General features: G+C 42.2%; 3 protein-coding genes across 4 annotated transcripts; 2 read left to right on the top strand and 1 right to left on the bottom strand.

Moving 5' to 3' along the window:
* The first annotated feature begins 14,659 nt into the window (after positions 1–14,659).
* nptx2a (neuronal pentraxin 2a) lies at positions 14,660–23,604 on the top strand. Its single transcript, XM_070923396.1, has 5 exons — positions 14,660–15,109; positions 16,867–17,113; positions 19,467–19,711; positions 22,589–22,768; positions 23,377–23,604. The coding sequence occupies exons 1-5, from the start codon at positions 14,660–14,662 to the stop codon at positions 23,602–23,604; spliced, it is 1,350 nt and encodes a 449-aa protein (XP_070779497.1).
* Positions 23,605–36,575: 12,971 nt separating this feature from the next.
* Positions 36,576–64,466, top strand: LOC139299895 (BAR/IMD domain-containing adapter protein 2-like 1). The gene is made up of 14 exons (XM_070922843.1): positions 36,576–36,750; positions 38,589–38,664; positions 38,997–39,083; positions 45,433–45,494; positions 46,903–46,974; positions 47,642–47,776; positions 53,032–53,184; positions 53,501–53,656; positions 54,194–54,311; positions 54,918–55,134; positions 57,477–57,539; positions 58,553–58,781; positions 63,316–63,362; positions 63,451–64,466. The coding sequence occupies exons 1-14, from the start codon at positions 36,700–36,702 to the stop codon at positions 63,521–63,523; spliced, it is 1,539 nt and encodes a 512-aa protein (XP_070778944.1). The 5' UTR covers positions 36,576–36,699; the 3' UTR covers positions 63,524–64,466.
* A 147-nt stretch (positions 64,467–64,613) lies between these two features.
* Positions 64,614–70,622, bottom strand: bri3 (brain protein I3). Of its 2 annotated transcripts, XM_070922845.1 has the most exons (4): positions 70,106–70,622; positions 69,995–70,014; positions 68,474–68,585; positions 64,614–65,974 (listed from the first exon to the last, which is right to left on the bottom strand). In XM_070922845.1, the coding sequence occupies exons 1-4, from the start codon at positions 70,234–70,236 to the stop codon at positions 65,842–65,844; spliced, it is 396 nt and encodes a 131-aa protein (XP_070778946.1). In that variant the 5' UTR covers positions 70,237–70,622; the 3' UTR covers positions 64,614–65,841. The 2 variants fall into 2 exon arrangements, with proteins under 2 accessions (XP_070778946.1, XP_070778945.1); XM_070922844.1 differs by lacking the exon at positions 69,995–70,014 and having other exon boundaries at positions 68,474–68,582; positions 70,089–70,622.
* Between the last annotated feature and the right edge of the window lie 1,467 nt (positions 70,623–72,089).

Genomic DNA, 72,089 nt, shown 5'->3' with positions numbered 1-72,089 from the left:
CTACAATGTTCCCTGATATCAGATATTTTCACGTAGCCTTTAACTAATTGGTCACTTTCGCTGCACAGCTTCTGGCACATGTCTGCTCAGACAAATGAACGAGTGGAGGCCCATCTGTGCCGCAGTATTAACGTCTGATTTCTGGGAGACATTCCGCTCCATTTGTCTCACATGGCAATAGCTGTCTTAAATCCAGGTGTTGCCAAATCCTCTCCTAAGGAGAGGGAGAGGAGAAAGTAAGGGGGAGAACGACAGGACGGGACGAGGTTGAGTCAGCGTGGAGGACACACAGAAGTGGCAAGAGGCCTTCAGGGGACAGAAGTGGCCGTGACAACTTTCACACTAATGGCAGTAGTACTCCATCTATCTATCTATGGTTCTTTGTTTGGGACAATATAATTCAAAGTAAATTGAATTGTATTAAATTAGCTGCCCCTGCTAAGATTTTAGCATTTCTCATCTGTTTGTCGAAACAATGTGTGGCATGTTTCACAGCTGAGTTTGTTAGCCGTCAACCACCCAGCGACATCTCCAGGATGTTTTGATCTGCAGTGGCTACTGGGTGACTTTGGTGTTCGGAGGGGTGGATAGACAGAACGTTCTGCAGCAATAACAACCTCTCATTAAGTCACTTGGAGATCTGTGCACATAAATGTAAAATACATTTTAAAAAGTGAGGTTTTTATTATATTTCCAATGCTCCTTGAAGACTGGATGACTTGCAAGCACTCACTGTTTTTAAATCATTAATTAAACTAATCTACAGTCTTTCAGAGAACACAGTAATGTCACGCAGTTCTTTTCAACACATTATCAGTGAATTTGAATATCAGTCAAATTCAAATGAGGCCTCTAGATTTACAACACTAATATTTGATACTAATGTAATCAAGACTCGTTTCTTAAGATATACTGCAAGTCTATTTAATCTCATTACGCTATCTAGGCCTTAGAAGGTAATACAACAGAATAAAATAAATAAATATCGTTAGTCTATCCTTTAAGCATAAGCAAGTGTGTAACCATGTAATGGCAAGGAATATGAATTTTTCAACTTTGCAGCAAGGTTAACGTTTGATATCTTCTCTCAGGATGTCACCACAATATCAACCACAGAACATCCTCACCATCAACAATGTTAGACCAATGAAATTCATGCCTATTTGCTAACAAAAACACAAGTTTCACCCATAAGCATAAAGGTTCTGCTTCAACACAGGATTTAATCAGTGAAATGAAATCATCTGCTGGGGAACATCAAAGCAGATACAGCAACTTGCTCTTTGCACACAAAGTGAATCACCATAACTTTACATCTGTTGATGTGTGTCTCAATCATAACCGCACGCTGCGTTTTCAATCTAAATCCATCAGCCTGCCACCTCTATACCAAGCCCGCATTACCATCTACACAAACTGGCACCTGCAAGTCACACATTGAAACTATACACACACAGCAAAACACTGGTCAGCCGGAGGAACTGTTGCGCTCACTGCTCATTGAGCCAGTAAACGTGAACACATGGAGACAGAAAAAGCCGTCTCTCGTTTCTTCCTTTACAGCATGGCGACATTAAATCCTGTGGCACTGACCACATCATGCCAATGTTCCTCTTGAAGGCCACGAGCCCCACAAACCAGGTTGCACAGGTTGGTGGATTAGCACCACTATCAGCCTTACGGGTCTCGTGCTTTAGCGTTATGTCACTTCTGTTGTCTGTTTCCGGCAACTTGGGTTTGGTTGATAACGTTACGTCCACGGCTTGGTCAGCCCGACATGAGAACTGGGTCTGCAGGTCTCACCTCAACCTGCCCCCGACCATGGCCCTGAGCCCAGCTGCTCTAATACTCCGCCGGACCTTGACCCACATACTCCGCGTGCGCGCAGCGGGGTCACCGTGTGGCGGCGGGAGTAGCACGCGGGGTGTCAGAGCTGAGAATTCCAGAATAGATTGTTGCGGGGATGACGTGTTCTGCAGGCCAGCCCAGAAGTTAGGTTGCTCTGGTTCGACAAAAAAACCAATGGGATTTTTCCATTGCATATTGGATTATTTAATCTCTGTGGCAAACAAAGGTTTATGATTTTACCAAATTTTGTTCAGCTAGATAATCTTCACAAATGAACGCCACTGTCATGATTTTTGAAGCATAAAAGCAACCGCCAGAAGTAAAAAGCTAATGCTAGTTATTCCCCTGAAAATGCTGTCTCCTTGACTTTTTAATGTTGCCAGCATCGTCAGACATCAGGCCATGGTCGACACAGACTGTCACAGACCAGATGGGTCATAATTATATTAGTAAATATGTGAAATGATGAGGAAAAGGGTACATTCAGACTGTTATTTCGACCTTACATAACCCTTAGTTTGTATTTTCAGTGAGTTTCTTCACACTAAACCTTGCCGTCGTCTCTATTTTCTGAGGCGGCTGAGATCCTTCAACATCTGCCGGACTATGCTGAGGATGTTCTATGAGTCTGTGGTGGCCAGTGCTATCCTCTATGCTGTTGCATGCTGGGGCAGCAGGCTGAGGGTGGCGGACTCCAACAGACTCAATAAATTGATCCGCAAGGCCAGTGACGTTGTGGGGGTGGAGCTGGACTCTCTGACGGTGGTGTCAGAGAGGAGGATGCTGTCCAAGCTGCGGGCCATCTTGGACAATGTCTCACATCCTCTCCATAATGCACTGGTCAGGCAAAAGAGCAGCTTCAGTGGGAGACTCATTCCTCCCAAATGTACAACTGAGCGCCACAGGAAATCATTCCTGCCTGTGGCCATCAAACTGTTCAACTCCTGTCACTGACACTCAGAGTAAACAGACTGGAAATCTTCTACTACTACCTCACTATTACTTATTCTTAAATGACAGTGCAATATATATATATATATAGGCTACACATACATATACATTGCTGCTGTATATATTTTTTACTTTTATTTTTCACTTAATATTGTAAATGTGTATATTTTTTATTTTGTATTTCTTATTTTTATATTTTGTACATACTTTTATTTCTAAATTTATGCTGCTTTCTAATCTTGAATGGGAGCACCAGTACTGTAAAATTTCCCCCCAGGGATCAATAAAGTATGTCTGATTGTGATTGTGATTGTGATTGTAGGAGAAAGGAAGGATGAGGACCAACCAATGGGTTTGGCAAATGTAAGGCTGGGGTGGCTCATAGGGGAGGCTATAGCTACCAATAGCCATACTCTGGCACTGCCCGTGCAACCATTTGATCAAGCTGTGTGTAAAGTATTTAGCACAAGACCCCTTGAATGATACACTGAGCCAAATCTGCACTGATCCGAAATCTGTTTGCTCAGAAACATTACAAGGTTACGCAACAACCCATTTTCCTGAATTTCATTTTCCTGCTGACTGTAGTTAAACCTCTGCAGGTGCTGTTTACAGTACAAGAATATCAGAAAATCCATTGGCTGCTGGAACACTGGACTCATCTCAAATCAGTGAAAACACTGGAGGTGGCAAAGCAGGCAAAAACGTATGTACTTGGACAGTTGCAAAGTTGCATAGACTTGTGCTAACGTAAATGTGCATGAGTACCCACAACACAAACAGACACTTTCATAAATGGTCTGTAGAAAAGTTTTAAGCACAATGGGCCAGTTGATGGTTACTCAGCTGTACACAATTTCAAATTGTACTTGTAGTTCTTTATGCTCTTTCATGTGGTTTGACCCTCAGCAGCTTGGCTGAGGTGTGAGGAGAAAACAAATGTATACAATAGTGTTTTTGAAAGTATCTCCATTGAACAAAATCTGCTGTTGTTTGGGCACATTAAAATCTACTCATTGGAAATTGACACTGTAGTTCAGTTTACATCTTTGTCACATCCTGAGCACTCATATTCCTTTATAAGCTTCTTGTAAAAATATATATATATATGTCTCACTTAAAGCTGACTGAACACATAGACATCCTGCTTGTTTTGTGCACTTACATTTTGTAGTTAGTCCTATGCACTGTAAACACAACAAAATAAAATTTGAAAAAAGTTGCATTTCTGTCACAATTCTGCAGTACTCAAAAACAACTTAATATTTTTTGATTAATGTGCTGTTTATGTGCCGACAGCACTTAGTTTTTATTCTAGGGCATCAACACACAGGTCATGCATATTAAGTGCCGCTGTGCTGCTGTGTTTTCCAGACGTTTCTTGGTCAGTGTAATCCAGCTCATAAAAATAACCAGCTCTATCTTATTTAACCAGAGCAACGCAAAATGTATCACAATCCACACATACTTCATAGAGATAAACTGATGAACTGTTTCCCATAAAGGGCCAATACTATGATTATGACTGTGACATTCAGACATTTGGTTGGCTATGAGTCACATTATGGCACCCAAACTGCACACATTAGGTACATCTACACACACAAACAGACACACACCAATGAAAAATAGCAAGACCAAGCTTTCAGATATGCAAGAGAGGAGGAGATGGTAGAGGAGAAGACAGAGTTCAAAAACAATGACAAACACAAAGACACTGAATCCTTCTCACATCAGACAAAGCTACACGTAATTCCTCCATGGATTTAGCTCTCAGTACAATATGGTCTAAACAACAGCTGACTGATGCTTTCGTAGACAAATAAAAACCTTTTTTTTTGTGATGACTACAACTGTAAATCTGTACTCTGCAAACTTTTCAGACAATATTGCGACGGTAACATGATGATATTTTGTGGTAAGATCTTGACCTTTTACTTGGAACGTGAGAACTCTGATCTAAGACCACAGACTGGCAGCCTGTTTAACATGACGTGGCAATTACAGCCTCCTCTGACTCCAGAGCTGTGTGGACAGACTTTTTATCATCAGGCAAAGTCAGAGAAGTCTGGCATAGTATTAGATACTCTCGTTTGTTTGTGTACTTTGAGTATTTTTTGTGTGTTTGGACGGAACAAAACAGGCAGTAGGAGACTGCAATGCATGTCTGGTAACTACTCTGTATGTTTGAGCAGTAAATAGAGAAATAAACATTCCCAAAGTTATTCAGCCCTGTGGTGAGCAAACCCAAACCTCATAAAGTCAGACAGCTGAGAGTGAAGCCCACTGGATGCCATGACAAAGGCACGGCTGTTGCCTTTCTCTCAGCTAGTCCCTGCTGGGCCAGATGGCTTTACACTTGGTCCAGACAACATCTGGCAACCTTACACATCCAGAAGGTTCTGTCTCAATCTCCTGTGTCCCCTGGGTGTGGACGCTGCCAGGCCTGTAGCTACCCACCACAGCACCTCCAAGCCCAGCCCCCAGGAGTCTCTGAATCCCAAGCCCAGCCACGACCTCTTGCAGCTGGACCTTGGTGTTCGGTCTCCTGTGGCCTGCTTCTAATCAAAAACAGCCACAGTTGGCAGACAGCACCCGCAGTTATGATATTATGAGACGGCAGCAGACCTTTTGAGATCCCGTTGAGCGGTCAGTTATTTGGGGTTGGTCCCAGAACTCGGCTGGAGAATTTTAAGTGGGGAATGACAGGTTTCCATATAAATGTCAACAAATGTTCCCTGCACTTATTGCCTTCATATTACCTATATTTCCTCATGGATCACACTGAATCTGAAGCATGTTGATGCCTTCTTACACTATACCTCCCTTATAGCCTTCTCCAAGAATATTAACTTTTCTGAGAAAATGAAAGGCATTCACCGGAGGTAACTTTGATCTTTGACTGATCACTAGATAGACTGACAAATCCTACATGTGTGATATGTATGTATATCAAATTATATGTGTGTAAATATACATTCAGTATCTTTAAACAAGGCACATTGTAGTTTTTCTAAGACTTTACCAATATATATTACACACAATTTTCCTCCAACTTAATTTAATTCCTTTAGCAATGAGAAATGACAGATAATTAAAGAAGTGTTGTTATGGAGCATGCTTCTCATCTCACCAGAAAATCAGAACAGACAATTAATTTGATATGATTTGTCTTACCCAAAGCCCGAATCATTTGATTTGATTGCCAGCTGAGTGATTAACATTCTTCACCCTAAAGAAAGGTCAGCAGGACTTCAGCCACAGAAACATCATTAGGCTACACTCATCAGACCTGTAGACAGTGTCTTACAAGAAGTTGTAGCCTCAAACCAGCTATTAAAAGTTTTGCACTACGTATGAATTTAAAGGAATTCCAGAATAATCGTCCATAATCTTTTCTTACTTTGTATCTATGGATTGTGAGCATGTGCGCATATGTTTAATGAAATATGAGTGAAACAGAAATACACCGTGGACCGAATCAGCTGTCATCTGGGACTGAGAGACAAGTCATACACTTACATTACACTTTAATGGAAGTATTTCATGTTGGGTCGATACTGTAGTTCTTTGCCGTGTGATTATCTGGAATTGCGTATATTACAGTTCATGACTCCTCGATCTGTGAAAAATGTGAGAATCAACATCCCCAATTTCCATCGTTGGCGCCTACAGATTTGAGATCGTAACTCACAAGCTCTTTAAAAACACGGCCTCACTGAAGATGCTGTCAACATCTGAGCACATCAGGGCTAATGTGCCTTCTTGTTTGAATCTGCAATAATAACAGTGCTGGTTCACATCATGGTGTCAGGTTCCATCAATATCTGACCATTGGCATCAGGGTTTTCATGCAGCACATGTACAAACAAGTCTGTTGCTTTGAGCCTCAACGTTTCCTACAGAGTATTTCCAAGCTGTCCTGGAAGCAGCTGGCTTCACCGCTCATCATTTATCTAAGATTTATAAGAATCAGTACGCTGCAATAAATAGTCTTTATACAGCAAGTCAAGTATTATCTGATGATAGCATATTCGTGTGAGGTGATAAAGCACACGACACACCAGAAACACATCTCCAACAGCACCTTTATCACCTTCAAATGAGGCACACTACATCATCTCGTCAAAATCTCGCTTGAACCCTCGTGGGATGGACTGCTCTTACTTTTGAGGTTAATTGATTTTCAGTTGCTTAATTTATAGTAGGAGTTTGTTTTTCTGATCGCAAAGCTGAAAGACGAGGCCAGCAGTCCTCTCGAGGCTGTGCAGTGCTCTCCTCATATTACCCTCCAAACACTGGCCGGTTATTAAAATACAGAAAGAGATAAAACTCTCACAGCAGTTAATAATATCCATCATTGTTGTGCTAAGGGGCCTGTCTGTGAGAGCTGAGTGTATTTTATATTACCCTCAACAATTGAGGTATGGAGAGGCGGGTCACTGGGGGACTAACTGCATCTGAGCTTTTACAATTGCAGCGAGTAAGAGCTATTTAATTGATTTCCTTCCTTTGCAATTATCTTTCACAGCAAAGAATACATATGCACACACAAATACACATGTGCTAACTCACACACACACACACACACACACACACACACACACACACAAACGCTGACTCACTCCCGGTCTTATGGCCAGGCGCTGATGGCGGACCATGTGGTGTTTGTGGGCGGTCATTCCCTATGGCAGCATGTAAATTACATAATGGCAACCTGTGAGCCACCCTGTTTGTTTTCACTCACGGACATCAGTCATTCAGGGCTGAGTTACAGGCCATAGACTGTGAATTGGACCTCAATGCCCTTCCACATGATGCAATGCTCTCAGCCTTCAGAGCAATGTAACAAATTGCTTGGAACGATGAGTGAGCTCTTGAGAATATAAAGAATGGACATGTTGAGAATGACTGCAAACCTTGAGACGTGTTCATAATAGTTTACCTGATAATGGGCAAATCAAGAAAACACAACAGGGGCGTGCAAGCTGTGTTTGAATGCCAAGTAGCTGGGAGAAAACTGAGGGCAAAGTGCATCAATATCCGTCTGAGTGAAAAAGTGCATTTTCTGATGCCATCTGCCACTTCAGGCAACAACACCGCCTTTTGTCAAATGGCCACGTGTCAACGCTCAGGTCATCACAAAGCTCACGCGATGTCTCCAATAACCTCCCCTTCCTGTGTTCCTACCCACTTTTTCAAAGGTGAGCGATTCAAGAGTGTGATAACATTCCCAAGACAGACAGAGATTAAGTTCTTTTCAATTTGAACTGGATGATTCTTTTGACTGCCTCTGTTCAATGCCACTCTCGACATCAAAGGAACTGGCGGGCTTTTGAACAAAGTCAATCAGAACCTTTTTTTTTGGGGGGGGGAGGAGGCAGCTGTCCTACATCCAGCATGATAGCTGCATAAAAGGCCAATAATGATGCTCATGTGGAGAAATAATTCCAATCTAATTTCACTTGGATGTGTCACACAGCACTGCAATTGGAGGGGGGAAAGATTAGTGTGTTTGTTTTCTATGCCGTGTCCTCCTCCGCAAATTCATCTCAAAAGGCTAATCATGAGTTGGGCGCATGTCTGTGTTACAAAACCTTGCTTCAATAAGAGTAAAAACACCACAGAGTTTTTACCTTAAATCAAGTTCTACTGCTTTAAAGGAGATTGGGGAGTAACAGTAAACTCTCCCCAAAACTGCATTTGATACAGAGCCCGACGCAACACACGTGGATCTACAAAGTGTGGACTGGACATCCCCTGATAAGCAACTGAGACTATGAGGTGAATATACAATCCAGTAAGCACTTTCTACACTAGAAAATACTATCTAGTATGTGAAATTGATAAATTGAGACATATGTGATGCTTTCCCAAAACAAATGGAAGAAGTTCTTTCAGCAAATGCCCAATGACGACGTTTCCTACCAACAATCAACGTTAGTTTCTTTAACCATGACCACGATTGTTCCCTAACCTTATTCAAGGGGTTATTATTGTAACTATGAAGATGAATGTCCCTTAACAAAACAGTCATTTTAACCCAAACCATCTTTCCCTAACCAAATCGTTTTTGTGCCTGAACCTAGGGGCACCAGATAACAAAATGCTTATGTGTCGAGATTTAATTTGGAGGTTCTGTTGGATAAATCGAAACCCAGATCCACCTGCAATCAAACTACAACTGAAACCACGACTACCAAAGCAAGCAGCCTCAGATCATTTATTTAAGTAAAAGTAGCAGTACTACACTGTAAACACTACTTTTAGAAATACTACTTGAGTAAAAGTACAGAAGTATTACCCTCAAAATGTACTTATAGTATCAAAAATAAAGTACTCATTATGTAAAATGGCCCCTGTCAGAAAGTTAAATTATGGAGCCCCAAAGGTCCTGAAATTTTTTTTTTTTTATCTTATGCACAGATAAACCTTTGTGCACAAGTTATCTTCAGCAACAAGAAAAAATTCAATTCAACTTCAATTCACAACTCTCTGATTCTTGTCAGTACATGGTGACCTCATCGTGTCATATTTATATCTAAAGTAAAAAGCACACTATTTCACTCGAACATGTTGTGCAGTAGAAATACAAAGTAGCATAAATTGGAAACAATCCACAAGAAAAATAAGCTCAGGCACTATGAGTAATAAATGTACAATTAATACTAATACACATGCATAGGTAGACAGAGGCAGCAGAGATTAGCAGTCAGCAGATGCCAAGACATCGCCTACAAGCAGATCTGCAGCAGATCAACAAAGCAGCCAGCAGCATATTGCCAAGCACACAAACGCAGACTGAACAAAGCCAAGACATCAGCTCACGATATTCTTCTGGCTTGAAGTGGTGATGGAAGTCAACAGCTGATATGAGGAACGGATGGAGTCGCTGAACAGTGGCAGCAGCAGCAGCAGGGAGTGCGTCGCAAACACGATTATTCCCCCATAAAGTCGTCCTGAAGCGACACCACAGTTGGCAGGCGAGTTGGCTCGTGAAATCCTACATGAGCAGTGATATAGGAGAGTTTGCAAAGGAGCCCAAAGCAGTGAGCAGGGGGTTGAGAGTTTAAATATTGCAAAGGGTGCGTTGGATATATATCACAGCAAGTAGAGTAGAAACACTACTCCATGTCAGTTTCTTTACGTCTATCTATTTTAATGTCAGGATTTGTCCTTCGTCTATGACCTTATTCACACTATGTGTTATGCCTCTTGATGTACTGTATGTATGTAATGTATGTATGGTAGCTTCATCTTTTAATGCAGAGTGGTCATACTGAGCCATGAGCTTTCTTTCTATTTGTAATGTTGAGTTTCTGAGCAAGTTTCATCAAAGCATAATGGAAGAACACAATATTTAGACGGTGCATTTGCTGCAGATAACCTACACATACTGAGAGAAACTTCAAGAACCTCAATTTTCATAACCTTTTATTATTCAGAGCTTTTGTATGAGACGTTTCTAATTATTTTGCTTTTGATTCATAATAGCTCATAATAATAATGTCCAAGGCTTAACTCCAGAAAAGCCACATCATTACACACTTTTATGATGGAGCTTTTGGTTCAGTTTTGAGGACTTTGAATGAGAGCATGTCTGACACTTTTATTTTGCTCCGTCTGTAGATGTGTCAGTGCATTTGGGAAAGTGAGTAAGTTTAGAAGAGTTTGTGTGTGTGTGTGTGCGTGTGTGTGTGTGTATTCCTATCATGCTTTTGTTTGATATTTTGTTCTTTTGCTGTGTGTGTGTGTGTGTGTGTGTGTGTGTGTGTGTGTGTGTCCAGAAACGTGACTGAAGTGTGTGAAAGCCTGTATTACAAAATCTGACTAACAGATTTCACATCCATTACGTGCCTCTATCTCTTTTTGTGTCAGTCTTGCTGGCTTTCAAATGCTTGTTAGTTCATGTGTATTGTACGTGGCCGTGTGTAGAATGGGTGTGCGCCGTCCGTGCTTGTGTGGGGGTTGTTCAGGCCACTGGCAGCTGTGACGGACTCTGATTCACAGGCTATTCGAGGCTGCGGAGCAGGTAGCCAGCAGCAGGTGGCTCGCAGGGATGGTGAGAACGCAGGAAGAGATGCTCACCGTCCTGGGTACTGTGACTCGCTGAGTGATCAAACAGCAGTGGGACTGTGTCATGCGGGGTGGAGTGTGGCTCCAGTCAGAGGCTCTGAGTGTTCAGCATCCACTGCGCTCACATCACACTCAAGAGGTGGAGCTCCACAGTGGTGAGTGGGAACGTGTACAGAGGATGATCTCAAGGTAGTGAAACATGCTTGTTAGTAAGATGTGTGAAGTATTGACCCTAACACTTAAAGTTGTTCATTCATCCAAAAGCATTGATTAGTCACAGTTGGGGCTTTGATGGTGCCATTACATCACCAAGAAGCTTGAAATCTATGTATGTGAATTCATTTAAAACTTAATCGTAAATGTGTGCTCTGAGATACATTTACATACTATGTAAAGCAGTTGTATATTTATCTGATCTTATATTCATATTCATTCAATAATTTGCCTGTTTGGTCTGATGAGGAAGGCACTTATCATGTCACCTATTCTATGTACAGTAGGAGTGCAGATTAGAGATGCAAGAAAAATGCAATTTCACACAACAGTCCTGTAATATATCCTCCTGTTATTGTTGACACGGTTTCGATTTGATTGCATCATATTGTATATCATATAAGTGTTTCTAATCATTTTGGCCACGATACAATGCGGTCCAATAATCCTCAGAACATATACAGAGTTGAGTCGGCACATAAGTAGTTTTATTTTACGTCAAATAGTCTCAACAAAACCCAGACATTTTCGGAGAGGTAGTGTTTATTTCATTGTTACTGTATTGCCTTTTAATACAACATACAGTGTTTTTCTTATTCTTCCGGACGCTCAGTGGAAATCAGTGCCTCTGTTTGTAAGGACAAAACAATTCGGACTGTGTAAAGTACCAAGCAAAGCATCCTATCTCTGAAAATGAATTCATTTAGATGGGAAAATCAGCTTAGGATAAGAGTTCAATCCCTGCTGACTTCTTAACCCTCGCTGAAGGCGCTTAAAAAAAGTAAAGTTAGTTCACCCCCAGCGCTCACCAGTTGCAACATGAAAGGGAAATAACTTTATCCCATCAACTTTGAAGTGAAAGTTGTCATCTCTGCTCAGTCTTCAGTACTCCCACTTCACCTCTGCCAGCTCCTCGCTCACCAAGGTGGTGGTGGTGTGGGGGGGCATGGAGGAGATAACGTTGCCATGGTGATTGTCTGCCCCCCCCCCCCTCCCAGGGGACCTGTCAGATTAGAAACTGCCTTCTTTAGCAGTGACTTCACCGGCTGCTTCCTGTCAGTCACTGTGTGCCCATTGTACGCTGAGTGTGCATTAATGCCAGCTGACATTTAGCTCTCAGGCCCTGTGAACAGATAGGAGATGACGGCTGTGGCGGGCAGGTGGGGGGGCATGGTAATACTGCACACCACGTTAAGAGAGCATCCGGCATGAGCTATCACCACCCCACTGCTTCGGATTTAAAGGGAAACATCTTGAGGAAATAAAGATTGATGAGGCAGTTTTGGGGAAGAAAAAAAAGATGTCTCAGTGCTTGATAACAACACCGCTGAGCTCGATTCATAATCTGAACTGAGCCAACGTCTGGCTTTGAAGTTGTTCATATTCTACAATTCTTAGCAGGTATCTGACAAACGCCTGCTCCCTTGTCTTAGTTTGACAAAACATGAAGGGAGCCCCAAACAAAACCTGCTGTGATGCTCTTCACTGTCTGTCATTGGGAAAAAAGGCTAATGGCTTCATCTGCCACCGACAAGCGTTTGCCTGCAGATTTCTAAATATATAGAAACGATAACATCAAATCATGCTGAACATGCAAAAGCACAGCACTGCTGTGTACTTGGCTGCAGAAAGAGTTCTCTCCAAACATTGTTCTCTCTCTCTCTCTCTTTGGGTTATTTTGAGGAGAGATCCCATCCTGAAGAGGCTTTGAGATCATAGTTTTCTTCGAAGGTTTGACATGTTTCCACCTTAAACAGGATATTGGGGTGAGATTTGTGTCAAGAGGGATTGGATTTGAATATTAGAAAATGTTTGTCGTATAATGAAGTTTTTGGATGGATACGTTCGTCTCACTTGGACTGAAATCAACACTTTGAGAAAGTGAGACAGACACAACCGCAAATTGGGAATGCCATTTTTTCACTTGTTGTTCATGTAAAAGTGTTATCTCATAGAATAACCTCCCACCAGCCAGATTAAAGCAGTAACAGTATTCTTAGTGCTATTTGGCGAAGGTCATAAGTATTATACAAACTGAGCCACAATTAAACAAGACTTTACAGTAAACATTTGCTGGCTTTTTAATCAGCAATGAAGAAAGTGTTCATTTGAAATGAAATAATTACAGCAGCACTGTTTCCTCACATCAGCCCTGTCAACCTGACAGAAGGAAAATCTGTCACAACGAAAGGAGGACACTATGCTTAAATGAGAGCAACCTGCGGGCCTCAGATAGACCTGCAAAGAGAACTGACCGTAGAATTAACACTAAAGAGAAAGACGTTCTTTTATACGTTATATTATTTATAAGCAGGAACTTCTAATAGCAAACCAGAGCCAACCTATGACTTTGTTCAGCGTGACCTTGGTGCCTTTCAGCATTAGCCATCATATTTCCACAGCAAGACTGGCGTTTAATGTGTCTCCGGTCCGAATTGTGTCTTTATTTTGAATAATTGATCAATCTGCTCAGCAACATGGCTCAAAGTCATATTTGATCAAAAGACAAGGCACAAATGCTGTCAAGATGCCACAGAGCATGCTGGGTAGGAAATGAAAGTCCTTTTCTCAGGCACAGATCAGTGTGTGTGTGTGTGTGTGTCTGTGTGTGTGTGTGTGCGCGTGTGTGTGAATGGGAGAAGCCAAATGGGGGACTGGTGTTTAATTCAAGTCACACCATCAAACTTCCCATTTGAACTGGTGGCATAGAGAGTGCAACCCTTCCACAATGCTGGGTTGGTACAGATGTGAAGTTATCAGTCATTACTCAGAATCTCATATTGTGAAATCATGGCTTGTTTGGTGTTTACATCCGCAGCAGCTATAGGTCTCATAAGAGGCCACTAACATACAGATAAAAACAAACTCTTCTGGAGTACTAACTCTTGGTGTGTGTGTGTGTGTTTTGTTTGGCATCTTTAAGCTTCGGCGCATTTAAGCAGGTCGTGAAAAGTCAATGAGACAAACCCGTAGCATGACTCGGATCCACCGGGATTCAGCGATGACGTAGGCTGTGGCTGAATAACCGGAGCGCACAGATGATGAGCGGAAGCGCCAGTGCGCACCTCCCCATAATAATCTGGCTGAGCAGCGTCGCTGTCTTTTCAGCACCACTCACTGACAATCCGACCAACCGGAGAGGAGGCGAGACAGGCAAAACTGACTTCTCTGCAACCTTCTGTGGATTTTTTCTCTCAAGATTACAAACCATTACAACTTTTTTTTTTTCCAGTAAAGGAGCTTTTGGTGTGAATCTGCCGAGTTTCCACCTGCTGAAAGTAAGATTTTAGATTCATTGGTGTATTTTTCAAACAGGACCGACCATGTGGTTGGTGGATTTATGATTTTTCACTGCGGATTCTTGTTTGTTTTTTTCCCATGGTTCCACGATAAACTAAGTTTGGTCTTTTTATTACACTTTGGAGGTCTAAAAAATGTGCGCAACCACTTGATTTAATGAGTTGTTGAAATAAGTTTGATTATTTTACGGGAGACTTCACGCGGTCAGTCAGTCATTTAGGAGCCTTTGTTTTCCTTTAATAGCTGCGTGGGATCTGTGTATCTAGTCGGGATGCTGACTTTAGTGGTTGGACTTTTGTACCTGGTCAGTGGACGCGCGGTGCGCAGCCAGGATGCTACAGGTAGCCGCTTCGTTTGTAACGCCATTCCCCCGGGCGCTGAGCCCGGCTGCGGGTACGGTCCTACAGGGAACCGTGTCCAGAGCAGCAGCCCGGTGGAGGACGAGCTGCGGAACACGATCATCCAGCTCCGGGAGACCATCCTGCAGCAGAAGGAGACCATCGTGAGCCAGCAGGGAACCATCAAGGAGCTCAACTCCAAGCTGGCGCGCTGCGAGGCGGCAGCCGACGAGTCGCCGCAGGGCAAGTCCCGGGGTCAGGGCTCCAGACGGAAGGAGTACGGCAAGAACACCATGGGGGACCTGCCCCGGGACCCCAGCGAGACCATAGACCAACTGGGCAAGACCATGCAGAGTCTCAAGGGTCGGCTGGAGAACTTGGAGGTAAGATGGCACAAACATGCAGCTCCTGCGTAAACGTGCCAGAAAATCACTTTGGTTTAATTTCCCCCTCAAACCATCATTAATAATCACTTATATTAATGCCCATCAGCGCAGCCAGCTGCAGTCCATGTTTTGTTATCAGAGCTACATGCGCCTTAGCAATGTCTTTCAGCACATCCCCAGTAATATGCCTTATACTACAGAGCATTGCACACACGCCTGGTAATACTCTGCTCTGCAGGAGACAATCGTGAGATCAAAGGGTCACATAATCGGCATGTCACAACACGTTATTAATCACTAAGAGGTAACTCTGATGGTGAGACCTGCTGCGTGAGGGTCATCAATAAGATATGAGCTACAAAAAATCTTGTCAAAGGTGTAACCATACATGTGGTGCAGGGATTTGAAATGCAACCGTGAATAATTTATGAGAACCGTGTGTGTGTGTGTGTGTGTGTGTGTGTTCCACATGATGTTTTACTTGCAGTCATGTGACTAATTATTCCTAGCAGCTGATGAAATTCATTCCCGCAGATTTCACCTGCATCGGAGCTCTGAGATTTTCATTTGAATGAAAAGCTTCATTAAGTCGCTCATATTCGCGTTGACCTGAGAGCTTCGCGTCTCAACCAGCCTGTTCAGTCCCGGGAGACCTGACTTCTGCTGTGTGCATTCATTCCACAAGGCTCGGAGATCACAGCGGATATTGAGGTCACCTATAGTGGAGAGCTTTACATGCAGTGGGAGCCAGGGCTTTATCTCTTATGTCATATCAACGGTGTAGCACTTTGTTTTTTCAGCATCTGACAGCCCTGATAAACAATCACAAGGCTGTTTATTTAAATTCAAGGTTATTTCTATATACAGTATGCTGCATTGCTGATCCATCCATCTCTCCATTCCCTCCCCCCTCGCTCCCTCTCTCCCTGATTGGAAGCTTTAATACCCCGATCAAATCAAGGATATACTGCGGCTGTGAGGATACATATTATATTGCATTTTAATTACATATCTATTGATCTGCATCTGCTTAGCATAATGATTATTGCAAGACTGGTATTGCTGATGGCACGTGGATCCCTGGAGCAGGACCTTTCCCACTAATCAAAGCCATCATGCATATCTCTACAATTGCATTGAGGACCTTGCAATTGCCTCAGTGCCAGATTGCCAGGGAATCTCTCGTTTGGGCCGTTCACATGGCTCCATTTTGTCAGGAAAGATAAATCAAACTCTGTGAAAGTGAACCAGCAGGGCAACATCAACGCTGCTTTAGAAGTGAACATCTGAGGGCATTTTACTGCTGCACAGTGAGAGCACCACCTATAAGCGTGGGCCTGTCCAGTTGCTGGCCCCTTTTTCAAAAAAAGAAAACACATCTGCGATCACGCCCGGTGTGAACTCTGGGTGACGTCACAGGTGGCGCCTACCTTAATACCCGGCCCAGCCATGGGTGTTTGGCAGGTCACCAATCAAAGTCCGCCACAGGGACACACTGTCTTCATTTTGACATTGCTGTATCAAAAACAATGGTGCTAAAAGGATATCAGACCTAAAGGGTAGATAAAATCAGTCATCTACTGCAAATCTGGGTCTTTATGGGGAATGAATACCTGTTTGAGTGCACAGGATTAACTGGATTAAATGTCTGTGTCTTTGTTCGTTTGTGTCACTTCCCTCTGGCCCCCACACCATCTATCCTATCTATCCTCCTTTCTGCTGTTCCCTGCTGTCTTTCCTACTCTGCCTCCCAGCAGCAGAGTTTGCGCCTCCCCAGCACAAACGTGTCAGCTGGAGGTGTCTCTGCGCTGACTCCCCTGCCACCAGAGCTGCGGGAGCTGCTGCGGCAGCGTCTGGGGGCGCTGGAGACCCAGCTCCTCCGGAAGGTGACCGAGCTGGAGGAGGAGAAGAGCCAGCTCTACAATGAAACAGCGGCCCACCGCCAACGCACCGAGAGCACTCTCAATTCCCTGCTGGAGAGGATCACCGAGCTTGAGAAAAGTAAGGGATACAATGGGCGCTGTGAAATGTTGGCCAGACTTTTTGTTGTGTTTTTTTTGTCTGCCAGATTTAACACTAATTAGTCAATCCCTGTGCAAATTTCTGATGATGCAAGTAAAAACCCCACAACATTTTTTTTTCTCAGAGCCTTTCTCGGAGCAGCTCCTGGTCTTGAAAATAAGGCTTGGAAAGCAACACTGAATGCTTAATTAGTTTAAGAAATATTGGAGGGATGTCCACACTGCGGGGTATCACTTTGATGGTCGACGTCAAAACAACACAAATATATCTCTGCCCAAAGGAAAATTATTTTAGAAGATTATCTCACCGCTCACTGGACACTTCCTGTAGGCCTGCGTCCCCTGAGGCTCAGCCAAGTCAGTCAGTGGCTGTTTGAGGATACAAGGTTTAATAATAGTTAATTGCTCAGATTTAAAATAGGTGGGCTCAACAGCACACCCACCTGTACAATATAATGAGTCCACACAATAGCCCCATAATAAATACTACCTTTGGGAGCATTATTAAGTTCAATTTACATCAAGACAGTGCCAGAGAGGTGTTGATTCAATTCTACAGAGGCTTTTGAGGCTGGAGTTTGTGGAGTTGTTTTGTCAGCTGGAAATGTGAGCCTTTTCCCACCAATGATAGCCCTACAGTGAATGTGTAACATATTGTGGTTATCTCTCTGTGCTTACAATAAGGAATACAGGGATAAAGCCCAGCAGCCCATGATCGTCAGAAGCTTGAGCTTGTAGAGGAGCAGTATGAACGAGGAGCTCAGAGGTGGTGGCAGGAGGCCATTCTTTGTGAAACGCATTTTTTATGTACATGATGTTCTTTCTTTCTCCTTTGTGTTGAGTTGTGGGTCAAAGTGGTTCCACTGGTTGTGCATGGACAAATCCCGCTTCCAACATGAGCCTATAGTGTAAACCTTTCATTCAGTGTCACAGCTGCACCACATAGTCAGAGAAATGGTGGTTTGAACAGTAGCTAAGCCTCAAATACTCTACTGAACACTGTGGAACACAATCCCATTAAAATATGCAACATGTTTCCTTGTTGCAAACCCACTGCAAAGAAGTGTGTGTGTGTGTGTGTGTGGTTTTCACAACTCCTTTTCTCCTGTTTTATTTTCATATTCCTTTAAAGTTTCAGTACGCTTCTCTCTCTCTCTGTCTGTCTTTCTTTCTTGATCATTCATGATCTGCGTAGCAGCCATGTTTACTCCATTTCTTGTTTCTTCATTCAGTGTCTTTTAAATATTAAAACTCTTGTAATCTTTCTTTAACTGACAAAAAGCCTCATCATTTATGAGCTGTGATGCATTTAGCCACAACTGACCCAGCCTGAGACCCCAGTGAGTGAGCTGAGGCACTGACATGGAAGCCTGAAAATGATAAACATAGTAGGTTTTGTATTTTTAGCTTTGCTAGCGGCGTGGCTCCAGGGACGGCAATGTGGGCCCGTCTGTCTGTCAGTCGCTTGGTCTGTCTACCACTTTGGTCCAGACTGAAATATCTCGACAACTATTGAATGGATTGGCGTGACATTTGCCACATATATTAAAGCTCCAGAGAGGATAGATTCTAAAGACTAACTAACCCTGACATTTTAGTTTTTTATTGAAATATCTCAACATGGATGGATTGACGTGAAACTTTGTTCATACATTCATGGTCTTCAGAGGATAATGATGATGCCATAACTTTTATCCCCCAACTTTTCATCTAGCGCCATCATCAGGTCAAAAGTCTAATTCGTCCAGTACTTTGGTTTATGACCACATACCTGCAAAACTAAAGACATTCCCATCAGCCTCAGCTGTACTTTCTTTTTGGTGCTAGCAAATTTTAGCATGCTAACACACTCAATTATGATGGTAAACATTATACCTGCCAAATATCAACATACTAGCACCATTATTGTGAGCATGTTAGCATGCTGATGTGATCATTTGGCTGAAAGCACAACCTCATACAGCCGCTAGCATGGCTGTAGACTCTCAGTCTACATATGGCACATTGTTTTTTTCCTCTTGCAGATGACAGACTCATTGACAAAATGACTTACACGTACAAGCCCACAGCTAAAAATCACCTTTTTTCTCCCTGATGTGTTATTTGAAGCTGCTGGCCAACCTTTACCATCCCTAATCTAATCCTAATCCATTTTTACTTTGCTTTATATTTACTTTGCTAGCAGCTAACATGCTTCTTACAAGTGATCCTCACCTTCAGACTTGTACAATCACCCTTCCATGGATTTATTTTTGTGACACTTCCTGTTACAGTCTTCAGCATCACCAAAACTTTGAACATTTTAACCACGTGTACTCATTATCCATCAACAGGTAATAACGCCTTCAAGTCGCCCGAGGATTTCAAGGTGTCCCTCCCGCTTCGTACAAACTACCTGTATGGACGCATCAAGAAGAGCCTCCCAGAAATGTATGCCTTCACTGTGTGCATGTGGCTCAAGTCCAGCGCCAGTCCCGGCATAGGAACCCCGTTCTCTTACGGCGTGCCCGGCCAGGCCAACGAGATTGTCCTCATCGAATGGGGGAACAACCCCATTGAGCTGCTAGTTAACGATAAGGTAGGTCCTTAATGAGAAACTGGAGCGTTGCTTCACAGTGTTCGTTAATTATTTGTTGATAGAAAAGAGAGCAACTCTGATTCTTTCACTCTGCCCTGATTCTCTGAAGAGGGAAGATGTACTTCAATCATGAAGCCAGAAGCTAAGAACCTTTTATTATTTGCCCAGCAACACTGCGGGCTGTAATGATGGTGGTAAACGTAGATCAGCAGTGATTCTGGCATGCAAAGAGCGTGTGAATATGTTCATGATGGTCTGTTTTGTGGCGTGTAACAAGCAGATAGCTGCTGTTTGTACATGTGAGCGCAATGATGATACAGCTGAGAGGATATTCACTGACCATCAGCGCTGAATATTTAATTTTGCACCTTATAAACATTTAATATCATTGACCCACATTCCACACACACCCAAGAATAACAGTAATTCATTAGAGAACTTATGCTGCCATGTGTGCTCATTTGAAGGCCGAGTCTTTCTTTGCTTTCTGCCGACACTGTATTGTTGCTACACACATACTGTGAGCTTTCAGTCAGATTTTGGGATTTCAATTAACACGACACAAAACAAAGTGGTAGAAACATACGTGAATATTTTATGGCATTTAGTCTTAGAAGGAATAATTGTAATTGTTATGTCGATGTAAGCTTTAATACTAGATTTCTCATTTTCCTGATGGCACAGTTGCTTCTGCAGCAGTGTGATGTTGGATTTTTCTGGGTTTTTTGGCAAAATTTTGCTGCACTGGAGAGGACCCCCCCCACACACACACACTGTCTTGTTTACGTTGGGCGTTATTGGCACAGGCAGGTCTCCTTGCAGCTTTCCCCTTCACCATGCATTATACATGTGTTCAAGTCAGACAGATGAGAGAAAGATGGTGGGAGAAAGGGGTGAGAGCATGAGACAAAAAAGGGGAAAGAGTTAGGAAATAGAAAAAGCTGCAGAGCTTTTGGAGGTGACAGAGTGCGAGAGAGAGGGAAAGAGTGAAAGATCAGAAGATGCCAAGAAAAAGGAAGTTATAATGTGCTAGGAAATGTGGAAGGAAAGCAACAGAGCAGAGAGCGAGCTGGAGGAGAGCGAGACAAGACTTGTGAATATGATTACCGTATGTGCAGCAGCACATCCATGTGTTGAACTTATTCACAGTGATAACAGGGTCCACTGGGACACATTGTTTATGCTGTTCATTTGGCTGCGTACCGAATGCGAAGCAGAAAGCTGCCTCGACAGTATTCAAAAGTGCAATGTTGTGTGCATTTTGTATTTGTGGTTGTCGAGAGGGAATCTTTACCATTAAAAAGTAACAATTTACATCAGGAAAGTCAGTCTCTTTGTTGAGCAAAATTGTCGATATCTCATTTTCTTCCTTCAACGTTCAAAAGAAGTAAAAACCTGCTTATGGCATCTCCATTTTCCAATCAAATGTGGCTGCCAGGAGTTTAATCTGTAATGGATTCAGCTGGTCTTGTACAACATAAAAAATGAGTTGTTTTGGCTAGTGTGCATGTGTAATCTGATGCTTATAAATCTGGTGTTATCTGGAAGACCATTTTCCAAATTTAAGAAAAACCTCAGGCACTTTATATGCAGATTACTCTGGAGCAACCAAAGTATGAAGATTCACATGGGCGACATCATGCATGTGAGCTCATTTGTCTTTTACCACTCTGGATACTTTACTGACTTCTTCTGTTCTTATATGACCTAAAAACATTTTCACGTATCTGCAGAACCCTATCTGCAGTCTTTTGGAGCTGAAGAACAAAATGTCCCTTGAACCATGAGTAAAATACATCATGGGCCTTTTTCACAGCAGACATTTTGACATTTTATAGCAGGAGAAGCATGCCTGCATTACATTTAGGTACCAGTTCCAGGGTGCTGGTATTGCACATTATTGGCTCAATGAAACACAAAACAAAGTGTGCTTTTGCTGCTAAGTCAAATGTCTGATTTAAAAAAGGTCTATAGTAAAATAATAATTTCTACTATGTAATAACTGTAAAACTGTACCTTTTATGTTTTGGGAACGAGATCATTTGTAGTCATTTAAATGAAGATGAGTGAGTCATATATTCATTGTAGTGTGTGCCCCGTGGATATGGTGTTTTAATATGAGGCTCTCTGTGCACAAATCATCATGGCTGTCACATATTAAGAGCCGCAGAGTATTTGACAAGAATTTATTTTTCACTTTAAGATCCTAAATCTTTAAACAGTCAGTGAGGCTCAGACTACCCCAACTCAGACTTTATAATAATCCTGCCAGTGTTTCCTGTGCTCCCAGTGACATTAAGATGCCACCTGGCATCCTTAAACGGGTCAATATCCTCCCTAATTGTAAGTGACTTGTATTTTATTTTCAGAGACTCTTCCCATCTTTTCAGGTTCATACGTATCTGCATCTGCAACAAGACATGAGAGTGAAGTAATTCTGTAGGCTCGTGAGAAAAAGGCTAACGAGTTACACGCTCATAATCTCATGTGTTGCGTTGAATCCTTGGAGGACTATGATGTCATTGGTTGGTAAAATAACCAGTTGTTTTTCTTTGATCCATGAACAAAGCGCAAAGGCATAAGAGGACACTGTTTTGCTGTTAGCTACCCGACTGCTTTGAAGGATGCTCTATCCCTTGATGTCACCTGGGTAATCTAAATTTTATATGTCGCACTGGCTCATCTGGAGAATTCTCTGCAGAGCGTTGTCTCTTTGAAGCCCTAACCCCTCTAATTGCTGTCCTTGTTTCTAACGCGCCACAATTAATCTCAAACCTCTCTCGACTCATCTTCATACCCCCCCCCCCGCTCCTTGTTCTTTATACTGCCTCCTCTGCCTTTGTGTCACTCACCCTTTTGCCCTCTACTCCTGACCAGGTGGCCCAGCTCCCTCTGTCAGTGAGTGACGGGCGCTGGCACCACATCTGCATCACCTGGACGACCAGAGACGGTTTCTGGGAGGCTTACCAGGACGGCGAGCGTCTAGGCACAGGGGACAACCTGGCCCCCTGGCACCCAATTAAACCTGGAGGGGTGATCATCCTGGGCCAGGAGCAGGTGAGAAGCTTAGGTGGTGAAGAACAGGTGTGTGTGTGTGTGTGTGTGTGTGTGTGTGTGTGCGTGTGTGCGTGCGTGCGTGCGTGCGTGCGTGTGTGTGTTTTTCCTTGTGTGTATTCTCCCCTGAGCTCAGTGCCGGAGGCACAGAGCTGGGAGCAGGGGAGAGGAAGCAGAGAGGCTCTTCTCACGCTATCGTGGACCTTTCACAGTTACCTCATTCATCTGTCTCTAAACTGCACCTTCGTGCCCTTGGGAGCTGCGTTAGCGGGTTATTCTAGCGGTTAGCTCCATGGCAGCACCATGTATATACTTAAAAAATGTACAGTGACGTGTGAATAATGTCCGCAGAGGGCCATTATCTCACTCTGCATTAGTTTGGAGCTAAAGGATGTTTCAGTCATTCACACAAGGTGAGATTGCTGCATGTTGCACGATATTAGAGATTGCACAACACTTATTTTAAAGTGGCAGTACACTGAAAAACATTCAGAGTTGTTTGGCAGTTTGATAAAAATCAAACAGAATTGATTCATTTTAATTAAAGTATGTTTACATTTCCATCAGAAGTTAACTTAGAGTAAACTTCCCTCTTCTGTTTCTCTATGAAGGACATAGTCGGAGGCCGTTTTGACGCCACCCAGGCCTTTGTGGGCGAGCTGAGCCAGTTCAACATGTGGGACCGAGTGCTGCGGCCTGTGGATATCATGGGTCTGGCCAACTGCTCAGCTTACATGCCGGGCAACGTGGTCCCCTGGATTGATGCTAATGTGGAAGTGTTTGGTGGTGCAAGCAAAGCTGCTCTGGAGATCTGTGAAGACCGTGCTTTTGATTCCTAAAGGATCTGATGTGAGGAAATCCAGTATCGCCACCGGGATCCAGAAGCTATGTATTCAGACTGTTTGTTGCTTCAGTCAAATCCCAAAGGAAAAGGGGTATCAGTGCAACATGTTTTTTTATTTATATGCTCTGAATGCGTAGTCTCAAAGACTCAATGTTTATTGCACTCAGATTCACATGTCGATGTGTCCATTCAATTTGAACCCTGAGGACATTACAGGAGACTTGGAATTCGTCTGCTCATCTGAAGAAGATATGCTGTTGCATCAGTCTACTGTAATGATGTGACCGACTGTCATTCTGTGTTTTCTCTTCAGTAGATCAGCTTTCATTTGACTGCTCTTTGAAAACAGCTCTTTTTTGGTTGCATTCCTTATACTGTATTGACAATGCTGCACTGTATTCGTAGTGAATGTGAGCTCAAACAGGCTTTGATGTGCTGTGGAACACTATTGCTGAGTTACATGGTAGAGTACTACATGCTGTGAGCCTCCTCGCTGTTTGAAGAGCGATGAGGCTCCGGACCAGAAGCACAGTGAAATGAGGTGGTTGCTCATGAGTTTGAACAGGACACAAGAACGACCTTTGATTATTCTGAGACATCCCAACGTGGCAGAATGTCTTGATATTATGCATGAGCCCGAGCAGTGAATGGAAGTCAGTTCAAAAGTGACAGTGCATGCTTTCTGTCAGAGTGCGTGTGGTGCGTCCAAACAAGCCAATGCAGCGTGCTGACAACATTACGTAAGAGTGTGTGTGTGTGTGTGTGTGTGTGTGTGTGTGTTCATGGCTTGTCTTGCGTGTAAAAAGACCAGAGATTATGAGGGAGGGAGGACATTTTCATTCTTGTAAATCTATGCTTAATACCTCTCTGCCCCTTGAGCAGCTGCCATATCCCAAACAGCTTTATGGATGGGCTGGCTCTGCTCAGGTTAATAGCGATGTCGGACAGCTGCCGAGGACTGGCGTATCGACAGAGCTGTGGACGCCAGCCGAGCGCCCAGCGAGGGCAGGGACTGGGCCTGACCTTCAAGGACAATCCTTAATTCCTCATCTGGGTCGTAATTATCTGTGTTCATGAATGAGCGTGGGGGTGAGCAGCCACCGGCCCGCTGGTGTTTCTCAAAGCTGAGTGTGTCATATTAGATAAAATCTTGAGATGCAGAGGGGATGTCAAACGACAGCAGCACTCTGTGGACACTATGAATGTTGCTATCAGATGGACTTTGGTCTTAATTGCCTCTCACTGAACAAGAACAGTTTTGATCCATGGATATATTTTTAAAAACATGTAGGAAATAAACCGATTTTTTGGCGCCGCTTAGTGAATAAAATTGATGCTTTTTGCAGCTTAATTTATGTTAATGTTGTTGATGTAATGTTTGTTTTTGATAAACAGTAAAAATAATCAAGCCTGGTGCTGGAGCCTCCTAAGGAAACAATGTAAAAGAGGCAACAAAGACATTAACTTTTTTTTATCAACCTCCAGAGTTTCTTTTTTTCCTCCTTGTGGAATTTCCTCACTGAGTAGACACTTGCCTTTAAAAAGCTTCTATCCACGTTAGAGAAACATGCAGTTAAATCTAGAATAGAAAACAATGCAGATATGATGGACAGCGCAGAATGTTATAAAAGTGAGGGTGCACACTTGACATGATAAGGACTTGTTGGATACGTCACCAACATGTTGTGATTGTTCCTGTTTTGAGTGTCTTTGTCAACAATGTTTCAATGTAAAATCAAGAGACGTCTTTCCTGTAGGAAGTGTATTTTTCTTGCTTTTTTTTCTGCTCATGATTTTTGTCCATTAGCAGCACATTATGTTAAAAGAAAAAAAAAAAAAAAAGCAGAAGTACTTAATGCTTTGTTTAAATGGTGAATGGCCTTTTGTGAGAACCATATGTGCTTTTGCTTGTGGACAGTTCAGACTTCTTTTTTTTTCTGTCAGCTTTTAAAGCAGCTCACTAGCAGCACAGACAATGAGGAACACAAGAAAAAGAAAAAATGTGTTTGCTGTCATTGTTTTAAAATCACCTTCGTGTGCAGCACCCATTGAAGATTCTGCCATGTGGTTGAATGTCCTTTTGCACCCAATAAAAGAGTGAACAAGTTCCAGAGGTGTGGCGATTCAAGCGGCGCCTCAGTAATGTGAGAGAATAGCTAAACAGCTGTTTGAACAGTTGAAGCATGTTTGATTAAAATGTCATTGCACTGCATTAGTGATGAAGTCAGAGTGCAGTGTGACCCTGCCAAGGTCACACATGATTCTTCATTGATGCTTCTTAATGAGAAACCATACTTTAGTCTTTGATGGAGGTTAACAAAGTTCACTATTTTGTCCAGCTGGTATAGCCATATCATTTTTCGGGCTAGCCATAATAAACATGGAGGGATACGTCCTCTCATCTGTGCAATGTAATGTTGTCAACAGTGGAGAAATCCTCTGGATTGGCAGACGTCCAGGTGGAAATGAAAAAATCTGCCCATGCGGATTATGGGAGCTGCTACAATGTAGGACACTGTGAGCCTTCTTCATTCTCCATAACGCTTTGAGTTGACGCTGCTGACAGTGTGTTGGTGGTGACGCACCAGGGGGGCTCCTGTTTTCTAATAGAACAACGATGTGAGGCCTCCAGTAGACAAACAACAATGTGAAATATGTGTGTGTGTGTGTGTGTGTGTGTGTGTGTGTGTGATGTTGTTCAGCATATTTTTCACTGCATTGCTACTGTGGCATTCGCTGCACATCCTGATGTTCTCAAATGTTAAGTACAAATTAATTATTAAAGAAAACATTTCAACTTGCGTCTAAATAATTGATAAATACATTAGTTTGTGTAAAGATGCATTGTAGATTATTTCCAGAAGTCTGGGGAACAAAAGGCAACTGCAGATTAATAATAATATTATGTGGTTCCTCATCAAATATTTTCTATGCTCACATGCAAGACGAAAGAGATTATACATCTGAAGAAGTTTTTCATTTCTTTGCCATCTCTTAACGATATTACTTCCATGGCTGCTGCTGCTGCTGCTGCTGCTAAATTGTTGCAAGGTGTAGAAGAGCACAAAAGGCCTGTGTTTGAGTTCTTAACCTGTTCAACCTCCATCATATTACTAATGCAGAGGAACAAGCCTGTGTGTTGGAGGAAGAGGAGGGCCTGCTTGTGACACCCAACAACAAACATTTGTTCAGGGGCTGATGACAAATTGATTGCTGCTGCCACATCGTACCCGCTGCTTTAATTGCAGCCATTCTCCCTCAGGTTTGTTGAATATTGTGCATAAGACAAATCATCTTTCAGAAGGTGTTGCATGGACCTAATGAAACCTAACTGAGAGGGGAATTGAACTGATCTCATCTTTGTGTGTTACAGATATCATCTGTCTCTCTGACAGTGGTATGATTCAGCAGGATAAACAATGTGCATGTGTGTGTGTGTGTGTGTGTCAGCGTATGTGGGTGTGCGACAGAAAGCAACACTTAGAGTAGATTCGTCCCAGTTATTGAGTTTTTCTCCAGCTGCGGTGGAGTTTGAAAGGGAGATTTCCAGCCAGCGAAATCCTGGAGGGTCGGTGAAGAAATGATCTCAGCAGCTGCTGCAGATGTAATGATAACAGTACATCACTAAAAACAAATTACCAATTCAGTGGTGTTGCCAGCTTGTCCATTTATCCATTACACATGACTGGATAGAGTGACAGTGAATAATTATTTGGCACATTCTTCTTATTAAAGCTTTCTTTCACACCCATACGCTCCTGTCTCAGCGCTCGGGATCATCTGGCTTTTCCAACATCGCCCAAGGTTGTGTTAAAGTGTGTGGAAAGCCCATAATTAAAATCAAATCGCAGTGAGTGTATTTGATTGTCACTGTATACATGCACAGATCGGCATGGGGGGGGGGGGGGGGGGGGGGGGGGGGGAAGAGGGTAGAATTAGAGTGCCATTCTTGCTCCTAGCACCCTCTCTCACACATGGAGTCCCCACGGAGCCCTGAAGAACAAGCGCTGTAAAGACTGTGAGAAAAACAAGTTTCAGAATTGAGACCAGAGAAGTCCTTTGGCTTAGTAATTAAAGCTTGATGGAAGAAAAGCCCGTGCAGAAGGCGAGGCTCTCCGAGGCATTCTGAAAACTGCTGTTTTCTTGGATGTCACAGACTATTAGTGAGACCCACAAATCCCCTTCAGCCTGGATCACTGCCTTTATGAAATTATGCATCAGAAATGTTATATTCTGTTCCCGTCTCTGGTTCTGTCTGGCAGCCATTTTTAAATTAGACACAGAAGTACTCTCACGTTTCGTCTCTGTTTAGTTATTCAAGACAATATGTTGCCTTCTCTAAAATTACATTGTTTATTATTATCATTAGATCACCATTAGTAAAGTGTTTTACTTTAGGGGGATAGACGACACACATTTCTTCTTCAGGAAAGGAGGTTAAACATCTGTGCTCTACCTTTTTGCACCGCTTTACTTATTTATGCTCAGTAGGCCACGGAAAGAAACTTAAAAGTTGTTTTGGGGGAAATGAGAATGAAAAGAGTGAAGACAGAGACAACGTGAGAGAGGGATGAACAAATGAATCTGCACAGGAGAGGAAACAGCTGCTGTATGACAGTTTGTAATGCCACCTCTCTGATCAAAGAGCCTGTGGATGCTAGATGAAGATATTCATTCATCTTTATTCTGTTAAGCAACTCACCATATTTCCAAGCAAAGTAGAATCATAAATCTGACACTTCTTCATGCTCAGATTACAAAGCTCCACAGACTCACTGCCACACTTTGTTCTATATTTCTGAGGGTGATATAATGCATTCCTACAGACCATTTACATTTATAACAATATCTAGGATTGCTGCAGAAGAAACTGTAAAAATGAATCTGGAAGATAGGCTGTAATATGCAATTTTCTACCTGCAAAGAGAAGAGAGAGCTCAACTCTCTACCACAATCTTAAATCAGGCTTTCTAGCTCCTGTGTGGACTGCAAATGTAACACAGCCCTCTTCTGTCTGTCTGTCTGTCTGTCTGTCTGCAGCCACAAATCTCTCATTGTGCATGGAGGTGCTCTATTATTTTCTCCAAAACATCCGAGTTCCACTGCAACAAATAAAGACGTTGACTGTAAAATGGCCTGTGTCTGTCTCCCTTCTCTTGCCTGTAACAAAATGTACAGGGAGATGTTGGGTCGCCTCTCAGTCAAGATCTTTGAATATTGTGTCCTGGAAAAGATTGACCTGTACAACAGTATCTTTTAAATTCCTCTGTATGGAGTTGTCTGTCTGTGGAGAAAATGCATTAATTCTCTTAAAGGAATGGTTCTACATTGGGGAAAATATATTTATTTATTCATTACTGTACACTAAACATTTGTTGTAGTGTTTTGTAAAATGGGGGATAATGTGCCGGACTATATCATAGCTTGGCGTAATAACTTCTTCCTCTGCTGGTTGCCTGGCAACCACAACACGTTAGTGAGCTTAGAGGTGCTGGCAGGCTGATTTTGAGACCTTTGGACTGAGCCAGGCTAGCTGTTTCCCTCTGTTTCCAGTCTTTGTGCTAAGCTAAGCTAATTGGCTGCTGGCACTAGCTTCATATTTACAGTACAAATATGAGAGGGGTATCAGTCTCTCATCTAACTCTTGGATAGAAAGTAAATAGGTCTGTTTCACAAAATGTACAATATGTTATAAGACAGCGACTGTCATTGTTCATTTTTAACAGTGAGAATCAGCCGTTTCTTAGTTGTTATGGTGGAAAAATGAAGAACAAGATGAGATGTGAGTTGAGTCTATTTGGAAAATAAAACTCACCTCATTTCCACCTCAGTCAGTCAAGATATGAAATACAAGTGCGATAAACAAATCAGTTCTTCCTGACTGGAGATTAAACACAGAAAAGTCATCGCTTTATTATCTGATGTTGATTCATGGGATAGACTCCCAAAGTCACCGAGTAATAAACTAGACATGTGACTCGTCATGATCCTTTTATCTTTGTGGAATCTAATCAGATGTCGGTGGCTCGCCTTCCCCCAGAGGGGCCGTGGATAAATGTATTATCTAGATCATTCCACCGCTGCTAACGAAATCACCACCAGCCAATGCTTCCTACCCAAGAGATGAACCCACCCTCCCTCCAACTCACGCAGCATGTGTGCACACACACACACACACACACACACTCCTGCTGGTGTGATTAAGCCCTGCTCTCCACTGACATTAGCAGATCATGTGACTTTTGTCAGGAACGGGATCTGGGGACATAAAACCATTTATTTGTGGACATAAATCCACGAAGGCCCTATTTATAGAAGCTGCTTACTATTTATGAGTATGAACTTCCTGTTCCCACTGGCTGAACGAAAGCCCATCCTGCTTTGGATCAAGCAACAAACTCTAGTTTATTCCTTTACTCTAAGCAAAAGACAGACAAGAGGCAACGAAACAGATGGGGGGGTAACATGGCCGAGCATGTTTCAGGGAACTGTCTGAAAACAAACAATAGTTTTAGCTTGATGTCTGAGCTTTTGACACTGAGGGAGCACACGGGATCAACAGAGTAACTGAAAGCATGAAAAATAAGCATCTGTGTGTCTGAGAGTAGTGTGAGAGGAATGGTTATTATAGGATAAGAGCGAGGCAGCTGAGATCAACAGCCTCACCGCCAAGGTCAGTACCATCACGTTACCCATATGTTCCTCCTGCGGACTCCACGTGGCTGAGAGGATGCTGGGTGAAGTCGAAGCAGATGAGCAGCAGCATCTTCGTGTGGACTTTTATCACATAAATGTGTTTGTGTTCATGCTGTTTAAACACCGTGTTAGTGATTGGATGGATGGATCAGATTAGACAGTGATTTGTGCTCTGTAAGATATTTGTCACTCTGGGGTTTTCAGAAATGCCGGGACTTTGTATTTGTTCAAACTAAACTTTGAGCCATGCACAGATGTACGACTAATGAGAGTTTTCTGCACACAAGCATGCATCGCAAAATAAGACACGTACAGCATGAGTCCATGAGGCAATGCACTGAATCAAAGGAGAATAATTATTGCAATATTTGATTATGGTTTAGCCTTGTTCTATTTTACGCAATTCAGTTCTTGATAACAATGCATCATGAATAGCAGATGGCACCATCAGATACTCAAGCAGTCATATATTCTGTAAGGAAGACAGTGATATGCTGTTGATATGCACAGTCGGAGGAGATTTAGAGGCAGGCGGGCACCTGGCGCAGGCCTGGTTTGTGCCAAGGAGCCCATCGTTCACCTGAGTTACAGTGGCCATGATTGATCACCGCAAGAGTTAAGACTGACTCATTGTGCCAAAGTCCCTACAAGAGTTTTCAAGGTTGTTCACATTAACAGCAGTAAATTTTGCATAATTGATAGCAGGCTCGTACGAGACAAGTCATTCCTCACAAGGCTGTAGACGACGGAAGCCATCCTTTTCCTCACTAATAGTGTTTTCAGCTCCAGATGTGATCCAGCAGGATATGAATATGTGGTGAATGAACTTCAGAAGTTTGTACAAAAAAGTTGTTATGGATGTCATTGTATGGCTCTCACACAACTAAGATGCTAATTCTGCTTTTGATCTGCTGCTTGAAAGGCCTTTTTTCAGTCTGTGGTTTTAAAAAGTTAAAGTTAAAGTTACAAACCTTCAAATCTCTGTGACACCTCTCATGTGCTCTTATGGGACTTATGCACAAGAGCGACATGGTATGGTGCTCAAAGGGCTGGGGGAAATTGCATTATTTCCGCTGCCTTCCACAGTGCTAACCAGCACCCTTTGAGGAGAGTTTTAAAGCACAAGCAAATATGTACCCACTCAAGGGTGAGCTACACATCCGTGTTTAATCAGTCACAGAATAATGCACAGACACGCACACACAAACACACCTTTACACATCCTTTACCTCCTGTACACAAAATCTTTATTCTGTTTAAAGGATGACGCTGCTGAATCAGGAATTAGACATGACCAAGACACTAATTTATCTCTACTTGACAGATGACCTCAGGGACCGTGATACAAGCATGAATAATGTAAATTCAAGATATCATGTTCACATGGAAATGATTAAGAGTTGCGGAAACTGTCTCACGCTCCCATATAAATTATAAACACAAGCATAAGTTGTTCATTTAGCCATGCCTATGCGCTGTAGTTGAAAAATGCAACACATGTAATAGTAATATTAGTGCAAGGCTTCTCTTGTCTGTCATGAGGCAGATTCAGATGGCAAGGCATAGATTCAGAGGGATTAAGGAAGTGTAATTAACCCAGATACAAACCTTGAGTATTTAGGGAAGGCATAGTGGTGACGGTGACAGCAATTAGTGCGTGTGTGCTTGTGTGTGTGTGTGTGTGTGTGTGTGTGTGTGTGTTTGTGTGTGAAGAGCAATCAAACGCACTGAATCAAGGTCCCCGAGCGCAGAGCTTTGTAGCTAAAAAAAAAAAAAATGACAGCTCTTGTCTCATTCAGACAAGATTCGTGGGCGAGATGTCTCAGTGCCGCATTACGAGAGTTTGCAGCTTTGAGATGTTTGGTGTGATCAAAAATGTCTGGATTCTGGGGAGAGTTCTGCATAAACACAATGATTATGGGATCAATGTTCATGTTAATGCCTGCTGCCACCAGGCAAAGAGGTGGGTTTTCAAAATAGCAACTGTTTTGCGACTTGAAATGTCAAGCTGCGCCCCGCGTGAGGCTCCAGGCAGCTGTGTAGAGCGTTACATTCAGGCTCATTCTCCACTTGTTTCTTCTGAGGACAGAAGTTCATTTGTGATCTGTGGCATTTTCAGAATTACACTAATTAGCCCAGTAAGTTTTGCTACAACTGCAGGTCATGAAAAGGTGACAAACCTGCAGTCACGTTGTTTAATATTATTCATCACTAATGAGTGCGTTTCCTCCATGACTTTTACTGATTCACAGTTACATATTCAAGCTCACCGCTTCCAGATTTCCATTTGCAACTCAGAACAGGACGACCCACAGATTTGTCCAGATCCCAGTCGTAAAAATGTTCAGCAGCCTCTAACGAAAGCATATAAAGCCAGCCCTCTGATGGACAAAAAAGACCAGTTGTTGTAGATACAGGGATCATGGCTGCTCTGTTTACTGGTTGTGAATTTTTTGTGGTGTCACTGATGCATGGAGAGCTCATGCGTGCGCGGCAGAAGGCTTCAGTTTCACCCGACACGGCTGATCCAGCGAGATGTGGCGCCTGACATCAACTATGTTATTAAATTTTCACAGACTGCTGACCGCAATATCATCAGGAGCAAACCCTCACTGCTGTGTACCCTTGGGTGTCTGTCTGCATGATTCTGTGTTGTGAGATACAGTCGTCTCGGTAGTCCGGTGAAACTATTTCCACTTCCAACACTGAAGGTACTTTCCTGATTTATGGGACCCATTCACAGGGTCAACACAACCCTGGCTCCTGGTCCTGAGAATGATTAGTTATTAAATGTGTAGCTCACCTTTAAAGGAGTTTGTTATTGGACATGAGTGGAACATAGAAAGTGTGTAACTTTTACAAGAATCTTCCTGTTACTTATTTGAATCTTTGTAAGCGCGCTGTGCATCAAATCGGCCTCTGCCTTTCTCAGTATAACGTTGAAGGATACCTGAACTGATGACTCAGCGGTGTAGAGTAACAGCAGTTTGTCCTCATAAGAATAAAAATTCAGACCTTTGTTCTTACCACTTTAGAATAAGAATGAGTTTAGAAATATGCTCCCACCACTGAGGAATGATGAAATGGACATTTCATCTGTCTGCAGCCCTTTAAAAATGAAGTTTTAAATCAGAGTGAAATGAATTTGACCCTCTTAAATCTATTCATTTAAAAATCTATTTCCACATATGAAGTTTTTCTCTTACTCAAGTACTTCCAGCCTCCTCCAGGCACCGACACATCATCTATTCAAGTTTTATTTTAGACTGAGATTTATGTCTGCCTAGACTTGGAAAATGTTTCTGAGAGTAATTTGGTGCAGTGCAACACGAAAGCTGCTAAAATCCAAGTTTCTGTATCCATCACGATGAGACCGTCGAAGCTCAGAGCCCATTGTTTACTGATGGTTTGTACCATGAACACTGTGATGCTGAAGAAGGCCGCTCGTGTCATGTTGTTGATGTTTTGTTGCTGCTGTGTAACTTAAGCTCTCGCACCATGGCTGCTAAATGCACCATGGCTGTCTCTATCTGTCTCACTTCTGATGCAGTTGTTCTATTGAACCACAGCTTTGTTTTCTGGTCAAGCTTTTACTTCAAAATAATGTTGTATATGAGAATTAGTTGTTTGGCCTCAGGTCTTTAGTTTGCCCAATAGATTAAGGCTAGATTTATGATCTTGCTGGGTGAAAGTAATGAGCTCCAGCATTGTGGCTCAGGAAATAATAGTCTTCTTGCGCACTGGGCCCTGGTGTTGGTCAAAATGGATAAGTATAATGAGGAGTTTTGTGCCTTTACCTTGCTTGGTTTTATTCTATCCTCATACTATTTTAGGAACAGCAAATGACGTCAATTAGAAAAAGAAATTAAATAAAGACGTAATTTTTTCGACTGATTGCACTCGCAAGGTTGTAAACTGCAAAATCATGTACCATCTTCAAGGGCAAAAAGCAGATTCTTAAGTCGTACTCCATTGTCTGCCTACCGCTTCTGTGAAGCACTGCCGGGAAAAAATATGGCATGTCTGAAAAGGAGGTGGCCTTGTTAGCCCAGCATAGGCACGAGGCATTCTGAATGCCTTGGTGGACTTAACTATTCCGTCACAACGGACGAGAGGCTGTCCTTGAGAGGATGTGCACAAGAGGGACAATGAGTGAGAGGTAACAGTATATGCAGAACTTCAGCAGATGTCGTGCTATGCAGACGTAATGTTTCATATCCTTCAGTCTCAATTCCTTTGTGTTTTTAACTGTAATGACAGAGTACAACTAGGCTGTACCATTTTATTCAAAGGTACTGGAACATACTGCGCAATGCTGGCATCAATAACATCCATTTCTTTATGGTAGTTGATGGACAGCATTGAACAACAGATGAACATAGATTAGATTGTGCAGGTTAGATGTGCTCTCACTATCTTTAAGTAGCTGTTCAAGCGTCATCCAGTTGTTTCTACTTTAAGTTGTCTCTTTTTTCTCACTTCTGCTTTGCAAAATCTAATTGAAAAGTAGCAGAACATTTTCTTTACGTATGAAGAACATTCAATAGCAAGTAGAATCATATTATTACCTAACATCTGTCCTTGAGTGCACAAAAGCCTGAAGTTACTTTTCAGCCCACCTGAAATGAGAGCGACTGGTTATAATTGACCCTCATGTTGCTTTATTTAGCATTGTTTTTTCTTAAGTATTGATTCCTGCCTACAGGAACATAACCCAGTGGGAGGTTGTCAGGACAGCCGTGATACAGGACATAATAGCAAGAGAGAGAGAAAGAGAGTACCACTCACATAGTGGCTTTGGAGACTAATTACGTTGTATGTGTCACCTTACAGCATTTTGAGGCCTGCAAGCAGCGGGTATGTGTTCGGAGCCGGAGGGCACAATCTCATTTTACATTCAGCTCCTTTTGTAGCTCCCCATGGCTGCAGGGAGCTTTCCATAGTTTTAACATCAAATGACATTTACAAAGCAAAGGCTCGTCATATTTGCTCTCAGAATTGATACTTGTGATATTTGTCATTGCTTTGTTTGCTTTGTTGGCAAGATGTCCAAATACTACCGAAAGTGTGGAGCCTGCATGTGAGGTGGTATTGGCCATGTATTGGAACTCATCGTGGCAGCTTGTTGTAAAAAGAGGTAAAAAAAGAACATTTTCTAAATACTACTGAACATTAACAAATGAAAAAACAGCAAAGCACACGAGGGCTTTACATTAATAATTACAGGCATGTCCTTAACATCTATGTTGATTCTTTTTGTCTCAAAGGTTATGACACTTCTCTCAGTCGGACAGAAAATCAGCTGACCATGAGGGACATCTAGTGGTAAATCATGAAACTTCATCAATACCTTTATGTGCCCTTTCAAAGATGAAGCTTCCATTTGTCGCTTCTAATGTCAGAAATACAACAACTGCATTGTCCTTTTTGGAAATACAAGCAATACAATATAGACAAAGTCTATATGTACTATTTGAAACTGTAAACACAAAACTTCAAGTTGAACAACAAAGAATAAGAAAAAATGTCCAATTACTACCACGATTCTTACAGTTACAACTTTCCAAATATCTTATGTTCATGTGGTTGACGCTCCTAAACTTTACCTTTGTTGCAAAAGCACACGAGGCTGTGTGTGTGTGTGTGTGTGTGTGTGTGTGTGTGCAGCAGATGGTGTGATGTGTGTTTTCACTGTATTATGAATTAACTGCCTCCAGGGAGCGCCCGTCTCCAGTATTTAGGCTATTGTCCACCTTTTCTACACCTGCCTGCAGCAAGCGTCAAGCCAGACGGAAATACCCATAACAATGGTGGAGCAAAACCTTCAAAATAAAAGCGTAAAGGAGAATCCTCAAGATTTTGAGTAAAAAACAAGGGCATTAAATCTGCAGTCTGAGTCATAAACCTTAAACCTTATTCGGCTGTCACACCGGTGCTTTGTGTTTGGCTTCCCTCAATAAGTCGCAACAAAAGATTTACTTTGAAAGTAACCAACCGGAACACCGCTCCGTTCTTTCACTCCGGTGGACTTGACACCTGTTCACCTTCTGCTGCCTCCTCCCCTCCTCCCCTCCTCTCAGCTCTCCACCTACAACTAGTTTGACAGCTCAGCCCTTGTTTCCGTAGAGCTCACGCGCAGCAGCAGCAGCAGCAGCAGACAGCTGGACTCTCCTTCACTGGCTTTACTTTTACCTTCTTCTTCCTCTCAGTTTTATCTTTCTTTTTGTTGCTATGTGTGCGTCTTGCGTCTCCTGTTGGCTATGAGGACTTTCATGTGTCCGTAGGTTTGGTCACTTTCTCCCCTCTTGGACGTTTTTGTTTTTTTCGGTTTGTCGTTGTTGTAGTTTTTTTTTTAAATTTCTTTGTCGGGCGTCGCGAGGGATTTAAGTTCAACATGTCGAAGAAGACGGAGGAGGTGAACAAGCTGACTGAAAGCACATACAAGGTGGGTGTGAATACAACAGGTGCGACCACGACACGAGAAAAAAACTACCTCCATAACGTTACATCCATGTGTGAAACAGTCACACCCGCTGCGGCTCAACTCTACAGTGACTTTTACCTGAACAGGTGCCTCAGTTTATTTCAGTAATCAAGATGTCAAGCTGAATATGAACCTGGAATCAGTTTGGCTGATAATATATAGGCAAACATGTATTCTGATGATGTAGTATGTATTATAAGTGTCAGTCATGTAAACAAGTTATTTTTAACATTTAAGTTGCTTTCTGAGTTATTAGTATAACCTCTCTGCACCAGTAAAAATGAGAACAGACAGACTACAGTGCAGAGACAGTTTAATGCAGCAGTTTTTAGTTCAGAGAGCCAGTAACTGACTATTAGTGAGTTTGGATCACTGGTTTTGAAGAACACAGCCCTACCCTAGTAGTGCCATTTCCTCATTAAAGTGCAGCCCCTGTTGATCAGCATCATTTGAGCTGCACTTTAGTCTACTCTGGCATCTGTGCCACCCAGTAATTAACTTGAATTTACTGTCTAAAGATAAGTGGGTGCTGTGAGAGGGAATTGCTGTTCGGATAGTGTCCTTAAAAAACGAGTTTAATAAATGGTCAGTTGCTTCATGTGAAGTACTGTTTGCTATGTGACTTCATTGGGGGTTAAAAGATGGATGTGAGCCACAGATTCACCAAATCCCACCAAGAGTTTTAACTTACCACACTGCAGCCAGGTCTGCATGCTGCACTCCACAGGTGGCAAAGTGAAGGTGAGTATGTGTAAAGAGGCTGGAGGGAGGAAATGAAAATGCTTTTTCTCACAAGCATTTAGCCTTCTTGAATAGCTTTTATCTGCTGGCCTCCTCCCCGGTACAGCCCCCACAGATCCTTGGTGTGATGAAATGCAGGAAAAAAGACTCCAGGTTTAATAATTTAGCTGGCTGTGTGTGTTGTGTGGTAAGATTATACAGCAAGCTCCTCGGCAGCCGTCACCTCTGGCTCACCGCTATAATCAACGGTTGCCCAAGGCTCCCAGAATACTATATGTTTACATGAGGAGTTCAGAAAATTAGGGAGAAGGTGTGTTGCCTTTGGTGCCCAAAGATTTCTATAATGTGAATGATTTTAATGACAGTTTACACGTTTCATGGATTCTGAAATGAGAGGATCCTAGGTGCCATCAAAGGTCTGAATCAGAAGTGGGTGATCTCTACTGGGCTTATGTGTTACTTAAGGTGGTGGTCTACCAAAGTTGTAGCATTTCTTTCATTCCGGTCTTGTGTGTGAACCTAAGCTAAGAACCTAACCTGTCATAGTCATCACTACGTTAGACATGATGGGGAGAAAGAATAGCTCAATAATTAACATAATTACAGAGATAAATGCTGAGTCTAAGACATGATTACGGATGATGGTTTCACCCTCTGACATTGATGAAGGAGTGCTAAGAATGAAGACCCCGCTCCTGCTGGGTTTTGTCTACGTTAAATACCCAAAATGGTCTCTTCTAATGTCTTCATTGTTCGGTAGGTTTTGTTTCCTGCCGTAATGTCTTTCATTCTCCAATCTCTCTTCTCTTCTTGTGTCATTTTCCACATAACACGTGCGACTGCTTGCTTGGCATGCAGGTGAAAAGGTCCTAGGTCATAGCTCCTGTTAATGAATAGTCAAGAGGGAATTTACATAACTGTGTGTATTTAATTCTTACCCACCTCAGTCAGGCGGACAGTCACCCACACGTTAAACCAGAAGTGTTTCAACCACACAACAATTAAAACCTTGAATGGAATTATGACTAACTGTCTCTCTTCTGTCTCCACCCACCCAGAGTGTGATGGATCACTTCAACCCGGGACTGAGGAATCTGGTCAACCTGGGCAAGAACTATGAGAAATCAGTGGCTGGTGAGCATTTTTACAACATTAATAAACATTTACAGTAACAGAGTTTAGAAAAACAGATGTTTGTATCTAGAAGGTTAAAGAGTGGCTGGGAGAGACATTTACTAATGAAGTGGTCGTCTTCCTCATTTGTCCTCTTCGTTGTCAGAAAAGTGTGTTTTGTTCACACTTTTAGTACAGGTTTTGTTTGAATAGACCTGAACTTTTTGTTTTTGGTGTGTGTGTGTGGGGGGGGTTCCGGGTATACCAGGCCAGACTTTACTACCTATTAGAGAGCATATATTTTTCCAACACTATTCTGACAAACATTAATGATCATTTTATCATTTTCCCAGCAATGACCCTGGCGGGAAAGTTGTATTTTGATGCAATGTCTAAGATTGGGGAGAGTGCTGCAGTGTCTCCTGTCTCCAGAGAATTAGGTAAGTTTCCATGTTGCCCTGTCCTCTGGCTCTCTGCTGGGATAAACTGGGGGAAATTCTGCAGACTGTGGAGATGGTTCCTGCTTTCCTGAAATGGTTGTTTATCTCACTTTGCTCTCATTTATTGTTGGTTTTCAGGGGTGCATGAAACAGTATATGTCTGTAATTTGTAAATTATAGCTGAAGAAATGAAGGGAAGATCATTTCTTCTACATCCTTTACATCTGACAACAGTTTCTCATTCTACCCTTTGTATAAATGCTGCTATGCAGTTTTATAGCACATGTATTTAAGCAAACGATCAATGAGGTAAACGGTAATAAACACAAGATAAAGCAAGGTAACATAAATCATCAATCAAATCATAAACCCCCAGTCACTGGTAAGTACTGGCAAGTAAGTCCATCTCCTGAAAGTCCTGATGGCCAAACCTGGTCACCTTTTTCTTCAGCCTGGACAGAGGAATCTGCAGTGAGTCTCATAAAGAAATAAATATTTGATATAGAGTGGAGAACCCATGCGATGCCTTACAGCTCCAGTCATTCTTGTAGATGTGGTTGTGGCGTGGCTCTTCAGTTAAAGGCATTGCTTCTGAATCTTGAGCAGACTGTTTTGATGAAAGAAGGTAAACAAGAAGAGTAAGTAAAAGTGTGTTCTGTCAGATCTTCTCATTATCATTACAAGCCAGCGAGCACTGTAGCTTGGACGCAGCAGCAGTTACACTTTGATTAATGCCAGCATGATGCTTGTGATGGATGTACTTCTGTGCGTGTTGTAAGCTTAGAAACACACTGCGGCGTATGGTTTGTTTGGTTCTCTGTTCGTTTCTTGCCAAGTCCCCAGGCTTCAGTTCCCACAATCTCATTTGTAGTCCAAAGATGTCTGGCATCCTAACTCTTTGTCACTAGTGGCACACTTTGATTTAACCGCTGTATGTCTCTCAGCTCCCCTGCTGATTAGCAGCAAAACTGCTAATTAAATTCAGCAGCACAATGGGAAGTGCCACCTGGTGTTGTACTGGTGTCAGTCTCCTGGCACACTTAAAGTGACACTCAAAAAATGAAACATTCAGCCCGTGTTGACTGCCTGTAAAAGTTTGTAATTTATGAAGCGCTGTGGCTGGTCAGCATAAATTCATGTTAGCCACGATTGATTCTAATGGTGACAAGTTTTTATTGTGCAAAGTATTGTGATTATAAATCCACAACTCAGCTGTCCATCCCTCCATCTGTTCAGCCTGTCGGGAACAGTCTTTGTTTCTGTAGCAAAGACTTGACTGTTTGGACAGCTGAGAAGTGACAATTCTTTCAGCCATGATTAAAACTTCTCCACAAATGTTTCACAGCCAGATTTGTCTAGATCTACAGGTTGTTGATAATCAACAAAATCAAAATATTGATATCATCACTTTATTAGATCATGTTGTGTACAGCTTGTGGATTTGTGTCTACTGTATTTTAAGATCCCTCATTGTAGTCTGACATGGCACAATCACATGGCAGAAACACTTCGGTTTGTCATCCGTAGCTTATAAAATTTTTTGCTTTCCGTCTCTGAAAAACAAACTGCCATGTCATCTATTTAAGGGATGACAAATGCTTGACACTGGATTTTCACCCCAAAATACCCAAATAGCTTAAAGAAAGCACAACTGATTTTCACCTGTATTTAATGTCCACATGCATCCAAAAGTTGTTGTTTTTTCCTGCTGTAAGATGGCCTTGTATAGAGCAGTTTACAGTAAATCGGGTCCTATGGTGAGTAGAGTTTGGAATATGCTTCCTGTAATAGGAAGTGAAGAGGAAATGAGGGGAGGGGCACAAACAAACTGCTGATTATTTTCAGTGTCCATCTAAGTAATTAAGAATGTCCCATTTGTTTTTAGCCAATTATCACCTGTTTTAATCTTCAACACAAAGACAGATCAATTCAAAAAAATAAAAAACAGAAATCATAAGTCCTAGTGATAACGTAGATGCTCCATTAGCATTACAAAACAGTTTTTATGTAGGATGAAGCCATAATGTCCTGGCTGAGTCCCTGACCTGTGGACACACTCCAGCACACACTAATCCCTGTATGAGAGAGACAGACAGAGACAGGGAGAGGCACTCTGGTCTCATGACAGATCAGTTTAGTCTGAGTCATTATGGGGGATTATGTAGAGCGGGGGGTGATTAAATACACTCTACACACAGTCATCTAGTCTAATGAAGCGGGCCTGTAAACCCAATTGTAACAGGAGTCTGCACTGACCAGCCTTCTACTTCAACACAGACTCTGCTTAAAGAATAATAAGGAAGCAGAATTTCATGAGGTGTTTCACAAAGAGTAAGAAAGTCTCTGCATCTTGTTTCTGAGCCTGCGAATGGACGTAGTGAAGCTGCCCCGTCAGAAACCCGAGCTTCAGTGAGGCGTAGCCAACCAGAAACCAGATACACTCGAGAGGCATTGGAGGACCGGTGCACCTCGTCCTCCTACCTTCTTCCTTTAATTCCTTTAGTCTCCTTCCTCCTCCTCCTCCTCCTCTTCCTCTACCAGAGTTCAGATGTCAACAGTTGTTTCATTCAAGCACTCGGGTGTCTGACTTGTTTCCTTCTCTGGTCAAACCAGGAGCAAGAATTAAGATCTGAAGGACCAGGATGTGTAGACATCATGAGTTTTGCTGTAGTCTTTATATCTTTTAACTGTATTTGAAGTGAAAGACTTACTGATGCTAAAATAAGTTGTTGGTTTTCCTCAGAGATTTTTCCCTAAAAGGACCCTAAAACTGTTGCCAAAAAATCATAAGAGTGTTTATTAGCCTGTGAGACTCCATAACGGTGCAGCATTTTGTTGTCCGCAGGGAACTGAATCTCATCCAATCTTGTCCTTTTACAGCAGAAACGGCTTTTCAGATGCTTCATAGTCCCACACACACACACACACACACATATGCGTCCTTTCATGGTCGTGGCCTGTTTGAATGGCGTCAGGCCCGCTTTACATAATCCAAGCATGTTTGCATGGTGCGTCAGGTGGCTCTCTCCGATGCCAGGATTATTTTGCCCACAGTCAAAAACAGTGGAAGAACTGTGGGCCGCTTTGAATGCTACCAGCAAAATGTTGTTTTCAAAATCTGCTCAAAGTAGGGAGTTGTTTTCTTTTTCTATTTTTTACTTTGTTCTACTTCCACGGTAGCCACAGAGCTCACGGCTCAAGAATGGAGCATGATAGCATTTTTGTAATTTTGTATCTGTTGCAATCAAGTGATCATTGTTCATAAAAGGCAAACACACACACACACACACACACACACACACACACACACACACACAGACAAGTGTGACCCATTACATCTGCACATCCTGGAATATGAAAGGAAAGAAACACCAATAGCTTTTTATTTTTTCTTATCTTTCTTTGTCTCACTTGCTCTCCTACAGGATGACGTATCAGAACACGACATGTTTGCCGGCATGATTTACACCTCACCAGAGGCAAGGTAGAACTGATTGAAACCACTAAGTGGTGTTGTTCAAACAGCACATACTGACACTGTCACATGAACTCCAGTGCACTAAGGACAAGCAATAATTCACTGTAGGTGTTGTGATGTCCTTCACATAACTCGACTGTATAGAAACAGAGATGCAATAATGATAAACCTCCTCACATTTGTGTCCTGTACGGCTTTTGTGTTTGAGTAACAGCACACTGTATTAGTGAGTGCTCAGTGTTTTCCAGACATGACACCAGACCCTTTTACAGCCCTTTTGGGGAAACAGGGCTGTGGGCAGCCCATCTGTATTGTGTGGCTTTATCTCAGCTTGGTTTTGTTAGCTAATGGCGGTGGATTGCTTCTGGTGTTATCCACATCATGACACACTTTTGCCCTCACACCTTGCTCGATCCAGAGCACCTGTTTCCCGGCAACGTTTTGTACAGACCGTGACAACAATAAATAAATGAGCGTGGACTGCTGGAAAGATTCCTTTGACAGTTGTGTGCAGTCAGCAACATGACACATTTGCATTGATTTCATTATTCAGATGTAGTGACATGTTGACGACTCACAACGTTAACCAGTCTGTCAGGTGTTTGACTCTGTACCACACCCGCTGACGTTTTTAAGATTACGATGAGGGGACTTTAAGACAAGATGTGTGTCACTCTGGGTTACTTTAAACTCAGCGTCCTTCTGAGTAGGTGGTAAACTTTTCTTATTCTTTGCCATCTCTTTTCTTTAATGTTCATGTACCTTTTCCTACCTCACTATATGACTCCTTAACACACACACTCCCCTCTCCTCCCTTCCTATCCCAGCTGTTGTCCCCCCCACCCCCCAGTCCCCTTTCTCCTAATCTGTTCTATCTGCTGAGCTGTTTGAACTTCGCTGAGTGAAAGAGCCAGTCTCGCCATAAGGCAAGGTGGGGTAGTCGAGGTGTAGACAGACAGAGTGGGGAAGGGCAGTGTTTACATACTGATGAATGTACAAGTCATAGTGATACATCACACTGGCAGCCTATTGAATGTCTGTCAGGACGTCTGTCAAAAGGAAACTGGATTTTTTTTTTCCACTGAAGGCACCACCTCTGACGGTATTACATACTTTTAGATATTGATGGGTTGATATATTGAATTTGAGAATGACTGTCAAGGCACAAGGACAGCTGTTCCATTTTATTCATCTTTAGAAAACCTTTCTGTGAGTGGTGTATTTGCTGAAATGCTGGTCTACAGCATCTACAAACCTTAACAAATATGGAAATATTGAATGACTAAAGTGTTGTTTATTCACTGAGCCAATGCCTCCTCGACGTGATGACCCAGCTCCTCCGTTTGTTACAGACAAATTAGCTGTTCAAGCCGCTGTATGTGTACAGTGGAAAATCTGTTTTAGATATCTCAAGGCTACATCAGTAGTAACACCCCTGTGTACAGTACAGCTGTACTTATTGGCTACAGAAGAAGATTTTTTGTCGTGACATTTGCTCTCTGTACACGGAAAATAAATGCCTATGGGAAAAGCTCAGTGCGGGAAAAAGTCATAACATGCAGTATCAAGTTTCCACTCAGATGATTTGCTTCCTGCTTTTATATCTGAAACAACACATGATGCCGCAGACAATCTTCAATCTGTCGTGTGTCCTACATCTATGCTGCACAAACATACACTGTACACTTCTATAGTTTTAATCATAGTTGGAGTGTATATAGCATGTCTCTCAAAGGACGTCTTCCAATAAACATTTCTTGAACAACCTGAAGTTGGAGCCACAGTTGAGCGGCTGTAGTTTTGACTGATTCTCCGTCATTCTCTCTCTTTTGCTTCTTGAACTAAAAGTGACCCTCCATCTGTGCTAAGACATGTTTTCATAATCATTGGCCCACACATTGTTCCTTCATGTCTACCAGTCATCTGAGGGGTGTTAAAAATGGTGTTTGGTGTCAATGGACCTCACCAGCCAAACACACACACAGGCGTGTAAAGACACACACACACACACACACACACACACGCAGAGGTCTTTTCAATATGTGAGCAGCTCTATATCCAGGCTACAGAGAAATATGTTCAAAACAGACACAAGGCCATCTGGCTCAGAGAAGAGTTACTGCTCTTAGTGCTACATAAAGCTTCACAGCAATGACACATTAGTGTACTGTGAGCTATAATTTATTACATTAGTGGTCTTTTCTTATAACAAGCTTAATAGCAAGATATATTCATGCATTTTTGATTGCAATAGGTTTGTTTTCATTTGTTATTTGTTTGTTTTTATGAGAAAGACTTAAGTAAAATACTTAAATACTGTTAATTCCAGAGTTGATGATATGTTTTGATGATTTTTATGAGGACTTTTAAATCATTGACAGTGTGCTATGTACTGTTGCGGGGAGGTCAATAGGAAATTTAATTACAATTTTCCACATAATGTTTGTGCTCTGTAATCCTAATTTGATTGCATTTGTGAGCAACATGCAAAGACAGAAGGTTATAATTTGTGGCTGCCTGCCATCTGAGCTCTTTTTGATTAGCCGAGCAGGAGGTGGTCCGGTTTTTCTGGTCCAGGCACATGTGTTTATTTTTCTTTTCGTCTCAACGAAGGGAATCCTTTGTAACTTAATCTGCAGCCGGTGACATTTGATGATTTTTGAGGTTGCAAATGACACGTATCATTTCTCAGCCATACGTTCATATACAGTGTATATATACAGTGTATGCATTGTGCTCATTGTGTGTCTGTTCAAAAGAGACAGAAAACAAGACAAACAAGACCAAACAATTAGATTACTGCTACTTACTGTCTCTCCTCTGACATTAACCTGCACATTTTGCTTCCTCCTTCTTCTCTCTGTGCTGCAGGTGTAGTGCTGATGGAAATCTCAGAGGTCCACAGGAAGGTTCATCTTGAGCTGGAAGAAAATGTGAGCGCTGCATATGTTTCTGCACTTGTATACACGCTTCCTGGAAATTTTTGTGCAGCCTAACTGCTCCCTAATTGCGTTGCCTCACCCAAACTCACTCTGTCAGACACTGTCGCTCTCTGAACCTGTTGCTCTGTACATTTACGCCAAGCATCATTTAGTGGCTCACTCGGTCAGCCAGCAGCTTTCTCTCTCCTCCTTCCACCTTTTGACAGAAAGACACCGCGTCTTCTCCTTCTTCCCCACTTACATCAACTACAGTAGCATCATGGACAAGCAAACTACACAGAGGTTGGATGAGGAAGGGAAGCAACAGGTTTGGGGTGTAGGAGCACCTGCTGGTTTATTTCCTTGCTGAGAACAGGGGGCAGGTCTCAACATGCCCCAGGAAAACACCAGCTGGAGCTGTTACAATTTGGTGCATTGAGTACAGTCTAATTTAACACCACAGTAGAGCTGCAAAAAATGATTCTTTTCATCATTGATTAATCATTTTTTCAATTACTTTATTAATGATTTAGTCTGTAAAATAGATTAATAGAAATTAAAGATAAATGCTCATTATAAGTTCCCAGAGCCAAAGGTGTCATCTTCCAGTTGTTTATTTGTTAAAACAAGTTAAAAACTTTTGTGATGATATGAGGTAGAAAAAAGCTGCAAATCTCACATTGGAGAAGTTGGAGGCTGCTGCTGATTAATTTTCTGTTCATCCACTAATTGAATAGACCACAATAATTGGTAACATTTACATTTTCACTGGAGTTCTCTTCTTAAAATGCTGCACAAGCTTTGTGCTTGGGAAAATAGATGATACCAAAGTTTGAACGTAACGTGTTGAAGTTGAACTTTGGGGCCTCTGAGACATTGTTGCTAACAGCATCAGTGGGTGGGCTGACTTATTAATGGACTTCAGTTTGTGAGTCACAGCATCAATTCAGGTCAGAGAAAATGATGGAAGAAAACATCATGTCGTGTGTTGTGTGCGCGACAAGGTCTCCGGGGCCACCTGTGTGTGTTCAGTAATGGGGTCTTCCAATTCATCGGTCCGCCCCATGTGGGTGCCGCCGCTGCATCGCGACCAGGCTGTGGTGATGGGAGCGCTTCGACACCCTCACACTAATGAGAGGGAGCTGGAGAGAAAGACTGTGGGCATTCCCACGCTTTGTTTCTGACTCATTCATAAGCGCAACCTCGGACTTGGCTCTCACCCCCGCACACACGCTCCGATGATCACTCTAAATGATCACTCTCTATTTCTCTCTGTGAGACTTACAGTATTTACCCCGTGTGCTGACAGCAAAGCTGACAAACTGTAGCACTTCATCCTCACGTCAAGTTTCTAATCACCAGTGTGTCTTCCTCCCCTCTTCTCTCTCTGGTCTGTCCTCCTCCTCCTCCTCACCTGAAGTTTAAGAGGTTCCACAGGGAGATAATAACCGAGCTGGAGAGGAAGACTGACATGGATGTCAAATACATGACAGTGAGTAGTTCTGTGTGTGTGTGTGTGTGTGTGTGTGTGTGTGTGTGTGTGTGTGTCACTGCATCCATCCCCCACATGAGAACACACACCGCCATATGAAAGTATGTTTTGTGTTTTGTTATGTCTTTGTTGTCATCAGTGGTTTGTTGCCTGATACATTTAGCATGTTTATTAATTGGCTACAGGGAATTATTGTGAAGTACACATAAACACATCTGTACGCTGAAGGCCTTAGTGTAAAACATTTGATTATCAAGAGTTGTGAATCATGAACAGGATGAGCTGGTACATGGATGGAAAACTGTGATCACTCAATGACATGAGTGTTTCATTCACACTCAGACACTTGAACCGTAATCTAATCCTGTGCAGCAATTCAGTGCTATCATTTTCTCAATTTGACTGCAGTCATGGCAATTAGTTTACATCCTAATGGGAGTTATTGCTGCACGACAGCACAGAAGAAAAACAAGCTTCTATTTTCCAGCAAATCAAAGGTAATGATAACACGTGTTTCTGAAACCCCTAGAGATGTATGGGTTAGATAACTTTTTGAAACTTCACCAATGTTTACACAACAAAATTGCAAATCAATATCGAGCCAGTTATTCTAAAAGAGCAAACTCCCAGTGTTCAAGTGCTCACGTGGATCTATCATCTGCTCCAGGCCACGTTTAAGAGGTACCAGATGGAGCACAAGATGAAGCAGGACTCTCTGGAGAGGTCCCAGTCAGACCTGAAGAAGCTGAGGAGAAAGAGCCAAGGCAAGAACGCCAACAAGTACGAGAACAAGGAGAGCGAGGTGAGACAGACGTGGACACGTGACACATCATACATGGACGCTCTTTCTTTTACACACTCAACCTTGACACCCGAGACACACCATGTCAAAGCCGGTGTAACAGTAGTTGGGGACAAAGTGTGAAGTGTCTGGTCTGTGCAGTCATGCAGGAGAAGATCCAAGTTTGTGTGTTGGCTTCTTTCGCCTGCCACACAAATACACCCGCATGCAAATCCTCTCTTGCTCCACCCGCATGCTCACTGATGAAAGTGGACACAAACATGCAACCTTGAGCTTCTAGATATAAACGACTGTACAATCTGTACAGTCGACTATATCGTGCTGCACCCTCCCCTCACTTAAATCATCTGATCATGAACATAAAGTGGACATTTATAACACTTTGCTACCATGTCAAACATAGAAGAGGAAGTATTAATCCATGTGGACTCTTGAGGCGTTGCATTGTTTGTTTAATGCAGAATTAGCAGAAGTATAGAGTGATGTTGAACTGGATAACTTTAATATTTCTTTCTAGTTGTATGTCTATGCTTGGTTTAATGGTTGGAAGTGTCCAGTTGAATCCACGGTAAAGTGTCTGGGGTCCCTTAGCAAAGTACTACATAGTAATATGTTTTGATCTTATGTTGGCATGTTAAGTCATTGCAGCCAGTTTGAGTGGTTATCACATGGTGCCACCACAAACAGTGACTCTGAACAGAATGAACATTGCAGAAGAGTTTAATCTCAAAGCTGCGACCCTGAGAGCACAGCAGCCTCAGATCTTACGTAACCTTCCTACCATCGATCCAGTCAGGCAGGCTGTTCGCCTGAGTGTGTGTGTGTGTATGTGTGTGAATGTTTGGGTTTGTGTACTCTGTCAGCACAGTCCACCCTACCCCTAGCCTGGCAGAGTTAAAGTGAGAGAGAGGCAACCAAAAGTGAATTGCATCACCATCATATGTTTATTGCAGCTGTAACCTTCTACATAGACTTTGATTTATCATCACCCTGAAAAAAAAGTACTGGATAGAAACAAAAATAGCGGCAAAAACATTCACTTTCTCCTGTTATGTAAACTTGAATTGCGGAGTGTAAGGATCATGTGGTAAGCATGCTGTGAACCCGAGCTGAAGCGATTAGTCGATTAATCGATTTTTTAATTGACAGAATGATGATCTGTAACTTTTTTGATAATCGCTAATTGTTCCTGTCATTAATATTGACAAAAGTGCTAAACATTCTCTAGTTTCAGCTTCTCAAATGTGAGGATTTGCTGCTTTTCTTTGTCAAACAACATAGTAAACTGAGTAACTTTGGGTATTTTGGCTTTGAACATGTCACCGGCTAAACAAGATTACTCGTTAATGAAAAAAGTTAGTTGCTGTCCTAAATGTGTTTGCTTTTTAGCATAAATTACAATGTATTTTGACATAAATACATGCTAGAGAATCTGAAAAGATTATATGATTTCCTCTTCTCTCCTTTTCCTTTTCTCATTCCTTTTCCCACTATATCTCTCCCCCTCCTTAACCTTCTTCTATTTCCTCTTTTCTTCTCACCCCTCCTCTCTCCCTCACCTTCTCACCAGGTTGTGAGTCATAGTGATCGCTCACTTATCTGATTTAAGGCCAGGTATTAGGACTTAGACGCCCGACAGACACAGCGATGGGCCGGCAGACAGACAGACAGGGTGTCAGGGCTTAGACACAGGAGTTTACAGCAGCAGATGATTCTCCAGACACCCAAGACACTTCAAAGCCAGGGAACGATCCGTCAGAGAGCAGAGACGGGATTTAAGAAAGACAAAAAAGTGAGAGTGCTGTCAGAACCGTCAAACACCTGATTAAAAGTTTTCGTCTCTGTACACAAGATTAGCAAAGATTGGGATGTGTATCGAGGCTCTTATGTTAGGAAAAAGTGTGTAGTGTGTTTTTCTCTTTCTGTCTTATCTCTCTGTTGCCATCCCTCGCTCTTTCTTACCCATAGTTCTCGGTATAAACATAGGTTGTCCATAGCAACAAGCTCTCTGCAGTGTTGACAGAGGTAAAGTGATTAAGAGGGTGTGTGTGTTGAAATAGCATTTCACACTCCCCCTTTCTTTCCTCATCCACTTGTTAGAAGAAATTATGCCGCCCACTTCTACAGTTCTGCAAAAGGTGTTCACTCTCCCTTTTTTTCTTCCTTTCTCTCCCTTTATTCTGTTCCATTCAAATCATCTTTATCAGCATGAAATGCTTCAGTATTTCTTGCAAATTAAAACACAAGAATGGATCAAATTAATTAAAAGTTTTTTAAAAGCATGTGATACATTTAGTAAATCATTTCAAGGATGGTAGAACATCTCAGTTAGCTAAATGAATGCAAGTCATTGAAGTGAATACATGCTTGGAGATCTGAGGCCAAATACATAAAACACAACTAAAACTGTGTTTACACAGACAGAAATATGCATATGCATTCTTTTAATCTTCTTTTCATTCATTTTCATTTCTTCACATTTACTCCCACAGTCCACCACAAATGGATTTATAAACGCCTTTAAACCACCGTTATGTCGATACTTGTGCACGCTCCACCGCTCATTAGACCTGTCAATGAGAAGAGAAAGTACAATTACAGTACCGATTGTGTCAAATCAGCAAGGTTCTCCAAACGCAAGGCTGTGGCTATTTATAGCACCCATTCGACTAATTCATCACATGTACCTGTGAAGCGTCATCACAGTGATATGTCAACCATCATTATTAAACGCTAGAAGGATGATCAATGATTGATTTATAGAGCTCATATGGAAACAGACTTTACAAAGTGCTTCACAATTCAGAATAAAATGAAAAGATCATTAACAGTGAGATGATGGCTCAGATGTAAATAAAAGTAATGATCACAGTCATCACTCAAATATTTTGCCTTTGATTGACATTTCATAGAACGCTGTGTAGCCATAAAAATAAAAACACAATCAGTGAAATTTACAAACAACCTAAACCAACAATGTTTTACTATAAAGTTTACGTCTCTCACCTTATAATTCTTATCACCTGCAGCTATCTCTAGAAAACTGTGTGCGTGACTGGTCTGAAGGTTGCGTGAGGTTCGCATTCTTCTTTTATAAGTATCAGTTTATGTGTGGGAAATGGGGTATGCATAGTTTTTATGTTCGTATGTATAGTTTATACATATACATGGTGATAATCGGATGGTGTTACACATCCAGCAGACCCCCTTTCCTCTTCAAGTGAAAGAATTTGGGGAAGGGTTTTTATGTTTTTGGTTACATTGATTACATTTATAATAAAATCTAGAAAGATCGGCAGCTGTAATATCAAATATTCTTGTCACTTTGGGCAGTGTAGAAAAGATTGCAGTGCAGAATTATCTGCTGGTTTGTTCCTTCATATGGATGTTGAGGAATGTGAGGCTGAAACCACAGCTTCGCCTTTACTCGTGTCCTTGTGAAAAAGAGAATAAATCCAATTTTCTGGCAGGTTTTTTACTGCGCATTGATGATTGGTGTACAGTCAGTCTTTTCATATATGCAACAGAGTCAAATACTTTCTGGAAGTCAACAGAGCAGGAGTACACTTTAGAACTTTAGTAACACAAAGTTCAGTTGAAGTATACGACAGTTTCTCATAAACCCGATCTGACTTTGGTTTCATACTTTATGTTCTTTAAAAATTTAAAGATATTCATGAGATGATTATGCTGCAGAAAAGCTTGTCCTTATAGCAGTAGGGTGAGATTATGGGATGTCCCAGGTGCAATGCAAACATCTGGGACAGCAAGGTCTCTGGAAAAAAGCAGAGGCAGGAAAAGAGGAATAAAGGGAGATCAGCTGGGCAGTAACGAGAGGAAGAGAGCTATTTCTGCTGTTATTTGTGTAGGTGTGCATCAGGAATTTGCATCTGCTTGTTTGTTGACATGTAACCTCAAAGGTGGGCCTGTTATCATAACGTCGGGTATTGAGCGAGCTATCAACAACTGTAAATGGACGGGTTCATGTAAGGACTTCCTGGCATTAGAGAGACAGACGGGCAGAGAGACAGGTTCTCATTCGGTCAGGCAGACAGACGGCACAATTACTTAACTTTTGCCACTAGATATTAAAGAGATAGCTACCTTCTTTATCATCCCATGGTAAATATATTTACTGCACTTATTTGGTGTTATTTGTGACACACACTTCAGCAGTATTGTTTTCTCTGTATGAGTTGTGAGGGCATGTTTACGCTCAGATGGAACAGTTATACAAACATTTTGGTTCAGTAATTAAATGGGAATATAATCATCCTCTTAATTTTATACCTTTATGTGACACTCCATATTGATTTGGTTGAACTTACTAACATTCTCCTACGAATTGTGCAATATGTTTCTGGTCATAGTTTAACGCAGTAGATGAGACTCTTTTTAAACACAAATGTACTTCCACACCTTCCTGGTAAATGAAGCCATTTAATGCTTTATCAGAAGAGGACAGTTATGAGCGCTGAATAGAGAGGGTGTGTGCCATTGTATTAACAGCCGTTACAGGCGTGCCAGTTCCAGTTGGATGAGGATGATGACGATGATACAGCTCACGTGTAGCTTTGGCGAGGAATCGGGGACAAAAGACAATGTTAGAAGAGGAAGAAGAAACGATTGGTTTCATTACGGCTACTGCTTTTTTCTGCAACTCTTCTCAGTTTAGTTCACTCACATCTACTTTTAATCATCTGGAAATGAGTCTGTATGAAGTTCACAAAATAATAATATCAAATAAACCAAGATTATGAAGATGATGAAATAAGTGAAAGGGGATAAAAAAGATCAAAGCTGATTTCAGAAAGACATTTTCACATACACACACAAGGACACACACACACACACACACACCAAGATGCTTTCAGTAGCCTTTTGACCTTTTATAATCCCAGGCTGTCAGTGTAGATAAGATGTCCCTGTCCTCCTCCTCCTGTTGCTCTGTCCTTTCACTAAACACTAAATGCAATCTGTCAATACAGTAAACGCTAGTCTAATAACACCTTTACCCCTGCAAAAGGGAGATTAGGATATTCAGAAAGGAACCCTACTGACTTCATATCATTTGTCCTTGTTGGGTTTGTGTACAGATCGTCAGTGAAAGGGAACTAGATGCCTGCAAACCATGTGGCCGGGAAGATAAGACACAATGATCTGTTTGTGAGACAGAGGATAACAAAGACAAACCGATCAAATGTACTTATATACTATTATATAATATTATATTGTGCATGTTTGTTTGTTGTCAGTGCCTTGAGACGTTGACAAGCCGCCAGATGGACATGCAGTTGTTCATCGCAGATGGCTGTAAGGAGGCTCTGCTGGAGGAGAAGAGACGCTTCTGTTTCCTGGTGGACAAACATTGCTTGTTCTCCTACCAGACCGCCTCCTTCCATGACAAGGTGCGAGACGCTCCTGCCACTCGTTATGTCAGAATCACACAGTTTAAACACTTTAAAGTGGTGGTGAAAAGCTATCTTTAAGTTGGACTTAAATATGTCAAGATTTTTAACTGTTCTGACGTTGAGGGACATCAGATAAAACATTCAACAAGTATAAATCTAATCAAACGCCAGCCAGAACAATTTATTCCAAAACCCACAATCTTAGGACTCTCAATGCATCGTGTTACCATAGTGATGAATATTTTGTGTGTGCACTCTTTCTACTGATCATGTTTTTCCTTTATCTTTTCTTATGTCCGTGCCTGCTGGACAGGCCAGAGACATGCTGACGGCAAAGCTGAGCAGCTGGCAGGACCAGTGCAACGATGCCACCGACATGCCAGAGAGCGTCTTGACGATGATCGAGGGACTGCGCACGCCCGTCTCCATCACGCCTCTGCCCTCTCCCTCCCCGTCACGGCACAGCGTGGTATGATGGGAGCGTTTAAGGGACAAATAAAGACGAGTTCTCGTTCTTTATACTTTTGTGTTGTAGAAAAAAATATCTCAAGATAGATTTATACCTGGCTGTATAGGTTTGCATATTAAGGAAGAGAGAATTGGGTTCAATGTGGAGATGTGGAGTGGATATAAATACCTCATATATTATGTAAAGACACGTGTGCTGAAATAGAATTTAATTATCTTTATTTTCTTATTTTAGTCAAGATTATGCATGTGTTAATTACATTTATTAAGCATGATGTAGCTTAATATTCACGTTACTGTATCCCTTATCTTCTCTCATGACTGCTGCAAGACAATAGTTAGTTACAATGTCTCTTGTCAAGATCACTGTGTTGGATCGGGCACTAGATTGTAAATTCATGCTAATCTTGCTAAATATGCTTCATAGGTTTATATTTAGCTTTTGATGAGGACACATACTTAATATTTGAATAAACAACAGTACTTGCCTCACACCTATATGTTTGCCAATGTGCTAACATTAATGTCCTTGTGGCAGAACATCTCTGCTCCTCCGGCCCCACCTCTGAAGGCTCAGACCAGTCCTCTGGCTAACATGTTCACCCAGGAGGAGAGCAACACCACCCGTGTAAACACCACTACCAACAACAGCACAGGTATTACTGCATGGAATATAGCATTGGTTTTCATTTGGCTCCTCCCTCTCAGCGAGGAGAGTGCAAGAACCGTCTGTTCTTTCCTGAAATGTGAATGGCTTTATCTCGCCTAGAACAATAGCATCTGCTTCACTTGGGTTTGGAGGTTACAATCTATTGAAATGGTTGTATTAAATAAATGTTCATTATATATGATGTGGTCAGGTTTTAAGATATTTCAGTCTGGACCAAAGAGGTAGACTGACCGACAGACAAATCTACGTTGCCTCTAGTATGTCTATTAAATGGGTTACCATGTAATGTGCTACAGATATTCAAGGTCCCTAGGGGATACATTCTGAATGTTGTTGATCCTCCTTTGGCGCCACCATGAGATTGACCTTTTGGTTTACATTAAAATATCTTTGGTACAGACATGCACGGTCCCCGGAGGATGAATTGTTATCACTGACCTTTCATCTAGCGCCATCATAGATAGATAGACACTTAAATAAATCCCTGGGGGATCAGCCTCACAGAGCCGTTAGCATGTCTTTAGATTCTTACTTCTTCTCACTGTTACTCTTCATCCTCACGGTTCTTCCTCCCTCCCTCCCTCCCTCCCAGACCACGGGAACAGCGAGGACAACAGTCTTGCCAGGTCCGTGTCAGTCGCCACAGGCCTCAACAACATAGTGAAGAGGCCACGTGTGCGCACCGTCTTCCCCCACACCGCCGGCAACAACAGCACACTGCTCAGCTTTGACGAGGGAGACGTCATCCTCCTGCTGATCCCCGACGAGAGAGACGGGTGGATGTACGGAGAACTGGAGAAGAATGGAAAGTGAGTCGAATCACACGTGTCGCATTTGTCTGGTACAGATATGTGTTACTAAAGACTGTAGTTACACAAATAAGGGACGGCATGTGCACTCGCTGTACTGTACATACAGACATCCCAATCAATATTTACCTCATTAACCTTATATTTCAATGAATATCTTGTGTTTGAATTTACTATAATCAGCACCTACCTCATCATGAATTGTTTTAAACATGTCATGCGTCCCCCTACCTGTCAGGTGATTGACAGATAGTGAGTTGCACTATCCTAACTGGCCAGATGGTCCCTCGCCTGATTGTTATGCTGACCATGTGCATGAATGCACACAGCTCTAGGCTTGCCGAGTGCTGCCTGAGTTGGAACACTCGCTGATAAGGAAATCAAAGTAAAGTATGGCCTGAGGGTGGGATGTACGATAGCGGACTGGAGCGAGGCAGAGAGAGAAGTTCAGAGTATCACCTGCCCTCCCACACAGACAGGCACCGACCGAGCCCGCTCTCCCCGGGTCTCTGAAGTCTGACTTTTTAAACAGGGATTTGATCTGAAGTCCTTGGAAGTGTGTTTTTGAATTTTAATCATTCATCAGGTTTGATCTTTATGACTATCAAGGGAAATTACCTGGAAAATATATCCAAAGAACTGATCAAGGGCAGAAAGGGATCATTTCTGAGTTGCTTTCAAAAGTGCGGCTGCCGCAAAGTAGAACTTTGGTCTTGCTGCCTCACCGCTGTGAGCGGGTCGAGCTGGAGTGCCTGAAGGCTTAAAAAGTGTACATCATCGTGTTTATCAGAGCACAGCGTCTGATGAGATAGACTTTGTGTCCCACAGGAGGTTTGGCTTTGATGCATTTGGGTCTCTCGCTGAGTTTCTCCCTTTGTCTTATATCAGCTTTGATAGTGTATCCCAGCAACGCGCCTGGCAACACCTAGACTGATTCAGATACCCACACACACTATTGATGGACTGAGGAATAAATGTCAGCAAGACAGAGAAACATTTGAATCACATCACTGGTAAATAATACACCACAGCTACATTTGACAAATAATGACATCTGACACGGGACTATGCATATTATTATTATTATTATTATTATCATGGTCATTTGATCCCACTGTCTTATCATCCGAGCAGGCTTGTTAGTAGTTTTTCTTGCCTGTCCAGGAAGAGTCAGCAGGGGAAAGTGAGCACCTCTGGCCAGCATTACTACTGAGTTGTCCTTGAGCAAGGTTTTTTTTTTTATTAATGCCAAGTTGTTTGAGTGAACCTGTTCAGTGGCCAGCAGAAACATGTGTTCACAGTGGAAAACCCTTCCTTAAGTAAATAAAAGCTATTATTAATGTGAGTGTAACTGAGTGAGGTGTATTTTCCATTAGAAACCTTTTTATCGCAGGTACACGAAGGAAACGCCTATTCTCCAGGCCAAATGGGCAAATATTACACATGGAGGGAGAGGCTGACCGGCTACACACTGAGGAACAATCTTCTACCATAACAGCACAATGGCACACAGTCCTTCGTCTCACACACAGCCTCGCTGTTACTTATTTTTTCCTGTTACTCAAACCTTTTCATACTCTATCATAAAAAATCCTTTTAGATGTGTTTTGATTGTGGTTCTTTTTTTATCAGATCTAGGTGAGAAATTAGTCACCTTAGTTTAATTTAATCATTCGACTAGTGTGATCACGTTGACCTCGCTATGTTTTTCAGTTGGCTGCTTTAATTCTCTCTCTGAGGTCACTAGAAACCTTGTAGGTCCCTGAAGCCTCACTGACACGTTGTCCCATTTATTAAACCAGCGCTATTAAAGATTTATTCGAGATCCAAGCAAACACTTTCAATTGTGTGTCAGCTCGGCAGGTTTGAGATAAGACCTTGAACACGAGACCTTAGAAAAGACGGGAAATAATCTCCAACCAACAAGGAAGATTTGTATAAGATAGAATCCATTAAAATAAAGGTAAAGGGCAGATGAGATGGTGACCTCTGTTTAATAGTCAGAGGCGTCCATTCATCAGGATGTGTTATCTGCGATGAATTCCAGCTTTTTGCTACCATAGTTACCATAGGCATACATCCACGCAGTATAAACTTATCTCTTATATCGTATCTCAACGATACTATAATGTGTCTCTTTATCTTCTCTGTATGTCTCTGTATCTTCTGGTTCAGAGTCGGAGGAAGTCATTGAGTTGAGGGCAGAGCAGCTCTTCACTAATCATTCAGAGAAGCTTCCAGATTCCTGCTCAGTGAGAGCTGATAGGGAGGCTGGCAGCAGGATAGACCACAGATGTAATCGTCCCTAACTTGGCATCTCTCTCTTTGTCTCTGTCTTGCAGGAGGGGCTGGTTCCCTTCATCTTACTGCCGTGCACTCTTAGAACCTCTCGTGAATAACAACAGGTAAGGAGACTCCTCGTTCCAGCCAACACACACACACACACACACACACACACACACACACCTACCTGCAGGTTTCATGTTGCAGCCAGCTGTATTGTTGGCAGTGTTTCCTCTAGTTACTCCTGTTAGAGTGATAACCTTTCTAATCCTATGGGGGACTCTCCCATTCCTCAACCTTTGATTCCTTAAGTCACAATCTGCTTTCAATCTCCTCAATCATTTAGCCGTATGAAACTTTTCTCTATGTGTTGTGCTACATGACATAACACGATGTGAAGGAGAAGACTTTCATGATACTCGTCATGTATTTATTTTGTAGGATTCATAGACCCTAAAAAGACTTTTAAGTATCTTTTGCTCTCATAAATATTGTGTAACTCTCAAATCTGTATAACTGAAGTGAATCTAAAATTGGACTTTTCAGACAAGCTCAGCAAAATATCAGGAAACAGGATGTTGTGTGCTGAGGAATAGATTTAGCTGCTGATGAGAGAGAGAGAGAGAGAGTGAGAGAAGGTTCAGAGAGTCGACTCCAGCCTTTTCTTCAAAGAGACTAATCCCTGTCGGATTAATTTATTAGATCTTAATGTGCTGCACCTCCCACAGAGAGGCTGCCAGCCAACTGCTACCAGTGAGAGGAAACAGAAAGTTTAGACTACAAGCAGCGCTCGGGGACTCAACAACACTTATATACATCTTTGTCCTTTTGTCCTTATGAGGACCCTCCACTAACCATATTTAGTCTGTACCACGTGACTTTAATCTTAACATCATGCCTACAAGCCTAACATCAACTTTAAGATTAACCTTGATTTAATTCAGTAACCCTAAAGCCTCACACAGCCCTTGAAGACAGAAATACAGGAGCACACACACATGCCAGGAGACTCATGCAAAGTCCTGTAATTAGTTTGATTAAGTGGCCTTTTCCCTCCCCTTCTTCTCCCATCTTTCTTTTCCTTCATATATCTGTGATCTATGTCATGTCTCATCCCACCCCTCCTCTTCCTCAGTGTGTCTGCTGCCCCGTACCGCAGTAGAAGCGTGGTCAACCTCCACCACCAGGACACGGAGACGGACGAGGCGACCATGGTACTCCCCCCGGCGGACTACTGTGACACCCCGCAGCGCAGCGCCATCAAAAACAACATCTTGTACAGCAGCACCGTCACCACAAATAACAACCACCAGCACTCCCCCACGCCCTCCGCAGTCTCCTCCTCCTCGTCTGATCACCACACGGTCAGTCAGTGGGCCTCTGATTCAGCTGATGTGCATTCATCTCACATTTTCACGGGTTTGGCAGTTTAAGCCATGAGTAAAATGTTCCAGTACGCCTGGTACAGTTAAGCCCTGCCTTTTAAAATGATTGTTGTAAGAAATGTAATCAGCCCAGAACAGTTTGACCTACTGTCTTCTGCCAGACCTTTCTGCTGTGCTGCCACTGTGAGGTTACGTCTCACCTGATACCTGCTGCAGCATGGCTACTGTACCCTCAGCTGTGCAGCCTTATCTTGACTGCTGATGACAGTGTGTGTGTGTGTGTGTGTGTGTGTGTGTGTGTGTGTGTGTGTGTATATGTGTGTGTGGTGTCAGATTAGCTTTTTATGTCTGCCTTGGAAACCTGACCACTCACAGTGTCAGCTGACATACACAATAAAAAATCAATTATTGGGACTCGGGGGCAGTTTAACACTGAGTTTGCTGTACGTACAACTTCTGTGGTGTTGATATCTCATGAAAAAAATGCATGTGAGGCACAAGTACATCCTGGGCTCATTGTGGGTATTTTCATTCTCTGCTTGTACAAACACTTCGGCTTTAGTCTCATATTATTTGCAAGATTAGATACTAATATATATACTGATACTAAATATCATAGATTATGAGAAAGATACAAAAGCAGAGATATTCCTGGCCTCAACATGAGGCAAAGGTGGTCCATAATGTTGGAGAATGGCTCATTAACTATATATAAAGACAGCAAAGGTGTTGCTTACCTTCATTATAGTGTATGTGAGGTTTAGGGTTGCTCAAACTGCACAAGGCAACTTGACTAAGCAGCTCACTCATGTAAAAGCCTCCAATCAGGTGGGTTGGAAACTTTGTCCACAGGTTACTGGATGTAGAAACATGGCCGTCTGCGTGTTGTCCCAATCATAGACTGGTGACCTACTGCATCCAGGGTATACGCTGCCTCTCGCTCAGGGCATTCTGGGTCCTTTCCAGCCTCCCATGACCCTGAACAGGATAAGCAGTTATAGAAACTAGAGGGATGGATTTTTACTCAGACTGCACCATAAACACCCACCTTATATTAAGATAGACTGAGAAACTCTTTTTTTGTAGGAAATAAAATGGTTAGAAATGTGTTTAAAGTCCACCAGCTTCACTCCCTAATTTTTCCTCTCTCCAAAATTGCTGTCAGAGGACTCATGTTCATGCTCACATGGTTGTAGGGGATGAAGACAGAGGCTGAGCAGAGCACAGCTGCCAAGAAGATCGCATTTGTTACAATAATCCCAGGTGTGCTGATAACGAGTCTCCTGGAGTCTCTTCTCCAGTAAGAGGCAGTAACATCGGGATAGAGACGAGAACAGTCAGCTTGGTGTCTACCAGTGCACACAGAGCACCTCCCACACCTCATATAATGATGAAGGAAGCTTTCTGTATAACATAGCATTATTATTATATTATAAATATATAACATTATTGTTTCAGCCATCTTCCATACCAACTTGGCTTCAGTTATTACTCTACGAATGTTCTTCCTTTTGCATGCGATGCAAAGCATCAACCAAAGTTGCGGTTTTCCTCTGCGAAAGCCTTCATAGTTCATTGTGCTGGATGAATGTTGATGTGTTGTGGTACCTCAGGGTCAAATACACCTGCCCTGTTTGCACAATCACATACACACCTGATGCCCTGCATCACACAACACTGCTTCTACCTGTAGAAGTACAACTACTCATTAACCCCTTACTGTTCTCTAACAGATGAGAGGTTTAAGTGATACACTGTACATGCCATTGATTTCCATTAGTTTCCTTAAGTTTACTTTAACCTTAACTTACCATTTGTTGCAAGTCAAATCAAGTTTCATGTTTTAAACTTTGTCCTAAAACATATTTATTGATATTTACTTCATAAAATATGTTTATTGTTGCACCTTTCCAACTGTATTATGCACATGGAAGGCCTAGACAGACACAGTGACAGCAGAATACAAAAACAGGGAAGTTACACAGACACAACACACACACACATGTGGCTATTCTGGTAGGTTGTGATGTTTGACCCAGACAGAGGTTCAGTGGTCAGATGGTAAAAGGGGATACTTTTCTCTTACTCGCCTCTACAGTATTCATTATTCACCACTCATCTGGTCCACAGCCACGTTGCAGACGTACAGTACCAACGGTTACCATGCTTTTGTGTGTGTATGTCTCCGTCTGTCATGCCTGTCAGTCCACGTCCAGCCTACATCTCTCCACCACTGACTCTGCATTATGGTGGAATTCCACTCAGGGTGAACCCGATACCCACCTCTCCCTCTTTGTCTCTTCATTCTTTCAGTTTCTCTCGTCGTCGTTTGTGTGTTTATCTCCACATCTGCACACTTGCCTCTCTTCGTCCCTTCCTTCATTTCCAGGGTAGTTTAGGTTCACTTCCAGGGAAGTTTATCCTCCATTCATTCCTAGTGACTCACAAACTTTAACTCTGTTCAAAACACACACACACATGCACAGATCCCAGAATAGACTTGCGTGTGGGAAAAAGTTCTTCACTTCTACAGTAGACTATAATACTCTGGTTTATGGTCAGCTCAGTGTATGAGTGGGTGGCTGAGGTTGTTGGTGTGTGCACATGTTTGAGAAGAGTGTTGTGGCTGCAACAGTCATGAACATTATTGTCAGTAGGATATGTGTGCTGCGTCAGTTTTTGTGCTGATCTGGTAATAAAAATATGGACATAGATGTAAGCGAGTGTGTAAGAGAGGAAGTTTCATTTCCCCATAGTTCTTTGTGTTTGTTTTTCTGCCTCTGCTCTAAATAGAAGTGGGCATTAAGCCAGAATCAGGACATCTGTAATCTCACAGTGCTATTTCCACATATTTTCACTTGCTTGGTGTTCTCAAACTGATCTGTATCTGCAAAGCCATTTTTCAGTGCTGCAGGTTGGTCCAGAGAAGGAAAGGTGAGAGGAGGGGAGGAAGGGGAGAGGAGGGCTGGGGGAGGTGGGGTTACCCTGGAATGCACTGTCACCATGAGAAAAAATGTACCCTCACTGGTTTGGTGCTTTGTGCTGAGGAAAAGAAACGACTCACAGGAATGAACATATTTAGAGGACAGAGAGAGAGAGAGATATCTGAGAGGCTGAGATCTACAGAGAAAGTTCAAGCTCAGCGTAAAGGAAAGAAAAGTTTGACAGAGCAGAGCAGACAGAGGGGAAGACAGTCTTGCTTCCCCGGTTCAGCTTGTTGACTGTACAAGTGTAAATTCAACTGCAGTCAAGGTTCGACAAAAGCAGAGAGACACTGAATGTTATTTGGAGAATAAATTAGAACTGTTCACATGAATAAAGAAACGTGCCCGTTACCAGCCATGATTGTTGCTACGTGATGTGTAATCCAAACATCTGGAAGAGGAGGACAGATGTTAAACTCTTTGTGTCCTGTGTGGAATAACAGCAGTCACAGTCAGGGAGAGGGACTGAAACACTGAACAGGGACATCAGTCACGCTTTATCCACGTCTGACCTCTTGTGGAGACTCTGCAGTACTGCAGGTTGATAACTGGAAGATCAACAGTTTAACTTCAGCACTTGTGCTGATAAACAGTTTACAAAACAGGGGTTGTGTCTGAAAGCACTCCCTAATTTAGTCCTGCACTGCTCCCTGTACAATAAACACTATTAGAGTTAGGAGTAATAGAGACCTCTGACATAAATGCGATTTGGGACGCAGCCTGTGTTTACGTTTCTGATGTGTTTCACAGGAAGATTTTTTTCTGTGTGTGTGTGTGTGTGTGTGTGTGTGTCTGTCTGTCTGTCTGTCTGTCTGTCTGTCTGTCTGTCTGTCTGTCTGTCTGTCTGTCTTTTATATTTGCGCAATTAGGCTGCAGGTAGATTTGCTCTATTTTCCACTTCCCAGTCACTTTTGTCACTTGGTTGTCTCTCTCATACATAGTCTCCAAGCTGTAACCAGGACCCAAAACGTACAAGAGCAGTATGGTTAGGATGGTGTTTTAGTCACATGTTCTTTTTTTCCCCTTTCACTTGGTAATAATTGAGGGTGTATTTTAGGGTGTAATTGCTGTACGTGTCTTGAATCTGCCAAAACATGTAAAACCACTCATTACTTTTAAATGAAAATTATACTTGTTTAAAAACAGTCTTGAACAAAATGCTCATCTTGAGTGGTGAACCCGGCCCTTCACATCGTGTTGTGTTCGGGTACAGTGGCTCTGACATTGGCTCGTCATAAGAAACCTTTATGCGGTTGATTGTGGAACAGACTTGAATTTCCAGAAGGTCCAGATTCCATGCACTGTCTCATGACATGACACAGCGCGCTGTCCTTCCCACGCTCTCCCTCTCCCATCCATTCATACAGTATGTCCAATCCTTCAGCAAAATATGTATATATGTGTGTTGGGTTATACCGTACATCGATGATTGAGGTATTCATACTGAAAATGTGTCATGGTCATGTATGCACTGACTGACAGTGTGGCCTTGTGACTCAGGTGATAGTGACTCTGTGTTTTCTCCACAGTCAATCCAGCCTAATGGCGTCTCAAGACCTTCGCCTGCTTACCTCGCGTAAGTCACATAAGAACATGAGCAAAATGATGTGCCTTTCTCTCACTCCGACATGCACTCATCACTCATTTCTGCTGCTTTTTCACAGGGGAGGGAACCCATTTGCCACAGTCAGACTACGTCCCACCGTCACCAACGACCGCTCCGCACCGGTCATTTGATCTGTCCACATTTTCACACAAACTCCTCGTCAACCGTCCTGTCTCATCTTTCCCAGGACGTCCAGCTCCTCCTGGTCTGGATGCCACCAGACAAAACTTGGCCAGTACTGAGAAAAAAAAAAGCCATTTGAAACTGGGATCCCCTTACTGCTGCAAACTGTCCTATGGAAGTATTTTGAGACCACTTTATTCACAGAACAGATGCTCATGTATTTAAGATATATATATATTAGACATGGAGTATATATGTATACATGGAATAGATATATATATATATTCCATGTCTAATTTTTGTCCCTCTTGTTTGTGGTGGTGATATGTAAATGACCACATTCTTACCTGCACTTGAGAAACTGATGAATAAAAAAGAAAATGTATTTATACTGTTGATGTTGCTTGTTCATCGTCAAACTGACTGTTAGAAATGTTTTTCTGTTGCCATAGGACAGTAGAAGAATGTACTGTAGAGGACCTCTGCATTTCACCTTCGGGTCCTTATGATAATGTTGCATCTTGATACTAAAATAATGTTATCTGTTGCTGTTAGGAGAGAAAATTGCAAACTTTTACAAAGATTCACCCAAAAAGTTACACAAGTGATTTTTATCCTCGAGTCTCTCTTGTATATACAGATGCTATAAATATTGTCCTTTGCCATCTAACTTCACTTTTTGTAGAGCTAGACGATCATGGAGACAGGACTTTTGCCTTAATGACACAAACATACCTACTGTAAAAAAAAATACCATGCATCTGTTGCATTCTTCAAATTATGGACATGAGTTGTGACAATCGCCGCATCCTCACATTGGCCGTGCAATCATTTCTGCTCTAATCATCACACATGGCATTTAAAGACCGCAGTGTGTACACTTGTTTTGGTCTTTGGCCACTACACCCTTAATATAATATGCTGTATGACAAATAAAGATTATTTCTTCAACTTGCTGTTTAGTTTGTTATCCTGCACAAGTAATCTGCATAAAGTGTCTGTTTGAATGTTATTGTTAATGTTGTGTTTCAGTGTATTTACAGGGAGTAACGTTCACCCATTTGAAAAAGGATCAAATCAAGCAAGTAGTCAAAAGCATAAGTAGCATTCATTTTTAATTACAGTAACTCATATATAAAAAGTAAGAACCTCAATCGTAAGAGCGTGCGTAGTGTGTTTTCTAAAGCAAGAAGATCTTCTTAAAATCCCTCCCACCCAGTTCTATCTCTCTTTCTTCTGCCATAGACAGTTATATAACATGTTGCTGCGATGGAAGACGTAGACATGGAGATACTGCAGACACAGGGACATAGACATTCTCGACTGATTGTCTGGTTGGGAGAAATGGGGCAGGGTGACTTGTCACAGAGTACTAAGATAAAAATCCAGAGATTATACACATTATTGAGAGATTTCTTCAGCTTTTACTCTCAGCATGCTTCCTCAAAGTGAAACTCTGCACATTAAAGGAGGAGTCTGCGCTCCCCTCTTACGGTTTTCCTCTTAAAAGTAGGTAGAAGTCCCAAGTCAAACAGTGATTGAGGTTGTAAAGTCGAGGGCATTTCAGATTGTATGTACCTGAGCTCTGCATTGGCCCTGGAAAAGCACAACCCAGCAGAATAATCATCAAACAAACGGTCAGTGCAAATATGGCCCCACGAAATAATATCAACGAAAACAGACAAACTGGCGCAGGCTTCCTGTCCGAGGCAAGTCCATCGTTTCAGCCGGGACTTATTTTAAACATGTATGTGTTATTCCATGTGACACACTCAGCCAAAAAAAAAAAAAGGGTTCCGGAAAAAAGCTAATACATCGGTGATCTACATGGATGCTGTGGTGAGTACAATGTTACTAAGCACAATGTTAACCAAAGAATATGTACGCAGCGTGCCAGCAAAGACAAACAAAAAGGAAGAAAAAAATACTTGGCCACAAAAACTACATGTACCTCAGTTGATTCTGGCTTGACGAAACATAAAGGAATCTGCGGAAGAAGAGATCATGACTGATGGAATCTCTGATGATCACTCAGCATGTAGTGAAGGCACTGACAACAGCTGGACACGATACATATGCTAGAATACATCCTCAACTAGCAGATGAAATCAGATCTCTAAACGTTCCTCTAATAAAAACTCACATCATAATTCATGGCAATATCTTGATCATTTGTTGTACATAACATAATGGCAACAGCAATGTGCAATATTAAGAAAAGATAACAAAATAAAAGACACAAAAAATGCTAGATTATGTGTGTGTAGGTGTGTGCGTGTATATGCATGGGAGCATGAGCAGGTGCATGAGCTGTGGTTTGGTCCCTCTAGCCGAAGGTGGCGCCACAGTTGGGACACCTTCTCTGACGCAGTGCGAAGCAGAAGAGGAGACCCAGGGGGAAGAAGAAGATGGCACACAGGATCCCCAGGCAAGTGAAGTCATCCTCCAGGACGCCAACTCTGACACACACACACGCGCGACGGGAAGCATTAGTAAGGAACACAGAACAAACAGAAATACTGATGCAGGACCAGAACATCTGTATGACTGTTAAAAGTTTCTTGTTGGAAAGTCAAACAACCACAAAGAGACTCAAACAACCATAAAGGGACATAAAACAACAAAGAGCAAAGTGACCACAAGGGGTTGCAGAATGATACAAATAGACACAAAACGACTATAAACGATGACGCCACGAGGTTTGAGATCTTTTTATGTGTCTCTGGGTGTCTCGCTCCTATGTACAGTAAGAGGGGTGGGGGACCTTTTACATGTCTGTGTCCAAGGACCCGTTGTCTCATAATCTGTCCATGGCTGTAGGTTGTTTGGAGTTACAAATAGCAGCTATTCATTGTTATAGTTTCATATCAGAATATTTAAAGTTGTTTATTCCTGTATTACACTGAATAAACAATGTAACTATTAATAATGTAGTTTGCCATTGCCAACAACCAGTCTCCAGTCACATTTTAACTAATTTTACAAATGTGCCCCCCTTCTTTAAGATTGTGCCCCACGTTCAAAGGTTTCTAAACCCGCCCTGGCAGGTCACATCTACTGACCAGTATCACAAGTGATTATATTTCCAAATGTTTACTGAATTCTCATCTGCAGTCTCTCTTTATTACTGCCAATCTGAGCCATGTTCTGACATTTCACCATAAACAACCATCAACACTTCTTAGTTTGAAAGAACAAAAAGTTCAATTTGCAAATTCTTTAGAAAGGTGCTGTTTTCCCTTTTCCATTGTTCTCCTTTCCCCACAGAGCTCAATCATAGCCTCACTGTGGGGACCAGAGGCAGAAAGACAATCATTAAACATCTTAATAGTTAAGAAACAAAGTACTAATTAGATAAGAACAAGTCAGATATTTGCCACTGGAATCTACCAAAGTCTAACATCGTAAAAGACTGCGTTTTCACTGTCTAAACACACATCTAACCTTTTACAATATCTAACATCGACAATAACCAAATATCTGTCAGAACATGAAGCAACTTGACTCAGAGCAGCTTTAATCCAGAGTCACAGTAAACAAAGTGCTAACCGTGGTCTCATGACTGCAGCACGCCGACCAGCACTGCCAGGAAATCTGCTGGAGGCCTCGAGGAGGAATTAACAAATGCAATGTGTCAAGCTAGATCCTAAAGAAAGCACTTACTGCTGATGCTACTGGAGAGTGTCACATAGATATGGATTAAAATTGAAATAATCTTGATAAATAGGCCTTAATTACACAGATAATATTAGATTCTGCTGCAGTGATGATTGACTCTAAAACAAGGCTTGTCTACATGACTTTGTAATCAAACAGGTCTGGTCTGTCGTGGCACCGCACACCTGCTGCTGTGCCATGATGGAAGTATTTGTATTCAAACAACTTATCTGTACACTGGTGCCAGGAGCAGAGGCTTTCATTGACCGAAGAAACACGGCCATGATGCACATGCTGCCTGTAGTAGCCTCTTTCAACACTTACATACACAACATACTGGTGTGTACATGCAAGAGTCATGGAGTAGCGTGTTTAGGGTGCTTTAAGTAATATAGGGTTGATACAAAAAAATATGTTAACTTAACAGCCAGATAATAAAAAGAAAGAAGAACATGAGTCAGTGCTCTTATTTCTAACAGTCAACCTCATTTCTGAGGTGTTCCCCCCTTTTTTTTGTAACTATATAATTTCATATTACAGTAAGTTTCAGAGACTGCCAGTCATGAAAATTACAAAGCAAAACACATAAAACACCATATAACTTTCAGTTAAAGTAAAACCAGCAGTGCATTCACCCCGTGACAAGAAACAATCCTGCTGCAGTGCTGTGAAATGAAAAGCTACACAAGAAGGTCCCTGAAGTTCCTGGAACAGATATATACATATTACATTATTCAAATTCAAACCAGAGGGAGGACATCTGATTTCCATTTGGTGCTCTTGTGAGTTGCGTCCTGTATCCACCTTGGGCCCCCGTGTGGCCTGACCAACTCCGTCACATGTTTGAGGCCGAAATCATCTGACTGACAGGATGTTGACTCAGGCACAGTGAAACCAACATAAAACCTTCTAAAAACAGAAAGTCATGACCTCTTAGCGTTAGGTCACACTGCTGTAGGCCTGACAAGACACACGCAGGAACAATGAAAATACACATACAGATGGCAAAAGTGTATGAAGGCAAATAAAAGACACACACAGACAGAAAGTATAAGGATAAGGAACTGCGCTCAGAAACCAGCTTAGTCACAGTGACCATGGGACTCATCTTTAACCACAAGCTAATCTAAAGGCTGTCAGTGAAAGGTCTCATTATCATTAGTGGGCTGCAGTATCTCGTGTCAGTGATTCTCATCAGTGTGTGTGTGTGTGTGTGTGTGTGTGTGTGTGTGTGTGTGTGTGTGTGTGTGTGTGTGTGTGTGTGTGTGTGTGTGTGTGTGTGTGTGTGTGTGTAGCCTCACCTGCAGGCAGGGCAGCCTCCCACCACCACTACAGAGGGTTGGATGATGGTGTAAGTCCCAGTATAGGGCTGCTGGGCGACCGCAGGCCCCATTTGGGCTGATGGGTATCCTGTGGGTGACAGAAGGAGATGGCATACATGTTATATAATATTTAATAATTAGACAAAATACCATGCTGTGCTTTGATTTTTAATTTAAAAGTTTTATTCGGGGGATATCAGTATGAATGTGACCCTGCACACTCAGCAGTGTGACACACATTCACACTTATCAGTGAACAGGTTCAGCCACACAGTCAACAAGGTGCTTGAGTAGATAGTAACAGAACAAGCTAATAAACTTCTTTAAGCACCAACACAATGAAAGGAGTCGATGTGCAGGTTGTGCAAGTTGCTATCTGCCTTTTCAACGTCGAGTTAAATAGAGCTTCAGTCCAGCATTAAGTAATCTGAAACTGATCTACTGGCATGGAAATAAGCTTGAACAAGTAAATGTCAAGGTTTGTGAGAATGTACTTTGTGTATTCTGTTCCAATATGTTCAGGATAACAAGACTGATTCATAGTAAAACAAACAATGTTCAATCAATCATGCCTTCCTTTCAGTAATAAACAGCTCTCAAAAAGGCTCATCTCATAATTAAGTTGCTATAAATAAAACACTGGCTGGAGAAAGTCAAAGAATGGGTTAAATGAGAGCTGATTAGAGAGTGACTGTGTTGCGAGTGTGTTTGTAGGGACTCTCTCTCAGGCCATATTGATTTTTCTTTTACCTCTTGTTAACATCTGCAGTTGTGTGACACAGTGAACTTTGATACCATAAAGACACCTGCATTCTCAGAAATGTTTACCAACACCTTTAATGGTATTTTTACACCTTTTAAGGACCTGTGAGAGAGACTAAAACCCGAACAGAACACAGTATAGCTGAATATATAAACCTACACTGTTTTACAAGAGTCATCCCTTTCAGCTGCAGCAACAGACTGAGAGAGTTTCAGATCAAACCCATGTGGCTGAGCAAACAGGAAATTACATGCAATTACAAGAAAGGAGACTTCATTTCAGGACAGTCTGACTTCCTTGTCAGACGCACTGCAGCTCTTATTCAACCACAGTCAGATAACATCACACAGAGCAGACATATACTGTACAAAACCAGGAAATACAGTAGCACAGTGCCAACATTAACATGTTTTGCAGCTTCCTACAAATGAGGATTGGCTGACACTGGAAATCATCTGACTATAAACTTTATTGGTTATTTAAGGCTTACACTAACTATAAAAAGGGCGCATATTTTATAATTGATTAAATAACTGGTCAGTATGAACAACAAGCATAGGACCGCTATTGTCATACCGCGCATGCGCACTATTAGAGCACCTGATACACGAAACTAATCGCTCTTTCACGGTTTTTGTAACTTCAACTCTCAGACGGTGGTTTAAAATGTTCCCTTTGACTTTGTGACGCTCCCAGAAACAAAGTGAACTATCATCTTTCCTTTAAGCGAAGCCGGAAGTGGGCAGAGGGGAAAGCTCTCTTCCCGTCTGGGTTACTTTCTGGTAAACGTGAGGACCGTGTGAGTGTGCAGCAGGAACGGGGGCTACTTGCCTTGGCCGTCGGGGTACGGGTAGGGCGGCGGGGCCGGCTGGGGGATGGCCCCATAGCTGTGTTGCTGCTGCGGGCCGTACTCATAAGCCCCGGGGACGGCGTTGTAGGCGGGAGGTCTGTCCTGAAGGAGAGGTTTGCTGTCCACCATCTCACCCGACGTAATGCGTCCTCAAGTTGTCTCGTCCTCTGCTGTGAACTTAATTAACTCTGCAACAGAGAGGGCCAACGACTGAACTCCGGCTACTTGGCTGTAGTTGCCCGAAAAGCCGTGCTACGTTGGCTGACACGCAGTGGCGACAAAAACAAAGAAAACAAAGAAAAGACGCTGCGCAAAAATGAAACTTCGTCCCTCTCCATGCGCCAACTTTGTCTCCGTCGGCGCAACAACCCTCAAATATTTACCAAATGTCCACTTTGAAAACAGGAATGGGCTGAGTCAGTCTGGTAATGGTTAACTTAACTCCATTTCCCTCCTCGTATTTGGTCCGCTGGTACCAAAACAACAGTGAGATGTCATCGCAGCACCTTGTAACTCAGCTGGAAGTCAGAAAGGCTTTTCCTTTCTGTCTGGATTGTCACAAGAGAGGAATCATGTGATGCGCTGCTGTAGCGCCTCTGCGCACTGAAAGGCTTCTTAAAGCGACAGTTCAGGAAAATGAAAGGCTGTGGTGGTGCTGCAGCTGCTGCATGCAGCTCGTGCACTGCAGAGCCTTTATCTCACGAGCACGCGATTGATAGGCCTATACGTGATACAGTCATTGGAATACAATACATACATACAGTGCATTAGGTTATTAGTTCCCAGTGTCTGGGTGAGGAGCATGTGTGGACTTGTTTTCACTGTGACTTACATAATTGCTGTCCTGATTGTGAGTGGGCTACCCTTAATGTTGCATAATGTTGGATTCACATCCTCAGATTTAATCAGAGGATGAGGGTGCAGGTTTGGGGAGGATGAAAGTGAATAAAACGGCAACAGGATATTTAAAAAAAAAAAAAAAAGTCCTGTTCATGGGACCCATTTAAAATCAATATAAAAAAAAACTATCCAACTAGCCCAGGCCATAATTCGATGTTAAAAAGACAAATAAAAAATTAATTTGATATGCAAATAACGTTTCATTTATTTATGAGGGGCTTTGTTTGCACATTTTGAAAGGTGGCAGGGGTTTATGTGACTTTACCTACAGTATCTGGAGTTTTCTAGATCACAAGAAGGCTTTGGCGACGTGAAAACTTAACTGATATAAATCGGTGGATTTATCATCCATCATTGTCAAAAATCCTACACAATACATTCTGTATACTTGCATATACTGTACAAAACCCACTTTATGTATAGAAAGTACTGTAGTACTTTATACCCCTATACCTATTCAATATTTATTCCTTTGTGCTATTTGTATTTGTTTACAATTTACAGAGACAAATCTGATAATGTCACATATAATAATTTATCACAGTGAGTACTTTTCATACCTTAAGTAAGATAAGTTTTATCTTAACCTATAATAATACATCATAATTTATTTGTTGATTATATTTTGTACTATCAATCTGAATCTGCAAAGTAACGAAAGTTATCTAATACATGTAGTTGAGTAAAATGTACAATAGTTCCTTCTGAATTGTAGGAGTGGAAGTATAAAGTAGCAGAAAATGAAAATACTCAAGTAAAATACTTCACCAAATAAATTAAAGTTTCTGTGCACCACTCAGTCTTTATCTGTCACTGTTGTCAGGCTGTCTGCTCTTGCTCTTGTCTGTTTAGGTGCGGACACAGGCCACAGTGGCTTCTCTGCATTAAATATACTGTAGCCAAACAAGTCAAACCACCTCTGCGCTTCAATAATTAATTTGGCGCTGAATAAATTATTGAAATGTGCGCGTCAATCACCTGCGGCCGTCGGAAAAGAAACACCAGGAGCTCCTGTGTTCCAACCAATAGGAGCGAGGGATCCCGCACTCCGGCAGAGTGTCAACCAATCAGAGCGACACTTC

Source organism: Enoplosus armatus, chromosome 17 (assembly GCF_043641665.1).
Source record: "Enoplosus armatus isolate fEnoArm2 chromosome 17, fEnoArm2.hap1, whole genome shotgun sequence".
NCBI lineage: Eukaryota > Metazoa > Chordata > Actinopteri > Centrarchiformes > Enoplosidae > Enoplosus > Enoplosus armatus.
Note: the sequence above shows the minus strand (reverse complement) of the source record. Positions and strands in the feature narration are given on the sequence as shown.

Excerpts from the sequence above, each read along its gene's own strand:
- nptx2a (XM_070923396.1), top strand. The coding sequence starts at position 14,660 with ATGCTGACTTTAGTGGTTGGACTTTTGTACCTGGTCAGTGGACGCGCG. Across the intron at positions 15,110-16,866 it reads GTCGGCTGGAGAACTTGGAG|CAGCAGAGTTTGCGCCTCCC; the intron begins GTAAGATGGCAC and ends TCTGCCTCCCAG. Across the intron at positions 22,769-23,376 it reads TCATCCTGGGCCAGGAGCAG|GACATAGTCGGAGGCCGTTT; the intron begins GTGAGAAGCTTA and ends TTCTCTATGAAG.
- LOC139299895 (XM_070922843.1), top strand. The coding sequence starts at position 36,700 with ATGTCGAAGAAGACGGAGGAGGTGAACAAGCTGACTGAAAGCACATAC. Across the intron at positions 46,975-47,641 it reads TGGATGTCAAATACATGACA|GCCACGTTTAAGAGGTACCA; the intron begins GTGAGTAGTTCT and ends CATCTGCTCCAG. Across the intron at positions 53,657-54,193 it reads CCCCGTCACGGCACAGCGTG|AACATCTCTGCTCCTCCGGC; the intron begins GTATGATGGGAG and ends TCCTTGTGGCAG.
- bri3 (XM_070922845.1), bottom strand. The coding sequence starts at position 70,236 with ATGGTGGACAGCAAACCTCTCCTTCAGGACAGACCTCCCGCCTACAAC. Across the intron at positions 70,015-70,105 it reads CCGGCCCCGCCGCCCTACCC|AGCTTTCCCCTCTGCCCACT; the intron begins GTACCCCGACGG and ends AGACGGGAAGAG. Across the intron at positions 68,586-69,994 it reads AGCTTTCCCCTCTGCCCACT|CAGGATACCCATCAGCCCAA; the intron begins TCCGGCTTCGCT and ends TTCTGTCACCCA.